The sequence below is a fragment of the Mixophyes fleayi genome, chromosome 3 (genome assembly GCF_038048845.1).
Source record: "Mixophyes fleayi isolate aMixFle1 chromosome 3, aMixFle1.hap1, whole genome shotgun sequence".
Lineage (NCBI taxonomy): Eukaryota > Metazoa > Chordata > Amphibia > Anura > Limnodynastidae > Mixophyes > Mixophyes fleayi.
In genome coordinates this window covers 128022114-128094202 of record NC_134404.1, presented here as the reverse complement: position 1 = coordinate 128094202, position 72089 = coordinate 128022114, and the positions used below count along the sequence as shown (strand labels likewise).

General features: G+C 41.6%; 1 protein-coding gene across 4 annotated transcripts; it reads left to right on the top strand.

The window, feature by feature from the left end:
* The first annotated feature begins 12487 nt into the window (after window positions 1–12487).
* Window positions 12488–52112, top strand: SLC51A (solute carrier family 51 member A). 4 transcript variants are annotated; one of them, XM_075202335.1, is made up of 9 exons: window positions 12488–12585; window positions 22305–22399; window positions 27268–27422; window positions 28901–28974; window positions 30818–30976; window positions 35362–35473; window positions 39654–39800; window positions 40897–41002; window positions 50800–52112. In XM_075202335.1, the coding sequence occupies exons 2-9, from the start codon at window positions 22333–22335 to the stop codon at window positions 50913–50915; spliced, it is 936 nt and encodes a 311-aa protein (XP_075058436.1). In that variant the 5' UTR covers window positions 12488–12585; window positions 22305–22332; the 3' UTR covers window positions 50916–52112. The 4 variants fall into 4 exon arrangements, with proteins under 4 accessions (XP_075058436.1, XP_075058437.1, XP_075058433.1 ...); XM_075202336.1 differs by lacking the exons at window positions 12488–12585; window positions 50800–52112 and adding exons at window positions 13853–13944; window positions 41499–41564; XM_075202332.1 differs by lacking the exon at window positions 12488–12585 and adding an exon at window positions 13854–13944.
* Window positions 52113–72089: the final 19977 nt, after the last annotated feature.

Here is a 72089-nt window from a genome sequence, read left to right as displayed (position 1 = left end):
CTGGAGCAGTCACGATGAAACACGGGAGAGTTGAAGTGAGCTGGTAACTGTAGTGCACGGAGGCAGCGGATAGGAATCAGCTGGTGCAGTCACGATGAAACACGGGAGAGTTGAAGTGAGCTGGTAACTGTAGTGCACGGAGGCAGCGGATAGGAATCAGCTGGTGCAGTCACGATGAAACACAGGAGAGTTGAAGTGGTCTGGAAACCACTGGAGAGTTGAAGTGGTCTGGAAACCACAGGAACAACAGGAATCAGCAGGAGCTGAATACACGAGGAAACACAGGAACACCTTCAGAGGCTCATGGGGAATGAGACTCCAAGATCAGGCAACGAGGTATAGACAGCAGGTGCTTTAAATAGGGAGTGTTGCCTGATCAGCCAATTAACTAAAAGGAACATGTACTGAAGGTTTAAAAAGGGCTGCACATGCGCAGACCCTCAGGATGGTGGACGGCCACGGTTCCTAAACACACGGGAAGAAGCACTCACAGTCCGGTGAGTGACAGTACCCCCCCTTTTAAAGGTGGGCACAGAACACCTGGAACCGGGCTTGTCCGGATATTTGGAATAAAACTTCTTAAGAAGAGCTGGAGCGTTGAGATCTTCAGCTTTGATCCATGAACGCTCCTCAGGACCAAAGCCCTTACAATGAACGAGGAAACGAAGAACTCCTCGCAAAATTTTTGCGTCCAATATATGAGTAATCTCAAAGTCTTCCTCCTGATGAACTTGAACTGGCCGAGGTGCTGAAGGAGGGACCGAGAAATGGTTGATGATGAGAGGTTTGAGCAAGGACACATGGAAGGCGTTGGAAATACGAAGATTCTTAGGAAGTAGAAGTTTGAAACAAACTGGATTTATCACTTGAATGATCCTATACGGACCAATAAAACGAGGAGCGAATTTCATAGATGGGACCTTCAAACGAATATTTTTGGTGGATAACCAGACACGATCTTCAATTTTCAGTGGTGGAATAGCCCGCCTCTTTTTATCTGCAAAAGACTTATATTTGGTAGATGTCTTCTTTAAACAGGTTTTGACCTGAGACCAAATATTTTTGAAAGTTTGACAAACAGTCTCTACAGCAGGAACTTGGGTGGGAGGGAGGGCAGGAAATTCCGGAAAAGACGGATGGTGACCGTAAACCACAAAGAATGGAGTTTTGGAAGATGACTCATGGTACATGTTGTTATGAGCGAATTCAGCCCAAGGAAGCAATTCTACCCAGTTGTCTTGATTGGCTGATGAGAACATCCTTATAAAGGTCTCAAGATCTTGATTGACCCTTTCAGTTTGTCCGTTTGATTGAGGATGGTAGGAAGATGTGAGTGCTAATCCTATGCCCAAGGTCTTACAAAGGGCCCGCCAGAATCTGGAAACGAATTGTACTCCTCTATCTGACACAATCTCAGACGGACATCCATGAATACGAAAGATTTCTTTGACGAAATGCTCAGCCAGAGTAGAAGAGGAAGGCAAACCAGACAAAGGGACGAAATGCGCCATCTTCGAAAATCTGTCCACCACTACCCAAATAGTATTACAGTTTTTACTAGGAGGAAGATCAGTAACAAAGTCCATACTAATATGGGTCCAAGGCTTGGACGGAATGGGTAGTGGTTGAAGCAAACCCGCTGGAGTTCTGCGGGAGGTCTTAAACTGAGAACACAATTCACAAGCGGCTACAAACTCTTTGACATCTCTCCTCATAGAAGGCCACCAGTAACTTCAAGAGAGAATCTCAAGAGTCTTGCGTTCACCAGAGTGTCCAGAAAAACGAGAAGAGTGGAACCACGAAAGGATTTTCCTCCTAAGAGTAGGAGGCACAAGGGTCTTCCCAAATGGTAGCACTTTAGTGGAAGAAGCAGCCAGCGAAATACATTTGGGGTCTAGTATAGAGTGGTTGGAAACCTCTTCAACGTCAGAGGACGTCACAAAGGCTCGGGATAGAGCGTCAGCTTTCTTGTTCTTTGCAGCTGGTTTGAAGGTTATGATTAATTCAAAACGAGAAAAGAAAAGAGACCATCTTGCTTGACGAGGATTCAAACATTGGGCAGACTGTAGATATGACAAGTTCTTACGATCCGTGAAAATTGTCACAGGATGACGAGCTGCCTCCAACAAGTATCTCCACTCCTCTAATGCTACTTTAATAGCCAGCAACTCCTTGTCCCCGATGGTGTAATTCTTCTCCGCAGGCAGAAGACCCCGAGAGTAAAAGGCACAAGGATGGAATTTTTGTTGCTTTGATCTTTGGGAGAGAATGGCTCCTAAGCCAACATTAGAGGCATCTACCTCTAGGAAGAAGGGAAGCGTCACATCAGGCTGTCGAAGAATGGGAGCAGAGGAGAAGGACTCTTTAAGAAATTGAAAGGCTTGGAGAGCCTCAGATGACCATTGCTTAGTATTGGCCCCTTTACGAGTCAGGGCCACGATAGGAGATGCAATTGAAGAGAAGTCTTGAATAAAGCGTCTATAGTAATTGGCAAAACCTAAAAAACGCTGAATGGCACGAAGAGTAGTTGGCTGAGGCCAATGTAACACAGCATTCACCTTTTCTGGATCCATTTGCAGGCCAACTCCGGAAACAATATAACCCAAAAATGGAATCTGGGGCAACTCGAATGAACATTTTTCTAGTTTGCAGAATAATGAATTTCTCCGGAGTCTGGAAAGAACTTCTGCCACATGTTGGTGATGAGACGGCAGGTCCTGTGAAAAGATCAATATGTCGTCCAGGTAGACAACGACACATACATATAACAAGTCCCGAAAGATCTCATTAATGAAGCCCTGGAAAACAGCGGGGGCATTACATAACCTAAAAGGCATTACTAAATATTCATAATGCCCATCTCTGGTGTTGAAAGCTGTCTTTCATTCGTCACCGGACCTGATTCTAATTAAATTATAGGCACCACGAAGATCCAACTTGGTAAAGATCCGAGCTCCCTTAATGCGATCAAATAGCTCAGTAATCAGAGGAATGGGATACCGATTTTTTATAGTAAGGGCGTTAAGTCCACGAAAATCTATGCAGGGGCGTAGTGATCCATCCTTCTTTTTTACAAAGAAGAACCCGGCTCCAGCGGGAGAAGTGGAAGGTCGAATAAATCCTCGCTGGAGATTATCTTGGATGTATTCAGATGTAGCTTGAGTTTCAGGTAACGAAAGTGGATACACACAACCCCTAGGAGGAGTCTTGCCAGGTAGAAGATCGATCGGACAATCCCATGAACGATGAGGAGAAAGACGTTCAGACTGAGTTTTATCAAATACATCGGCAAATGAAGCATACTGAGGAGGAAGTCCCGGTGAGGAAGGTGAAATGGAAGATTGCTGTATTTTAAGAGGAATGACTTGGGAGAGACAACGATGATGACATTCAGCTCCCCAAGACGTAACTTGAGGAGTGCGCCAGTCAATCTGGGGAGAATGACATTGAAGCCATAGAAGGCCTAAAACAATCGGACTTGTAGTAACAGGAAGAATTAAAAACGAAATTTCTTCTTGGTGTAGAACACTAATCTGAAGCGTTACTGGAGACGTACTCTGGGTGATGAGACCATTGATAAGACGTGATCCGTCGATAGCAGTCACAGTAATCGGTGTCTTCAGAGTAATCACTGGTAGGGACCATTGATTCACTAGGGATTTAGAAATAAAATTTCCCGCTGCTCCAGAATCAATAAGTGCTTGGGACTCAAAGGATTTGGTAGCAAAGGAAATCGTAACATCAAAAGCGCAGACTTTTAATTTCGTAGAACATGGAGAGGACTCCAGGGACCCTAACTTCACCTCTCCAGAACTAGTTAGGGCCTGGCATTTCCCGATTTCTTAGGGCATGAATTGAGCATATGTGTGGAATCAGCACAATAGATACAAAGTCTATTCTTTACTCTTCGGTTCCTCTCCTCAGAAGTTAATTTGGAACGTCCTATCTCCATGGGGATCACAGGAGATGAAGCTGGACGAAGTTGAGAGGTTGAGCGAAGAGGTGCTTTAACTGAAGTTGTTTTTTCAGATTCCCTTTCACGAAACCTCATGTCTACACGATGGCAAAGGGAAATCAAATCTTCTAATGACGTAGGTAGCTCTTGGGTAGTCAGTGCATCTTTAATTTTATCGGAGAGCCCCTGCCAGAAGGCGGCAATTAGCGCTTCAGTGTTCCATTGAAGTTCAGAGGCTAATATCCTAAATTGAATGACGTACTGGCCTACTGTACGAGTACCCTGACGTAAACGGAGAATGCTGGAAGCAGCGGAGATTACACGACCTGGTTCATCGAATACACTTCGGAACATAGAAATAAATTTGGCACTATCCTGTAATACTGGATCGTTCCTCTCCCACAGAGGGGAAGCCCATGCCAGAGCTTGTCCAGAAAACAAAGAAAAAAGATAGGCCACTCTGGAACGATGAGTAGAGAAATTTTGAGGTTGGAGCTCAAAATGAACTGAGCATTGGTTGAGAAAACCCCTACAAGTTTTGGGGTCTCCATCATACTTTGACGGAGTAGGCAGGTGAAGCGTGGAAGCCGTAGACACCTGGGATGGCACTGGGGAAACGGAGGAAAGCACAGGAGCTTCAACATTAGCTGTGATATTCTGTCCCGATGTTCCTTAGGAGGCTAACGCCTGGTAACATTGTAGTAACAGCTGTTGGCGAGCATCCTGTTGCTCCACACGGGTAACCAGATGCTGCAGCATCTCTTTAGCTGTAGGTTCCGAATCTGGGTCTGTCATGGCCTGATCTTACTGTCACGGGCACTAGGAGTCTTTACCCAGGGATCACCAGATGATGGACTTACCAGAGCAGTATAGGTGGTAATATGGTACTCTGGTAGCGGGGTGATCACGGAACAGGAGACAGCAGATGGTAGAGAATGCTCGTGGAAAGTCTATGACTAGCAGCACTGGTAATATATAGGTAATAGTACATGAGGAACTGAATGGACAAAGGAAACGTGAGGGTAGTCAGTGGTCTGCGGATAGCAAGTTGTACCACTGCTATAGGGAGGAGGAATGTCCAGAAGAACGAGGAGGTGATGAGAGTCAGCGGTCTGCATTTAGCAAGTTGTACCGCTGTCTAGGTGAGGGAACGGAATCCAGGTGGAGGTATCCAGGAAGTCAGTGGTCTGCGTTAGCAAGTTGTACCACTGCTATGTGGAAGGATACTGGAAACAGGTGACACAGGAAACAGGAATCAGTGGTCTACCTCTAGCAAGTTGTACCACTGAAATATATATGTGAGGAGGAGCATGGGGAGATAAATGTAATGCAGAGTATACACGGGCACACTGAACTTGATCCCACAATGATATGCACAAAGAAGTAATAACTGAGCAGCACTGCACAAATATACAAAGTCACAGGAACTATCCAGACTAAAAGGTAACACAGTCAAATGATGGCAACAGTCTCAGTGGATAGGCAACTCCAGAGGAGAACAACTCAGTCCAGCAAGGTATGCAATACACCAGCACAGTCAATGATAAGTATGCATACCGTGGTTCAGAAGAGCAGGCTGTCAGAAAGAGGTGCAGGGATACCTGAGCGGCTGGAGGCCGGCAGGATACGAAGTCCCAGGAAAATGGAAGCGGTAACCAAGTAGGTGCAGCGCACAGGTAGGTAGACCAGCAACGATGGAAACAATACTCAGGAAGCAGTAGTATATAGAACTGGACACCTGGCGATCACTGGAGGGTAGAAGTGGTATGACAGAGAAGACAGCAGCGGAGCGTTGATCCAATGCAGACAGGCGAGTTGACACAGGCAGGAACACTGTAGAAGCACGGAGAGCGGATCAGCTGGCTGCAGACACGAGGAGTACTGGAGGGTAGCGATGAGCAGGACACTGCAGATACACGGAGGTAGCGGATAGGAATCAGCAGGTGCAGTCACGATGAAACACGGGAGAGTTGAGGTGAGCTGGAAACTGTTGAGCACGGAGGCAGCGGATAGGAATCAGCTGGTGCAGTCACGATGAAACACGGGAGAGTTGAAGTGAGCTGGTAACTGTAGTGCACGGAGGCAGCGGATAGGAATCAGCTGGAGCAGTCACGATGAAACACGGGAGAGTTGAAGTGAGCTGGTAACTGTAGTGCACGGAGGCAGCGGATAGGAATCAGCTGGTGCAGTCACGATGAAACACGGGAGAGTTGAAGTGAGCTGGTAACTGTAGTGCACAGAGGCAGCGGATAGGAATCAGCTGGTGCAGTCAGGATGAAACACAGGAGAGTTGAAGTGGTCTGGAAACCACAGGAGAGTTGAAGTGGTCTGGAAACCACAGGAACAACAGGAATCAGCAGGAGCTGAATACACGAGGAAACACAGGAACACCTTCAGAGGCTCATGGGGAATGAGACTCCAAGATCAGGCAACGAGGTATAGACAGCAGGTGCTTTAAATAGGGAGTGTTGCCTGATCAGCCAATTAACTAAAAGGAACATGTACTGAAGGTTTGAAAGGGCTGCACATGCGCAGACCCTCAGGATGGTGGACGGCCACGGTTCCTAAACACACGGGAAGAAGCACTCACAGTCCGGTGAGTGACATACTTAGTGGCGTCTGTCTGTCTGTGTGTGTGGGGAAAAAAAACCAAGTTGCAGCGCCACCTGCTGGGCAGAGTTATACACTGACCTACTAAATTCTTAGTGTGTGTGGGGAAAAAAATTCAAAAAGGGCTGAAATTTGGTAGGGCTCAAACTCATTTTCGTGAGGTAATTTTACCTCATGAACACACGTGTAGAGGTGTGCGTTAGTGTGTGTGTATGTGGAAAAAACTATTTTCTCAGAAAGGGCTCATCCAATTGACCTGAAATTTGGTATACTGACATTATTTGACAAAAAAATTAGAATAGTCAAGTCAGTTAACTTCCATCATCCCCCCTTCCCCCCGTGGGAGGGGTAGTAAAGGCTAAATTTACGAGTTGAGGGGTCAAACTCATTTTCGTGAGGTAATTTTACCTCATGAACACACATTAAAAAAGCCGCTTGCGTCGGGAACTAACGCTTTTCCCCGGAGGAGGCCTGGGCTAGGTCCAAATGCATGACAAGAACCTTTTTAAGACCTTAAGTAGCTTGATTTGACTAGAATGCATGAGTATCATGCACGGGTTAACTTGTCCCATATATAATTATATACAGTTTTAAAACAAATGCACAAATCCTCAGACATTGCAATTGTTAAGGGCTAAATCAATTATCATCTGTTGACATAACAATGACAAAACCCAGATTCCTATTTTACTTATTAATGATGTTCCAATGGCAATTACCTATTCCATGTTCTGAATAGTACATGTATTACATTATTTCTTAAAATATATAATGTTATGAATATTGCTGTCTGAAATCATGTTTTTTGCAACCGAGTATTCCATACATATAAACCTGCAGGGCCGCCATCATGGGGTAGCCTTGTACCGGGCCCGGGCTCACCAGGGGGCCCGGCGGCACACACTTCCAAGGGGGTCCGCTATCTTCAGCCTGGCCAGGCTGACATCAGCGAAGACGGGACTGGAGGACAGCAGGCAGAGCCGTAACTGTACCTTCAGCCCTTAACTTCCGCAGTGGAACGCACGTGCATTTCACTAACAGGAAGTTCGGCTTTTGGAACGCAAACTTGCGCTCCAAATGCCGAACTTCCTGTTGGTGGAACGCACGTGCGTTCCACTGCGGAAGTTAAGGTCTGCAGTCTCTCTCCCTCCCTCTCCCCTAATATTATTATTCAAACTACTCCAGTGCTGAAAATGTATTTTCTTTTTTTTTTTTTAACGAATGGAAAATGTCTTTCTTTATTCTCTTATCATGGGCCAGCTCCTTAAACTGCTCTTGTCATTATGTCTCAGTCTACCCGTTCTGAACAAGTGTAATGCAGTGATGTACAGTTATCTACTTGTGCACCTTCATATTTTCCCAAGTGCATGTTCTCAAATGTATTGTATTTGCATGTGCATCACTGCCCTTGTGGTAGCACAATGCACATTGCAGAATTTTGTGACACCTTGTTTGCGACTATTACATACACCCACCCACCTTTATCCATCCATCCTTTTGCACTAAAATGCATGTTTTTAAGTCCAAAACCAACTCGCCCCAATAAAAGTTTGCATGCCTACGGTCTGTAGGACTAAGGTCTTGCTGTAATTCTTGCTGCAGAACCAGCCAGTTAGTAAGAGGTTAATTGGTTCAATATTTAAGTGTGATCTGGCTTTGGGGTGGGGCGTCTGTGTCCCTTGTGACTGGTGTTTTGTTTTATTGGGGTGGAAACAGTTCATTAATTCGAAAATTTTAGAATAAGTCCCAGTGGAGGTGAAGAATTGAATTAGAAGTCGCTGACATACGGGAGCGTAGAGATAATTGAACTACAAAAAGGGCTACAGAAGTTTTGATATATGGTGTTTCAATGCGAAATTAATGTTGTTATTCAACTCTGTCCCAACGTTTAAAACACCCCTATTCCTTAGTGACTTAGTTCAATTTTCTCGACTGTGTATATGTGTGTGTATATATATATATATATATATATATATATATATATATATATATGTATATATATATATATGTGTGTGTGTGTAAAAGTGATTTTATATATATATATATATATATATATATATATATATATATATATATATACATACACATATAAACACTTTTTTTTTTACATAACATATATATATATATATATATATATATAGATATAGATATATATATATATATATATATATCTCGCCTAAGTCCGACCCCCTTCACAGAAGAGGAGACCAGGGAGGAGCCGGATCGTGTGAGCACAAAATTTTTTTTCATTGCCTTGGGTCCCCTTTCCCCCTGGGCCCCCGGGGCACCTGCCCATCGTGCCCAGTCAGAAAGACGGCCCTGGTTCATCGGGGGGGGGGGGGTGTCATGGGGGGCCCTGCCTGCTTCATTGTACAGGGCCCCACGATTTCTGATGGCAGCCCTATAAACCTGCAGCCTGCTTTACTAAAAAAACTCTGATTTAGACATACATTTTTCAACATCTTAAATAATATAAATATCCATCTTTACATGGGCTTGCTACAGTTATAGATGCAATAGTATATCTCACAGCGCTAACCGGATGATCACACACAAATTCGTCAGATAATCATGGAAAACTGTAACGAATAATTAGATACATAGCACAGTACTGTCTTTAAAGTATAAGTGACTATAGTGTCCCAGGGGTGATCCCTTGTAAAGTGTGCAGCGGGTATTGGGCCAATCTAAGTAGAACCATGTGAGGGAATCCCCGCAGGGTATCTGCTTACAAGAGGAATTCTTTCACACTGCATTCAATAAATCTCTGATGTTGAAAAGGGAGTCCTTCTATGGAACTTGACTCTAGCGATGAATATATAAAGCCAAAAACAGAATGACATAGTGTAATTCCATTTATTGATGGCAAATATAAAACATTAAAACATTAAATAGAAGTGGTGTCCTTCTATCAGCGTACCATAAGTCTGAGATAACATGCACAAAACGATAAGAGGATGAAGTTACCGGATCCGGTTATTCTCTCCACTGTGCAGTGTAGCGATTCTCAGCCGATGGTAGTTACGCCCTTAAAATCACCCAACGCGTTTCAAGCCTCACCGGGCTCTTTATCAAGGTCTCATCACTAACTTGCGATCAAGTCCTCCTAATTACACCCAGTTTATCAATACATAACTTGTTTAACAGAACTTACATGTAACATACCCCCCAATTGTGAGTATCTTAAACTAATTAAGAACATCAATATTTTTCCTGTAAAGTTATGATATTTCTAGACTGTAACAATGACCTGTGTTAATATCTTCACTGTCTGTTGCATGTAAATGAAGTCTTTAATCCTACAAAGGATTCATGAATTCTTCACGCAGACCTGATTCAACCCAGACAAAATTGCTAAAATTGAGTCTTCGGGGAGACCAGTGCACTTTGTCTACTCAAAATTGCTAATGCTGTACCCACTAGACAGCTCTCAAAGATGTGTTTCTGCAGGGTGCTGATGCCTAGTGGATAGCCAGCTCTGCCCTTTCTACTGAAGATAAGCACAAGTTAAGGGACTATTAATTTAGCTTAAAATATTATATTACCCTATAATTCTCAAGTCAGGACCTTCTAATGAATTGTTCAAACTCCATCTACTTCACACTGTGGGAACTCCTTTCCTCGAGGGTACCTCTAACTGCCTAATTGCAGTAACCACTCTCCCCCTCATGCCATGGGGATACTGTCAAAGTGGGCTCTCCTACAGGGGAGACTTCCTTCCCTAACTTAGGTCCTACTCCATCTACATATTTCCCAGTTATAAATTTCTTACCACTTACAAAAATAAGATTCCATTCCATACCCACCATAGGTTGATTGTCACTGCCTCTTGAGGAGATATTTAGTCTCATAATTATGGATTACTTAATTTTCAATCTTTTGTTGCTATTTTAGTCAATATCTAACAAAATAGTTACCTATGACATATCAAGTGTTCTTAAGTGGCATCTTTATACAACCATCCTAATCTTGTACCATGACAACCATAGGCAGTCTAGTCGAAGCTATGGCGTTTTACCAATAACCTAATCATAATATATTATAAGTATAAACAAGCTATTCAACCATTCTTTCCATCAGTTATCATGATTGAACTTTAAGATCATATAACGATACAAATCCTTACATACAACCCATAATATACTATAATTAAACAGGTAAGATATCATATCGCCAAACCAAGTGAATCTTTAGATATTAAACATCAATTGCCTTTACCAATTGGTTATTAAAATCAATATTTTATGGTTGCAGCAATTTATTATGGGAACTCTTAAGGCCTTTGAGGATCATAATTTAAACACGCTGGGCTTGATTCATTAAGGAAAGCAAAAAAAATTAGTACGTTTTCTACTGCACAAAACCATGTTGCAATGCAAGGGGTGCATATTAGTTTATTATTTTGAATAAAAGTTAAATACGTGCTGTTTTTCATGTAGCACATAAATATTTGATAGCTTTATTTTTACACTGAATTTTAAGGTTGATCTAGGACATGCCCTTGCCCTTTCCTCACATTTTAAATTTAGCTCCCCCTCAAATGCTAAATGCTTTTGCCAAGGTGCAAAGTTACTCATTTTTTTGCTTTACTATCCTTAATAAATCAGACCCGCTGTGTTCTGGCGCCAATGTAAAAGGGTATATAAAAACCGATGCTATTTCCTTGAGAGTCTATTATTGTTCCCTTTAGCACTTAGGGTCCAATGGTGAGACAAATATGCCATTATGCTAATGAAAATGTACTATCTACCTTCATATATACATTAAAATCCGGGATCATAGGATATAGTTGATAATGGTGTGTATATGGTATCAATCCATCCAGTTACAGATATCATGGCTTGTAGCAATAAGGGAAAAAACAGTTTCACCCTAAATGGTATTGTTCTCTGGTCTTATGTCTTTCCGAGAGAAGTGAGCCCAAGTAGCTCGAATGTATAAGGCATTTTTATAATGAGTGATGTGGAGGTAATTAGGTTGTTTTGAGGCTGTTGTTTCATTCCTGAAATTAAAGGAAATGTGCTGTTCTTTTGAAGTTTGGAAGGCTGCACATGAAGCCCTTGAAGTATATCAGGTTGTCCATCACTGAGTTAAACCTATAATTTTGAAATTTTGATTACATCACTTCTGTGGTCATTCTAAAAACTTAATTGGAATCTGTATTAAAATCCTATACTGTACCTATTACCACCTTTTTTTATACTAAAAGTCACCTCAGATTTATGTGACCAGAACAAAAGCACTTGGCCTGCAGCCTCACACCGTTATCTGGTTACAGTGCTCTTCAGTGACTTAACTAATATGCTTAGATTTTACAGTAGAGGATAAATTATCCTGTGCGCATATGTGTAAAAAGGAAAGCAGTTGTATAAGGTAAATGTAAAGAGGGTGTTTTTACCATATATATATATATATATCACTCAGTCTCTCAAAATGAGAGAAGTATTCCCACTATACCTTTAGAAATTATGTTCTATTTTTAGTCTATCCTCTATTTGCTAAAAGTATAGTACAGTTCAAGGTGCACACCCACTGGTCTTTGGAAATAACCCATTAAAAGGAGTATGAATCTACATTTGTGGAGCTGTAGATCCTCCAGAATTGCACATGATGGAAACCATAAAAACTTCACTTCAAAGTCCAACCTACTTCATTTTAAGACCATCCCCTCTATTAATTTCAGTGTTTGTGTTTTTCCCCTAAAATACCACTCTGTTTAGCCTCACTAATCATGAGAGAGAGGGGCCATTATAACTGTATTAATTACATTGGTAACTTTTGTGAATTTGAAGCCTGTTATAACAGTGATCACAGTGTGCCTAGAAATCTGTATTGCTGCCAATATGCAATTGTGAAATGCGTCCTGATAAAAGTATAGTTCAAGGCTTGGTTTACACAACCTCAGAGCAGGCTAAAAAAAAGTTTATTCTTTGCAGAGAGAAAGATGCTGTGTGCCCTGGAGGTCAGCAGCTGCTGGGGGTATTGGCCCTTCCAGTTGGAGGTTGTTGGGGTACCTCCTGGTAAGTTTTGCTCTCAATTTAAAAATACATTAATATATGTAGCCCACTATGCTCACATTGTTTAGCATTAAGACCATCCTATTATGATGGAAGTACATTCAAAGTGGCAGGTGGCTTAACACACTTCAAATGTATGCAATTTAATTTTTTCTTTTTTACTGGTAGCAGCTGAGTGCTGAGGGATTCTGTGTTTTTTTTATTTGTAAAAAATGTATCAGATTTTTGCAGTCAGACTAGGGGCGGGGCTGAACCATGGTGGGCATGGCCTCATCACCCGGGGGCATGTCAGATGCTTCTGGATTGGTAAGCCACATCCGTCCCCTCCTCTGTAGGGGAGGGACAGGTATATTTAGTACATTTTTATAAAATTGTCAGTAAGGAATATTTTTCAAGGGATGACAACCGTGTGGACCACTGAACACACCACAGATCGATGCAAAACTGCTTGTAATTACTAGGCTATAGGGATATAAGTAGTAAGGGACCCAGGTCTAAAATTTGGACATCAACCCTGGAATCCTATTCTCTTACTCTGCATTATGAATCCTATCCCGAAAATTTAAGTTAACATCTATGACATCTTTTATTTATTTAACAATTATCTATATAGTTTTAACATATTACACAGAGCTTTATAGGGAGTATTTAAGCTTTCACATCACTCCCTATCACAGTGAGGGCTTGCAAGCTATATTCCCTACCACATGGACACACAAACACCAGTATGACTTTGCAGTGTTGGAGGAAACAGGAGTACCTGGAGGAAGCTGACGCAAACTATGGGGAGAACATACAAACTGCTCACAGATGTTCGAAATTGAACCCATACACCCAGCATTGTGAGGCATCAATGTTACAGTGTCACTGTGCCAACGTACTGCCTGATTAATATAATATTCACATCCTAAGGAATATCAAGTTGTGGCTCAGTTATGTATCTATAGATCATGATTTCTCCATCAAATACTCTTTGTGACACACTGAATATATTCATGTTCCAACAACGAATTGTCTAATTCTGTAAATAACTCACTTACCTGCAAGTTTTGTTTCAGAAATTAAACCCATCAACCATTGCTGGTATGGAAAAAAATACTACATATTCAGGTTGTTCAATCAAAATACAAAGAATTTACTAAAACTAAAAACAGCTATATATACTGTGTGCTGAATATTGTATGAACATACATTTTGACCAGAGATTAGATGTGATGATTCACCTTTTTTTTCCTTCTTGCATCCTTTGTGATTTTAGATGAACTTTCCTCTGTCAAGAGACCTTGACATTTCTGTTCTGGTTGGTCCTGTTTATCATTCAGTCATGATCATTGAAGAGTCTACCTCTAAGCAGGATAGCAGGTAATATGTTAGGCCAATGACCTGCAGGATGATGATTCTCTGTGCTAAAGTCACTTGCACATTATGCATCATAGCAGCTCTTCTGTTAAAAGCAGACATTAAAAGTATTTGAGTTTCATAATTAAAATTACATTTTTGAACACCAGCCATATTTGCTGGTTTAATATATACATGTATAACAAAATTAACAAAAAAAATCAAGCTTCAATACAAAGCTAAAAGTATCGATAAGCACTGAGGTACATACTGGGCCTCACTTAGAGTTAGGTGCAATTCCACATGCGTCAGAGCTGGATTAAGGCTTTAGGGGGCCCAGTACACTTAAAACAGGGTGGCCCCTGTTGTCTAAAATTAAGGTCATAGTGTTATTATTAGAGATGGGCGGGCTCGGTTCCCCGAGAACTGAACCCGCCCGAACTTTGCCTATCCGAGTACCGAGCCGAGCAGGCTCGGTACTCTCCAGCCAAATTGAGGCCGAACGTCATTGTGCCATCGTCGGATCTCGGGGCTCGGTTCTCGCGAAATTTGAAAATTATAAATACCCGCCTCCACAGCAATCCATCGCCATTTGACAGAGGGAGAGAGCAGGGTGTAGTCACAGGCTGATTAGAGCAGGGACAGAGAAAACAATTCTGATTACAATTATGATAACAATTCTGATAACAATTGATAGAGAAGAGAGGGGGATAGGGGAGTCTTATTTTTCAATATTTGGCACCACAAGTGCTTTGGGGCTGTCCCCCATTCTTTTGCATTAATATTTCTGGCTGTCAAAAGTACTATTTTTCAGCAGTATCTAAAAAAATTTGTAGCACTACAAGTGCTTTGGGCTCATAATGGATTCAAAGCAGTCCACATATGAGCAGCATGAGCAACCAGATTTTGTCACCAGTCCTGATGGTAGTGTTCCCAGTACCCAGTACGTCATCTGGGAAAGGCGATGTCAAACTACATAGTCTTTTGAAATCAGTCAAAAAAACACATACCCACATTTTTTTTACTGTGTTGAAGGGAAAAAGAAGTGTAACTGAGAAAAAGTTAACTGCCAATAAAAAAAAATTGCCAACATGCCATTCTACACACGCAGTGAGAAAAGAAAGAATGAGGCCTTCGCCTTTCTCTATTAGTTGCAGATCAAAAAATGTTACTGAGCCTTCTTCTTGTACGGACACTCGTGACAAAGCAAAACCAAGTAATTTGGAGTCTAAAAGTGGTGCATAACTACTGTTACGCGTGAAAGCAGAGCTGCAAGAAAATAGTAAGGCATTAGAGGATAATGTTTGCTCTGAATCAGAAATGACACCAATCCCTGGGGAGAGTCCATCCACCAGTGGTATGTCTAATCGTGAGCATTCTGTTATTGTACCCATAAAGAAGGGCCCTTTCAGCATTTCTGCTGATGTGTGCCTGAACAGCCCCAGTGTAGCCGGTGATACACAAATTGAGGATGCCACTTTGGAATTAGAAGAGGATGAGGGGAAGATTTGTGTAGGCGACGAGGGCACTAATGATGATGTTGATGATTATGATGCAGACAGATACCAAATTGCCTTTCTCAATTTCTATTTATATTCTAAACTCTATAACGGCTGAATAGTTTTCTATTTTACTCCTAGTGGAGAGGGGGTCTGATGGAGACAGATACCACACTGCCTTTGTCCATTTATTTTTACTTTCTAATTCCACAGTCTATGCAGGCTGCTTTTTTTCTATTCAACTACAAGTGGAGGGCGGGGGGGCATAGATAGCCACCAAACTACCGTGGTCCATTTATTTTTACTTTCTTATTCCACAGTCTATGCAGGCTGCTCTTTTTCTATTCAACTACAAGTGGAGGGTGTAATATACACCCAAAGACGATGGCTACATTGCCAATAATCAAAGATGGAGGAGGTGGACAACCAGGTTTGTCTGTATAATTTGCAGGCAAGTGTTCGCATTAAGGACGGCCTACCAGGGATTAAACTGTTTTTTTCATAATTTATTAGCTTTAGATTTACCTCACTTATCCAAGAAACTAGTGGAGCACTAAATTAGGTTATTTTAGACCAAAAAAATAGTATTTTCTTCAAAAATGGCAAAACAAAACCAAACAAAAACAAAACCAAAACACGCAATGACGGTTTGGCAAAACCAAAACCAAAACACGACGGTAATCCAGATCCAAAACCAAAACCAAAACACGGGGGTCAGTGAGCATCTCTAGTTATTATTGACAAGAAAACTGTGATATTGTTACTCTCATACCTCTCTCATTGCCTCTCTATATCTCTTGCATTGCCGGCTCCATGTCTCTCTTAATGTAGCTCCCTCCATGTCTCTCTCTTTGCTCCCTCCAAGCCTCTTTTATTGCAGCCCCCTCAATGTCCCTCTCATTCAACCCACTCTATGTCTCTCATTGTAGCTCCTCCAATGTCTTTCTTATTGTAGTCCATTCAATATAGCTCTCATTTCTGTATCCTCTCTATAACTCTAATTGCAGCCTCCTCCCTATAGCTCTCATTGCAGCCCCTCCATGTAGCTCTGTCTCATCACATGTCACTCACCTTTAGTTGTGACCACTGGTGCCATTTTCCCGCTCTGCTGTGTGCTAATTGCTGCTTAGATAGGAAGTGAGAACACTTATTTTCTGAGCACTGGATTGTGAGACCTGATGTCTCCTTGGAACTATCAAACACTGACAGTACTTAGAGGAGTTTGTACAGTCAGATTAGCCTCATGGATTTAAAAATGCAAAAGGCTAATAACTGTCTCAAACAGCAGGTGTTAGGTCACGGGTGCCCCCTGAGAGGAAGAGGAGCCTGGGGTAGGTGCCCCCAGGCCAATGTGAGTCCATATTTTGAGCTACAGGTATCTGGCACTAAGTGCCCCTTTAGCTTACAGAGGTGTGTTATGTGTAAGTTCAGTACAGTAAAGACTTGCAGATGCAAGTGAACTATGTCTCTTAGAGATGCATTCAATTTTGACTTAGACATATCTCTAAGATACATTTTTAAGATGCACATCTTTTCTTGTCCTATAGGTAAGGCACAAGTTTGAGAGTTGATGATGATGATAAAGACATTTTTGTGCTGGACACAAATTTGCATTAGGATTAAAGTTACACATATCTGAGGCAACATGCAATTCAAAATACAACCACAGAAACATAATTATTGTGAATATGCAAAAGTCACCATTTTAAGTTCAACAGTAAGGGTTTAATTTCGAGTTGTCTATATTACAAGTTTTGTGTTATGAATAATATACATATATCCACGTTGCGATTGTTCACAGTATTTAAAGTTGTGGGTATCATAGGCTTGCGTTGTCTGCTGTCTAGATAGGCAGTATGGAGGCTGCTAATCATAACTTGTGTAAACTGGGGGTGTGTTCATGTAAGTGTAGTATACACTTTGGTGACGCAACATAATTAGACATGGAGGAATACCCAGATAACTCTCTTAGGAAGCACATCTCTTGTGGGTACTGGAGGGCTGGTGCTAAGATATGTGATGATGTTAATGATGATGACAATCAGCTAGCTGTTTCTGATTAGCTGTTTGCATCTCCAGCTGATAGTACTTCATTCATTAATGTTGCAGCCAGTACTCGAAGTGGACCGCTATGTGTCAGTAGGAAGTTATTTTCTCCAATTCTTCTGAAGCTGGTCACCTGGTCTAGAAGCTTTGCTTGCAGATCATAAGATCACAAGTGATCAACAGACACTGCTGCCTTATCTGTCCACAGTGTAGGAGAGCAGTGTCCATTGTCTTGTTGCACACCTGTAAGTAATGATCAATATGCTGGAAAGTGCAGGCCATTTTCTAGTACATCTATTTTACCTGTTAGATAAATACATCACTGGCTGGATCCCCTTCAAATAGCTTATTTCTGATTGGATCATGTAGAAATAACTTATGGTATATATTTATTTTAATTAGGAGTGCAGTGCACCTCTGTATATCATTGCAAATGTACTTATCTTTTTATATTGGTATGTGTGGAAATGTTTTGACTTCTGAGACAGTATGCCATTTTTGGGTTTTGCAACTGCCTGGAGACAGGTAATCTCATGTTAATTAGACCTTTTCATCACTGAGTGACCAAAACGACTGAGCCTGAAAGACAGGAGGAGGTAATTATACTTGCTGGTAGACTCCCTATGCTAATGATCACAGATGAATGTGAATTTTATAAGTTAAATTGCGTTCATGGCAAGTTTAGAGAAACATTATATCCTCATGGTAAATATTCAATAGAAAACCTCAGATGTAGTGGTGCCGCTAGCAGCAATGTAAAAAGGTGGTTAACTCCTCCAGGCTGACTTATGTGCAGGCGGCATGAAGCACCTGGATTGGTTAGAGAGGCAGGAGGCTGGAATACCTACTGCCAGGGAATCTGTGTGAATCTGTATAAAAAGCGGACTGTTTGACCATGTAATTTAGTATTATACCATCTGTACTTTCTGGAGATCACAAGTATCTCAAACTAGTGTGTAACTGTCCTTTCAGGAATTCCTGAGCTAATAAACATCACTGCTTAAGGAATCTGATTTGACGCCTACTTACCTGCTGTAATTCCTGTGACCTACAGATGAGACCCAATCTAATCTGTTATTTGGCTGTTCTGAGGTTGGGATCCTGTGTCTAGTACCAACGCTCTGCCGCTACCCTGCAGGTCTGGCTATGTGATAGGCCAGGGGTAACAATTCACAGCAACCCTGATCTGAAGGTAAGAAGTCAGGGGTACTATCCAGGTGTACCAGCAAGAGGGTACAATAGCATTGAGAGTTACCCAGAAGGAAACGGTTCTAGGTGCCGCTAAGGAGCCTAATGGTGGCATCAGCAAAAGCCCCTCCTACTGCTGTTAGAGGGCGCATTTGGGATAAAGAAAAGACGATGGAGGCAAGACAAGCTCAGCCGGTCTCCAGCAACACATGAGCAATCTGGTTCATCTCAGTGGGCTTTTTTTTCTATCTATGGATTCAAGGAAAGACTAAGCAAATCACCTCATAATTGAGGGATGTGAACGTAAAAGTGGGGAATATACCAGTTACATTCAAATGAACTGTACTTTATCCACTTACTGACTCAATGAATTGCCCCGATGAGACAGTCTTTTAAATATAGAATCCTTTATTTAAAAAGAAAAAAAAATGTAGAACATTGAGATACAAGCTCATTTAAATAAGATGATTGGATCCAAGTATATACAAGTACACTTTGAGTGATCAGCTTAGACAAGCCACTCTTTCACAGTTAAAAACTTCAAAGCAGGACCCTTAAATATTTAAAACATGTTTAAATATGAAGAGCAATGACCTGAAAACCATGGGTTCACCAAGCAAACTGAAGTTTTGCAAAGTCCATCCGTTGAGCAGCGAAGAGCTTGTCACAGTTTTGGGCAGCAGAGAGAGAGAGAGTTGACAGCAACAGCAACTGCATCATGGCGTCCACTGAAGAGTTTAAACCAGACCCCAGGTAGAGTTCCTTATGTTCAGCATATGTAGACAACCTTTTTTTACTACCAGCCGATACAACGTTTTAGTCAGCACCAGTTCATTGTGCTTCATCTACATATTACATCAATAAATCAATGTAGAAATGCTTTAAGGATGTAGAGTGGTAAATCCTTATTCCTTGCATATATAGGGTAGAATTTACATATATAGAACAATGTTTACACATAAGATTCTTGCATACCGGTAATTGCACACTAGTTGTTTTTTTGTTTTTCACATTAGATTTGCATATAGACAGTGAGATCTCCATTTGCTATAGGGCATTTAGACATCTAACATACTTTATGCAATAGATTTGACAATTACTTTGACTTTTTTTACTGGAAGTAGTAACTATTTTCTTTGTATGTATGCAGTGATTGAAGTGGAAATTTAGAAGTGACAATATGAAAAATGTAATGAGAATGTAAGTGTCTGTGTGTGTGTGTGTGTGTGTGTGTGTGTGTGTGTGTGTGTGTGTGTTAGGGAATTTAGACTGTAAGCCTCAATGGGGCAGGGACTGATGTGAATGAGTTCTCTGTACAGCGCTGCGGAATCAGTGGCGCTATATAAATAAATGATGATGATAATGATGATGATAAGAGAATGGAATTTAATAGTTTTATAAGGAAGACAGCAGGATTAGTGACGGTATGGCATACCACCATATATCAGCCTACTTCGACCACTGTATGTGTGTGTGTAAAAAGATGTGTGTGTGTATATATATATATATATATATATATATATATATATATATATATATATATATCAGTACAGACACACATGCGTGCACATACTGTCATACTGCCACTTCTCCTACTGACTTCCATGCATATATTTTCCATACCACCACCTCTAAATTTCCACTTTGACTACTGTAAATATGTGTATATATATATTTATTTATGTGCAATAATTAAACAGTTTGGATTATATTTTATGAGCCTAGGTAGACTCATGGGACAGTATAGTGTGGAACATAGGATGCACAATCAGGCGCCATTGAGAATAGGGTTTAGCGCCATCTCCAACTTAATGTTAAATCATTTGTGCGCTAAAAAAATCTGTGTACATGCAAACTTTCCACATGTTGCAGATATTTTAAATATTAGGGGTGTAGAGATGAAATCTTGCTTTTGTGTTCTGTATACTATTCCTGCTAAATCATTATGCATAGGGAATGCCTGTGTCCGTCTATAAATTCTACAGCTATTCAGTGTACTTCACAAATGTGTTTAATGTAGCCCAAGTCTTTTTAGACCAATGACAGATGGTCCTTGTAATGGTAGAATTCCTCAGAGGTGTAGACCTATTAATAGCAATTACATCCTTGTTAATTATATTTAGTATCAAGGTTAGAGTTGCATAATTGAAGCATATAGAGGTATAATATCTTTTGCATTAAAGACCATGCCCAATCCACTAGCTACAACTTTTGCACAGAGCATTCTGAAGCTTTGCTCTGTTCCTATCACTAAGTAGAATATAATGATCTTGTTTTAATAATTTACTATTTCACAATTTGTTTTATCACCTTCCCTCACTTTATTTTTCTTGGCCTATGAAAGAGAAAAGAAGAGAAACATAATGCACTGTGCAGGGAAAATGCTGTATCTCAGCCTCTGCTGCTACTAGACACAGGCTAGTGCGCTATATATAAATCTATGTCACGATTAAACATGTATTTTCTAATACAGGCTGTTTGCAAAAATATTCCTTTTTGTGCAACTCTGACCATCAATGTCTTCACAAAAACTGGCAGTGACCATCGACTGATGGAACACTTTGCTAACATGCTAACACGGTTCAATGCCACTTTCTTAAGGCGAACTGGGTTAATGTGCTAATGTGGAAACCTCTGTGTGTAGTTCTGAATACAAACACTGGATTTATGTTTAAATGCGGAAGCTTAAAGATTGCATCTGGGTACAGCTGATAAAAAACATGACAGAATAGATGTACAAAGTATTGCTGATTTTTTGGCAGGGTTGAGACTGGTTGTGGCCTGCATGCTGCTATAAACATATATATTTGCCAACACTTTAAAATCATTTTCAGTAACACTGCATCTGAGCAGGTACACTTCACCTTCCAATGCATTCTAATGACTCATCAGATGTTGTAGGACTGCAATTACCACTGTAACATGATCCCTAACCTTCACGGTAATGCATTGTTTTGCATTTTAAATGCTCATATTATTTAATGAAGCCAACAGAATTAGAATACATAGTAAAATGGAAATAAATTGATCAAGTTGGAAAGGGTTGAATTGCTCTAGGAACATCATTATGGTTAGTTAGCTGTTAGTTGTGGTACTGGTATAGTGATGGGACTTAGCTTTAGGTGGCTTGTGGTTTGAGCATAGTGTTTGTGAATAGGGTTTAAAAGCTTGGATACCCAATAGCTGAAGCAAGGACTTAGTGTCACCTGGACTTGCTAATGAATGGCTGAACACTGGACATAATATCTGTGATCCAATGTTAATAAGGGATATATAGATTAATGTGGCTGTTTGGATGTAAAGTTAGAGCAGGGAGGGTTAAGAAACAGTATACATTATCCAAGAATAATGGACACAGTAATTATGAGTCAGTGTTTCAGAAGAAATCCGGCACAGGGGACAGTGTAACCCGTGGTAATAAAATGTGAAAAATTTGCTAATTTTCCACCACACCAAAGATGCCGCCATTTACATTGTCTCGAGGTAAGCTTTGGTATTATGTCCAGTTCTTGGGTTTTTGAAAAGTGCACTTTTACTTGAATGATTGAGGGTGAAAAGTGCAAACTGAAACAAGTGAACCAAAGTGAAATAACAAATTATACCTGTACCTATGCTTTAAACATTTGACTATGGTTCTTGTTTGTTTTGCAGAGTTCCTAAGCAGCTTGTTTACCTCCTGATGAACAATTACAGCGTGCCAAAATCCTGTCTCTCCATCCCACCAACAGCATCACAGTTACCATACAGTATGTCATGTAGCCAAATACATTTGACACTATGCAGAAACTTCAACAGAACTAAAAATAAAAATGAGCAAAATATTAATGTTATACCTACATAATAACAAGTCTAAAACTAGTACTAAATCAAAGCAAATAACTTTGTAGCTGGCAATGAAAAAACATTCCAATATGAATTAAAGGACCTTTAAACCTATAATACATGTAATATAAAATGAAAATAATTATTTACAAATATATGTAAATATTTCTGGAGTTTATGAAAACTGAAGATATTATGGATAAAGTTGACATGTCAAACAACTAAAGTTCTGTCAATGTATGGGAATTTGTTTTGGTGTTTGTTTTCAGTATTTCTTTTATATAAGGTATCTAGTATTTTTTTTTTTTTTATAATTCTTTATTTTGAGTGGTCAAGCGATACAAGGTATACAAGATACAAAATCTGAAAGTTACAGTGTGTGCATAGGAAAACATTTACATTGTACAGAGATCCTGGAAGGACATCCACAGGGAACTTAAGCTGTAAAGTGACCAGTTTTTTTTTTTTATATTATTTCTTGCTTTATCTTACATAGAACAGACAGCATCAAAGTAGTATTGGGGGGGGGGGGGGGGGTTGTAAGAGAGGGGGGTTGGGAAGGAAGACCACAAAAGTTAGGCAGGGGTACAGTCAGGGGGAAGGTAATGAATGTGTGTTAGAGGGTTAGGGGTTGGTAGAGCAGGAGCAGGGACTCACTCGCCACACATGGGCCACCACGAGGGAATCAAGTATCAGAGGGAAACGCGCTTGCCGCCATTTGCCATGGAGCCCAGACTTGAGTGAAAGCGTAACCTCTATCGTGTAGGTGGTAGGTGATCTCTTCCATTGCTGCCACATTCCAAATTTGTTTTTTAAGGGCCGAAAAAGGTGGAGAGGAAGCACGCTTCCAGTTGAGGGCAATAAGAGATTTGGCGGCTGTGAGGATGTGGGCCGTCAGTTTTTTGGCGAATTTATCAAGATCCGGGGGAGGATAACATAGGAGAAAGATCCAGGGGTCCCTTGCAACAGGAATCTCAAATAAAGTATTGATAAAGCCATGGATCGCGTCCCAGAAGGGAGCGATAATTGGACAAGTCCACCAGATATGTAGCATAGAACCCCTGTGGCCGCAGTTCCGCCAGCAGTCCGGCGACGTGGAGGGGAACATTGCATGAAGTCGGGTGGGGGTATAATACCAGCGATAGTAAATTTTATAGGATGTTTCTTTTAGTCTGGTCGATATAGAGCTTTTGGCTATCCCCAGTCTCATGTCCTCCCAGGCCTCCTCATCTGGTGGAGGGCCGAGATCTCTCTCCCACTCAACTTCGTGGGGGAGCTGAGGGTGAAGATTGGAATTGAGAAAGATACTATAAAGTTGTGATATCATGCCCTTGGACATGGGGTGGTGTTTGCATAGGTTCTCAAATGGAGTGAGGGGACGCAGTATAGAGTTGGGTGGTAGGGATCGCAAAAAATGGCTGATTTGAAAGAACTCAAAGGGGCTAAGCGTCCGGCCTGGGGAGTGAAACTGGAGCTCAGCTAGCGGAAGCCACTGGCCCTGTTTCGAGAAATCTGATGGAAATTTAAGGCCGGCCTGAGTCCAGAGACGGTGTCTCAATCTAGAGAGGCCGGGAGGGAATATGGGGTTAAACCAGATGGGGGTCAGGGGAGAGAGGGCAGATGTAAGCTTTAATTTAAAGGAGTAGGAATCCCAAATCTTAATATCAAATTTGATGGTGGGAAGGAGTTTGGAGGGCGAGGGGCGGTGTATAGGGGATAAACCCCAAAGTGGTGTCAGATCAGGGAGGGCAGTATGCGCCGCCTCTAGGTCCAGCCATGACATGGAACCTGAGGGGGCATATGATGCAACAATTTGAGAGAAGTGAGAAGCTAGGTAGTACATCTTAATATCGGGTAGACCCCTCCCACCACCGGGAATAGGCTTCTTCAGGACAGCCACTGATACCCGTGGGGGCCTATGGTTCCAGATAAACCGAGTGAGGGCCTTCTGGATGTTGGATAGGAGGGTGGCAGGGACAGGAACTGGTAGGGTTTGGAAGAGATACAGCCATTTGGGTATGATATTCATTTTTACTGCGATGATCCTGCCCAGCCACGAGATAATAAGGCGGTTCCAGGAAGCCAAATCAGATTGCGTTTTGGCGAAGAGAGGTGGGAAATTTTCTTGGTAGAGGAGGTCGTATCGGGATGTGAGGTAGACTCCCAGATATTTTATTTTCCTGGTCTGCCACTTGAATTTGAAAGAGGACCGTAACACTTCGGCCTCCTGGGGGGAGACATGGAGCAGTAAGGCCTCTGATTTTGTATAATTTATTTTATAGTTGGATACGTCACCATAGGCCTGGAGAGCGTTATACAGGTTAGGTAGGGAAATCGTTGGTTGGGAGAGTGAGAGCAGGACATCGTCCGCAAAAAGCGAAATTTTAGAGTTGATGTCCCCCACCTGCACACCAGAAATGTTAGGGTCATGGCGAATTTGAGAGGCCAGTGGTTCAATCACCAGAGCGAAAATAAGGGGAGAGAGGGGACAGCCCTGCCTCGTGCCGTTTTGGATGGCTAACGGGTTTGAGGGTACCCCGTTAATCAGGACTTTAGCTGAGGGTGAGGAATATAGTGCCAGGACGCCAGTGAGGAAGTTGCCAGCGAAGCCAAAGGCCTCAAGAGCCGCGTTCATGAAACCCCAAGAGATCCTATCAAACGCTTTTTCAGCGTCCAGAGAGAGGATTATAGTGGGGGATCTCCTGGTGTTTGCAATGTGTATGATATCAATGGCTCTTCTGGTGTTGTCCCTCGCCTGGCGGCCCGGAATAAATCCCACCTGGTCATAGTGGATCAACGAGGGGAGGAATATGTTTAAGCGATTTGCTAGGATTTTAGCGAAGATCTTTAGATCCAGGTTGAGAAGGGAGATGGGTCTGTAGCTGGAACAATGAAGTGGGTCCTTCCCCTCTTTTGGGATCACTACAATTCTAGCTTCAAGCATTTCAGGTGGGAAGGGGGTTCCCTGTAGGACACCATTGTACAGGGAGAGCAGGTGAGGGGCAAGCACACTCGAAAATTTTTTATAATAAGCTGCGGTGAATCCGTCTGGGCCTGGAGATTTTCCATTCTTTTGGGATTTGATAGTAAGCTGAATTTCCTCCAATGTAATTTCCTCGTTGAGGAATTGTAGGGCCTGAGGGGATAATTTGGGAAGTTTAGATTTAGCTAGGAAGTCTGATATCAACGAGGAGTTAGACTGCTGCGGGTTGGAGGCAGGGGGAGATGGGAGATTGTATAGGGCGGAGTAATATTGCTGGAAAGCCTCTCTAATGGCAGCAGGGTTATGGAGGAGCTGATTCTTAGAATCACGGATTGATATGATATTTTTGTGGGATCTTTCTGAACGGAGCCGTGCAGCGAGAATTTTATCTGCCTTATCCCCCTTTTCATAGAAGGATTGCCGGAGCCATTTAAGGCGTTTGGCTACCTGCTTGGAGAGAAGAAGATCTAATTGGGCCTTAGTCTCGCGGAGGGCTAGCAGAATGGAAGGGTCTGGAGAAGCCTTGTGTTTGGCTTCTAGAGATTGTAGTTCAAGAGATAATTTATTGGTCATGATATGGGTTTCCTTCTTCCATCTGGAGGCAATGCTAAGCAGGTGACCCCTCAGGACTGCCTTGTGCGCTGTCCATAGAGTGGCCCTAGAGATATCTGGGTGGTCGTTGAGCTCAAAGTAATCTTCGAGGTGAGCCCCGAGCTGGGAGATTATATCCGCATTATGGAGCAGAGAGTCATTAAGACGCCAGGTCATGGGGCGGGGTCGGTCTGGGAGGCCGCATAGATCTATAGATATAGGGGAGTGGTCAGACCAAATCATTGGGTGAATTTGGGCCGTCTGGATGTTTAATGCGAGGTTGTGGCTGAGCAGGATCATATCAATGCGTGAGTATGAATGGTGTGGTGGGGAGTAATATGTATAGTCCCGAGAGGACGGTTCCTTCACTCGCCAGGAGTCGTAGAGAAGCTGGGAGGTATCTAGTATTTTAAGCTTAGTGGTCCTGTAATACATAATTTGATTTCTTTAGACTGGTTACTCACTGGTGTTAAGAAAACATCAACAACACCGCATGACAAACACAAGCATCTGACATGGGGTGTGTGACAAGATCTTAAACATGTTCGGGGCGGGGGGGGGGGATTGTGCGAATGGAAGTGGGTAAGAGGTCATTGAAAACAATAGGTTCCATTTACATACCCATACGCATGCTTTCACTGGCGTTATAAAAATGCTTTTAAATGCCAGTGGGTTTTAAGGGTAAATATATCAAAGGTAAAAATCCCTAAGTTGGGCATAATCTCCTGTTTAGGGATTTAGGACTTCTCCCTATTTGAAAAAGCCCCTTGGCATGTGCACACTATTGATGGGTATGGTTGGTGGTAGCATGGGAAAGCCTAAACAGACTACTGTCCTTCTATGGCTATTGCCATCTCATGATGGTGATAGCTAGGGGTCAGCAAAAAAAAACACCAATTTATTAATCAAATAAACCATTGTTTACTTTTTTATATAAAGTTACTGTTTTCGTTCTACTTTTATAATGTGTTTTTTTTATTATGTGTACTGTTTGAGCTACTTAAAAGCCATGATCTGAGTAAGCTAGCAACTTGAAAGCCATTTCTGTTATACAACAAATACATTAAACCTACTGTTTTTTTAGAGTGTAGCTACCTATTTGCTTTCTCTAATTAAATCTTAGCTGGTTACAGTTTAGTGTTCTTTGCCGACTGTTTTATACCATCAGTGATATGTTACCTGCCCTTCTGCATTCTAAGTGCTGATCTCTATTTCCAGTGCTGGACACAGTGCAGCTGTGCCTTATGGGGATTCTCACCACCCTTTCAATAATCTCAGTCATTCTTTATTTGGAAGATGCTTTTTATATTGTAAAGAAAGTTCGGTGTCCAGTGAAGAGAAAAACGTTCCTATGGAAAAGTGCTGCCCCTACGGTGAGAACACAGGACAGGACAGCATATGTTTATATTATTACTACTTATAAACGTGTAGTAGCACAAGCCTTAGAATGTTCCTGCTACAGAACACAGCGTAGGTCGTGACCTGACGTGAATGACTTCATGTAGTCAGCACAGTGGCCTAGTGGTTAGCACTTCTGCCTCGCAGCACTGGGGTCATGAGTTCGATTCCCGACCATGGCCTTATCTGTGAGGAGTTTGTATGTTCTCCCCGTGTTTGCGAGGGTTTCCTCCGGGTGATCCGGTTTCCTCCCACACTGCAAAAACATACTTAAGGTAGCCACACATATGAATACTTGTTCAAGTTTGGATATGCTCAAACTCAAGGGTGGCCAAATTGGACAGACCTCCCTGAATTTAATTTAACTTTGGAGGGCTGATGCAGAGTTGAACACTAAGGTCCTGAGTCATTAAGCAAAGTAAGGCAATAAAAGGAGTAAATGTTCTCTGGGACAAACCATGTTACAATACAAGGGGTGCAAATTAGTTTATTAATTTGCACATAAGTTAAATACCGGCTGTTTTTTCATGTAGCACACATATACTTGATAGCTTTATTTTTACACTGAAATTTAAAGTTGATCTAGGACACAGCCCTACCCCAACTATAAATCTGTCCCCACATTTTATATTAACCTCCCCCTGCAATGTAACATGGTTTTGCCCAGGTGCAAAGTTACTCCTTTTTTATGCTTTGCTCTTCTTAATGACTCAGGAACTAAATTACTATTAAAAAAAAGAGTACAGAAAAATAGTGTACTTCTGCAGAACCATACACATCTCGAGATGCATCCGCCTCTGCATCAGTGGCATCATCATCATCATTAGCGAGTATTTACACATGCTCTGTGCCTCCTAACAGACGCATTGTTATGTGTTTTACTGCAGTTCTGCATGAGCCGCCTTTACATAAACATGTGTTCATCCAATGTAAGAATGCCCCTCCACTCCCATGTCCCGCAGACATGCGTAAGTGCAGTAAATGTGATAATAGGGCAATCCTGCACAGTTGCCTATGTGTGCGCCCACTTCCTGAGTGTGCACAGAGTTATTCCATGCAAAATATGCTATGAAAACTGGCATACATCCCACTCTGCATTATCCCCAGGCTATTTAAATGTCAAGGCAAGTTTCCACGCCTGTGGAAAATGAGTCAATCGCTGACTGGATTTATGATAATGTCTGATAATGATCTGAATGATTTTGAGCAGATCATCAGGCATCATGCTTGTTTATTCCCCCTGACAGATATAAATGATTTATTTATTTATTATATTTTTTCCCCAGAGCATATTATAGTTAAATATCAGGAATTGTCTGAAACCTGTATTTATTATAACCCCAGAGCTTCCTGAACATCTATTGTCAGTTATATTTTTACAGAAGCTTAGCTATTAGACAAGAAAATAACAGTAAGCCCGGGATAAATATTGCATTTATGTGTTTTCTCTTAGGTCATCTCAATATTCACCTGTTTGCATTTGTGGATCCCTCGTTCATCCATCTTTGTAGAAATTGGTATTGGCACGTGAGTAGTGGTTGTATACTGAAAACACTGCATAGACAAACACATCTGTATACATATCATATATGCATGTATACATAACATATACATATAACAATCTAACAACAAGTACTGTGAACTAACATTCTGCCATTTCCCATTTGGTGATGTCACCATGTAACAAATAATGATGTGATCCTGTTAGCAATAAAGGTACCATTAATCCCAGCCATTCAATCAGTTCTTAAATTATTAAAATTTGCATGTATAATTAGTTAAGTAATTACTGTGGTTGTAAAGACACAAGTCTATCATGTACAACCTTTGCGTAATTCAAGCTGCATTGATCCACGCAACACCAAACAAAACCCCCGATGAGACAGTTGCCAATATAATTTCACTTTGGGGAGGACTCCTTGCCAGACCTATACTTCCTAGTCGTATTAATTCCCTGGACCAATCCCCTATAATGTCATCTAATAATTTTAACCTTTAAAGGGAATTGCTGACAATCCTCCTATCTGGCTGAGTAGAGGTTTATCACAATTCTCATCTGTGATTCAGACTGTTAACAGGAAACAGGTGTGTGCACATCATTGAGTTAGGCCAGTGATGGCTAACCTGTGGCACTCCATGTGTTGTGAAACTACAAGCCCCAGCATGCTTTGCCAGTAGATAACTAGCTGATAGCTGGCAAAGCATGCTGGGGCTTGTAGTTTCTCAACACCTGGAGTGCCACAGGTTAGCCATCACTGAGTTAGGCACTATCTTTATAGGCCTTTTGACCTCTTAAAGCTAGCCAAGCGAAAGCTGTTAGGTACTATGTGCTTCTGCTCAATGATAACTTCTGTAGGCCTCTAGCTTTTAGCCTTGCCTTAAGGCCTCACTTCTATAGCATAACCTGGCCTGTTTCGGCACATTAAGTTGCTATCCCCCCAACATTTGGAAGTATGTTAATACTTATTTAATTTTTATTTTTTTACATAGTTATTGTTGTAAATAAACTGGATCATCAAGTTTAACCTTTGTATGGGTGTGTTTATACACACATATTATAGCAAAGCATACATATTTTCAAATTAACTTGTTTTAAGCCCCATTATTTGAAGTGGTGTTGCAGTGCAAATGAAAGCCCAGGGGTGCATTGCAGTGTCCCAAAATTAGGATCGCTCATGTATTTACTTGCCTGTAAAGACATTGCTGTTTAAATCTGCCCTGCAAATTCGCCGAATATTGTCGACTTGCAGAATGCACCGATTGATACATTTACCCCCAGATATGGTTTTGTGCTGTCCCTCTGTAATCACTATAAGCAAACATGGCTAGATGTGTCTGCCCCCTATTTGCCTGCTCTATCATACTTCCAGTCCATTCTGAACCTGATCCCACTCTTGATTCCATCATAAACAGTGGCGGAACTGCCATTTGTGCAGCAGGGTCCATGGAGATAGTATTGCCCACTGCACTGATAACTAGTGAGCTGTAGACCCCAGTTCACTCCTTCCCCGCTTCTCTGCACTGGGGACCACAACTCTTTAGTTCCGCCTCTGATCATGATGTCACATGTCCATTCCCACTGATCCATGCCCTCAAGGTACTTTAAATGGATTATCATGCCTCAATATGACTGACAGGAGAGGTTGGGAGGAGATAAAGGGATTGTGGCAGACAGAAGGGAGATAATAGTATCTCTGTTGAATGGTGCAAGTGGATTCACTAGCACCATTCCTGAAACTACGCAAAAAGCCTATAAAAATAATATTTGTATAATTTCATGCCTTTATAGACAAATACAAAGGTAAAATAATAAAGATTAGGGTTGGAAACTACTTGTCAACCACCTTCCCCCTCCCACTTTGTCTCACAGGTATTTTGCAGTCTGTTTCTACCTCATTTTGATGGTTATAATTGAAGGTTTTGGCGGAAAAGATGCTCTTGTGAAGAAGCTGGAGACCACAGATGTACACATTAACACTGGACCATGTTGCTGCTGCTGCCCATGTCTCCCCCGCATCAAAATGACCAAGTAAGACTTACTAATATACAGTGTCTGCAGCAATGGTTTAACATGGGTTCCAGGAGCAGAATACTGCAGCACCAATATAGGCTGTCTCAGATGACAGCAGGAAAATGACTTTTTTTTTTTTAAACTCTTTATTTTTGACAGCATTACAGGCATAGCAACAGCAATGGCATGAAGGGTAAGAGGAGGGAAAGAAGAGAAAAAAAAATAGGGGAGAGCAAGAAACAGTACGGTATAATGCAATGACCAAATATTCATTGAACATAAACCACAGCGCAGTAAAAATCCCACTCCTCTCCGCATCCAATGCTCTGCAATCCTTTTTTTAAAAAATTTTTGTTTACTTGCTATAATGCTTGACAAATCTTTTTGCTAGCTTTCTAGGGGAAGGGAAGAAGGAAGGGAAGGTAAGGAGAGGAGAAAAGAGAAAAGAGGTAGCGGGAAGGGGGAGAAGAGCTTTAGTGGCTTCCAGAGAGGGGGAGCGTCCAGCACGACCATCCCTCAGGGGACAACCGGATACAAAGGAAAAAAAGGAAGAGGGAGTTGGGGGGTGTGCTGGCATCCCCCCTTGTTTTGGCTTATGAGTTTATTATCGTCAGGAATAGACCATATCAATTAGGGAGGGGAGGGTAAGTCTCGGGAAGATGCCAAAAAGGCCGGAGTGTGTAAAAGTGTAAGTTACTGGGTGGCAGGCATCGGGGACTGGTGAAAGGCGTACCAGGGGTCCCATATCTTGTGGAAATTTTAAACTTTGTCATGGAGAAGACTTGTGATATACTCCATTGAGGTTAAAAACCAGATGGAAAATGACTTTTTAATTTGTACAATGTTGTCCAGCTCTACAACTATATATTGAAAAACATGGATTTTAGACAATGGAATAAATTAGCAAAAACTGAAAAACAGCCGTTGCATAGTACCTAAGTGTGCACCTTAATTTGCATGTGTGTTTGTCTAGATTCCACTGAAGCTCCTATGAGCAAGATGCCCACATTTGCGGAGTAGCAGCAGTTCACTCAGGCAGAAGGAAATAGGAGGAGTGAAGGCGTTCCTAGAGAAAAGAGTTGCTGTGTAGACGGGTGTATGGCCATTTACACCACACAAAAGGAGTTGAATTTTGCTTCACCTCAGAGCCGGTTCTGATTGGGACACATCTCATACCTTTAATGGGACCCATATTCCACCTACATGTTCGTTTGGTGGTAGAAGGGCATTTCTAGGGGCTCTCCAAGCAATATAATAAAACAGTTTACACACACAAAATTGCCATCTATAATAAAAAAACTGTCCAAATTCCCCCACGTTTATTTTATACGTAATAAATAAGGCAAAACAGAACAGTTGTTTAGGTGAAAATTTAACATTGGAAAAGGTGGTTTGACTGTATTGTAATTTGTAAGGTTTGCACTTTTGCAAGATTTACTTTGCACACTGAGGTGCATATCTAGTGTGTGAAGTTTTAGAGCGGAGAGTAGGTGTACAGCATCTATGTGGGAGCAACGAGGCACAACGGTGCAAACTAAGGTATTTTGCTGTGTACATCAGGTGCACGTCGTCAACACCACTGAGGCGTGAGACACTAGTTTCTAGTGAATTGATATGCTGATTAATTATAGGTTCAACCCTCAAAATGGCTAACTCCACTATATATATATATATATAGGGGATAGGTACACTTTAAATGGTTCTAAGTAAAAAGAAAATACATTAATTAAAACTGAGATAGCATTTCCCCCCTTTTATATAAGTATTTAGATGCAGTTCTGACAGGATTGCAGCAAGACATTTTATTGAATTTTCTTGTAAAGGTTCAGTTACGCTTACTCATTACTACCTAATAAAACTAGATTATTCCCACATCATTTCCTGTCCTTGTTTTTTCACTTCTCAAGCAGTATGTCAAGGGCGTACATCAATTATTGCTGTAGCTTTTTTATTTATTTTCCAGGCAAATAAAAAAATCAGCATAAGGTTGAATACAGTTGTAATAAACTTTATACTGCTTAGATGCATAATTATCCTGGAAAAATATGTCATGTATTGACTGTAGGTAACTATGACACTATATTTACAAACAGTCAAAAATAAGTGCAATTTGCCTATCAATGAAGAAATAAAATAGAGATAAGTAACAATTGACATACATTGACACTATTAAATTACAGATAGCATTCACAACACCAGTGGTTTTGGGTATGACGGTGGACACTCTAGATGTTACCGGGGCTATGATGAGGAATTTCAGGCCTGGTACAGCAACTTCTTGGAGCCCTTCCATAGCTACAGGTGGGGGCCTGGTCACACCTGTTCAGAAGCTCATCCCACTAAACAGGCAGGCCCAGGCCCTGGTACTTTGTATCTGCACCCCCCCCCCCTCCCAATTCTTGGCACCCCTGGATATTATTAAATGTACTTTTTTACATTTTATATTTAAATTACGTTGGTAAATCATATATGTCAGAATTTAAAAAAAACAGTTGATAAAGGTATTTTCAGGTGCTGACAACCCTGTATTGTACCCTTAGGCTTGCATGGCAGAGAGGACCTGGCCCTGTGTTATATGACACTTTATAAGTCTGGACCATACTACAGCATCTAAATTAGAGATGAGCGAAGTTACAGTGAAATTTCACACAAATCCAAGTATGCAGCAGAACAGGCAGTTAAGCAAAGTCTCAACAATGCAAACTTTCTATTCTGCTTTGGCTTTGCCATTCAGCAGAATGGTATTCTGCACTGTAATTGAAAATTCGGCATTTTGTGAAATTTATAGTGTATCTAGAGAGCTGAGATGCAGGCAGTGGCAATTTATTGTTTTCTGTGGTGGGATTGGAGTATTATAATGAAATAGGACAGAACAAAAATATTCTGGTAATTCCTGGCGGAACCAAAAAGATAGTGGGAATTCCGTGTTCAACACTCAAGGCTAATAAAAGTTTTATGAGCGGCAACGGTGCCCTAGCCGCCGTGACCCATTCTTCTCAGCTGCCTGCGTCCCGGCCACCTCATTCACTTAATGCATGGTACTGTGATAGGATGCCACCTTTAAGACTGTTTGTGAAATTTCATCCCTGCTGGATATTCCATGGTCAACTGTGATTGATATTATTAGAAAGTGGAAGCGTTTAGGAACAACAGCAACTCCGTCACAAAGCGGAAGACCATGTAAAATTACAGAGCGGTGGTCAACGGCTGCTAAGGAGCATGGTGCCTAAAAGTCACCAATGATGTGCCGATTCCATAGCTGAAGAGTTCGAAACGTCCACTGGCATTAATGCAAACACAAAAACTGTGCGGCAGGAGCTTAATGGAATGGGTTTCCATGGCCAGGGCAATGGCTAGGATGCTGAGATGTCAGTTTGCCGTGTCCTTGCGGGGGGGATTAGACGGGTGCGTGCGCAGTAACAGGGAAATTTATTATATGAGTTCTGGGGCTAATTGTCTTAGGCTCTGCCTCCTAGCTGGTAATTGGCTGCTCTATGTATTTAAGGCAGGGAAGACTGAGCCTCCCTGCCGGTTATAGCGTTCAATTCCTGTTAGCTTGCCTGCTCCTGTCTGTTGCTGAAAACTTTGGATTGATTCTCTGTGTATGACCCTCTGCTTGTTTCCTGGAGTTTGGATTGTTTGCTTATGCTCTGACCTCTGCTTTGTTATCTGGACTCTGATTGCTTCGCTTGTCATCACCCGCTATCCTGTGCTGCGCTACATTCATAAGCTTGCACTATGCTGAGTGTAAAACCTGGGGGCATCTGAGTACCTGTGAGCACAACAAGCTCTACGGGAAAGGTGGCTGCTATAGGTGAAGACCTCTACATCCTGTTCTACAAGCTCATGATAGTAACCGTTATCCATAACAAAAACAAATACAATTCTAGAGCCAAATTCATAATTAGGTGAATATTCTGCTGAACATATTTGAACATTTCTTTCATGTCTAATGTAAATGCACCAGTCAACAAGGAGTATATACAGGTGGGATATATTATCCAAAAAGATAAAACTTTATTTTTTGTAATTTGGTGCACAATGCTTACAATATACTAAATTGCATTTAAAAATGACCATGGTCTCACTAAATTATTTAGCAGTGCTCCTCACAGTGATTACAGAAAGAAGCCTGTCTGTGCATTACGTTATTACAGAACAGAAACACTTATTTACATTTTTCCTTTCTGGTTTGCAGAACATCCTTGCTAATGGGTTTCTGATATACAGTTCCCTGGGTTGTATACAATTCATCTAATGGATTGAGTTTCAAATATCAATTGTGTACTGAGTGCAGTATTCACACATTCACAGGTTGTTCTCTGACCATGTTCTATTTAAAACTGAATATACTAAAACACCATGTGATGATATTTTTCTAATTTGGAATTCTTCCTTTGCAGGAAGAAGGTGAACCTTTTCATCCTGGGTGTTTTCCAGATGGCATTCCTGAAACCAGTCTTTAATTTCATTGGCTTGATTCTCTGGTCCGATGGAATTTACAATACAGATGATGTGAGAAGTTATATTTTTATGTAATATTACTTATCTAAACTCCAGTTAGAATATTGTGTATTTATGCTGTAATATTCTCTAGTAAGGAAATAGAATAATAAAGGGTGACATAGATTAGCTCTATACTTCAAAATGTATTAACTTCCAGAATTTTTAAGTTGGCTGTAAATTTGACCTGCACAGTTTGCAGTTGCTACAAAAACATACCTAAATTCACCATAGAATGTAAGTTACCGGATTGATGATCTGTATCACTGGGTAGGGTCCAATAAAACGTGGAGCTAATTTCATGGAGGGCACCCGAAGCCTCAGGTTCCGTGTGAGGAGCCACACTTTATCTCCCAAATGAAGAGTGTGGATCAACTTGCAGTGATGATCAACAACCATTTTATGGTAATAAAAATTTCTTTAGTTGTGGTCCAGATATGAGCAAAATCTCAAACCAGAGAGTGGGTGTCAGGAACAGAAGGTGCTAAAGGAGTTGAGAAATCAGGTAGGATGGGGTGGGAGCCATAAACTGTAAAGAAGGGGGAGGATCCAGAGGAATCATGTATATGATTATTATGGGTGGATTCAGCTCATGTAAGTAAGTTGTTCCAATCATCTTAATTACCGGAGGAGAAACAGCAAAGAAATAGTTCAAGATCTTGGTTTACACATTTTGTCTGGCCATTGGTCTGTGGATGATAGCCCGTGGAGAATTTTAGATTAACTAATAAATCTTTACAGAAGGCTCTCCAGAATCGTGATATGAATTGTGCCCCACAGTCAGATGTAATTTCTTGTGGACAGCCATGGACCCAGAACACCTCCTTTATAAAGACTTGTTCGAGCTTGGAAGCAAATGGAAGCCCTTTCAACGGAACGAAATGGGCCATTTTCGAGATTCTGTCTACTATAACCCAAATAGTATTAAACCCTCCGCTAGAAGGTATGTTGGTGATAAAGTCCATGGAAAGACTCACCCAAGGACGTTCAGGAACTGGTAGAGGTAAAAACAAACCTGATGGAGGGTGCCTGGGCACATATTTCACAAAAAGCTTTGAACTCTTTAAGATCTGTCCAGAGAGTGGGCAACCAATAGCGAAGGTTTCTTAAACCCAGCGTGACCAGAAAATTTAGTAGCATGGAGGGCTTTGAGGTGAAGAACATAAGAACATCCAACTGGAGGTGTCCTGGCAGAAGCCCTGGTTAGAGCAATAATACTGGAGGGTTCAAGAATGTGAGGAGGTCCAGAATAGGGAGCTACATCAGATTTGTCAAATGACTGGGATAGGGCATCCGCCCGAGAATGAGTACCAGAGCGAAAGGTGAGTTTAAGTTCGGAACGAGCAAAGAAAGAGGACCTCCTCACCTGACAGGATTCAGGCAGCAAGCATCCCGGAGGTAGATTCAATTTTGTGGTTAGTGAACACCGTAACTGGGTGAAGGGCTTCTTCAAGGAGGTGGCGCCATTCTTCTAAAGCTGACTTGATAGCAAGTAGTTCTTTGTTGCTGATCCCATAGTTGCGTTCTGAGGTGGAGAATTTTTTAGAAAAGAATCCACAAGGATGGAGGTCACCTGAGAAAGGACAGCCCGACCCCAACCAAAGAGGCGTCCACTTCCAGGAAAAAAGGTTTCCCTTGGTCAGGTTGAGTCAGGACTGGTGCGAAAGAGAATGCTTCTTTCAACAAGGAAAATGCTGAGTGGGCTTCGGGGGACCACTCCCTTGGGTTTGCTGATTTTTGAGTGAGGGCTGTGATAGGGGCAATCGGTGTGGAGAATTGAATTGTCTATAGTAATTAGTAAACCCAATAAAACATTGTACAACTCTCAGGCCCAGTGGTTGTGGCCAATTAGTAATAGCAGAAACCTTCTCTGGATCCATCTGCAATCCTGAACCAGAGACTATGTATCCTAGGAAAGGAATTTGAAGCACCTTAAAAATACATTTCTCGAATTTACAAAAGAAATTGTTCTGACGAAGAGGAGACAGGACTTCCTTCACATGAGAACATTGAGAAAAGAGTTCTGAAGAGAAAATTAATATATCATCCAGATATACTACCACCAATTTGTAGAGAAAGTCTCGAAAGGTTTTGGTAACAAAAGATTAAAACACTGCTGGGGCATTACAAAGTCCGAAGAGCACGATGAGGTACTCATAGTGCCCATCACGAGTGCTAAAGGTGGTCTTCCATTCGTCCCCCTCGCAAATCTGGATTAAATTATAATAGGTCTAATTTCGAAAAAAAAATTGAGCCACTGATCCGATCAAACAGTTCAGTAATAATGGGGAGAGGATACCTGTTTTTAACAGTAATGGCGTTTAACTGATAATAATCGATGCAGGGACATAATGTTCTTTTTTCTTAACAAAAAAGAATCCTGCACCAGCAGTTGATGAGGATCCTCTGATGAAGCCACGCTGTAGATATTCGGCGATGTACTGGGACATAGCATGATTTACAGGGAGAGAGAGAGGGTAAATTCTACCCCTGGGAATGGGTTTACTGGGTAACATATCAATTGGACAGTCCCAAGGACGATGTGGGAGAAGAATCTCTGAGGCTGCTTTGCAGAAGACGTCCTGAAAGGAGGCATAGGGAGCAGGAAGCTCCAGTTGTGGGAAGAGCACCTGAAATAGAGGATGTATTCCGCTTCTTGGGTTTTACTGCGAGGAGACATTTCTTGAAACACCGGGGACCCCAGGAATTGACTTGTGCTTAACTCCAATCAAACTGAGGTGCATGTATCCTGATCCATGGGAGATTCAGAATGACGGAATTAATGGACTAGGGTAATACCAAGAATTCAATCCATTCCAAATGCAAGATCCCTACCGTCAGCCGAACAGAAGATATGCCACAATTACCATCCATGACAGTAAGAAACAACGGCTGAGACAAATCTTATGTAGGTATTTGGAGTTGCAATGCCAGGTTGGCAGAGATTTCATTTCTGTCAGCACCTGAATCCACAGAAGGCAGAGGTCACTAGGTGGCCACTAGGAGTGTCCAGAGAAATTGACATCAGAAAATCTGGTTTTGAGGTGGAAAGTCTGACTCCTAGAATGGCCTCCCTATCACCGAATAGGAGGGGGCATTTCCCGTCCTTTTAGGACAGGTGGCTAATAGATGACCAGCCTCTTCACAATATAGACAGAGGTTCTGTTTAAACCATCTCTCCCTTTCTTCAGGGGATAGCTGGGATTGTCCGAATTGCATGGGTTCATCCAAAGGAACCAGATTCGGGTTCTGAAAACGAGGAGCAAGATGGGGAACAAAGCGTCTGGCAGATGATCTTTCTTGGAAGCGAAGATCAATTCTATTACATAGAGAAATAAGGTTGAGAAGGTCCACAGGGAGTTCGCGGTACACCAATTCGTCTAACACGATCAGAAAGTCCTTGCCAGAATGTTTCCACAAGTGCCTCATTGTTCCATTTGAGCTCGGATGCAATGGTGCGGAAGTAACCGCATATTGTCCGACAGGCGGCTGCAGGGGAACCCGGCCCGGTTCATCAAATATCTTCAATAATGCTGCGGTGAAAGTTGACACGTTCTGTAGAAGGGGATCATCACATTCCCATAAGGGAGAGGCCCAGGTCAGGGCCTGTCCAGACTGTAGCGAGGTGATGAAAACAACCTTAGAGCGCTCAGTGTTAAAGATCTGGAGTTACATTCAAAGTGTAGCTGTAGTCTAAGGTCAAACTGTGTGAGTAATACAGGTACCAAAGGAGCAGGCAGGAGCGGTGTTAGGACGCCAGAGGTCAAATATAGGAGATCAATATGTCCGGAGGGAGATCCAAAAGAGTAGTCAGTTAGTGATGGTGGAGAAAATGCTTAAAGATTTACCCTTTAACATCTCCAAAAAATGTTTATACTTTTGTATGTTTTATTATAGAAAGACACCATTTATATTTAGCACAAAGCCTGATCTTAAATTCATATCTGTCACAGTATTCATGAATACCTGTCACCTACTCAGCGGAGGAAGCCATTTTGTGGGCAGAAAGCATATTAATGAGAATGCATCCTATTCCATTAGAAGTGATGCCATACCTGAGGCATGAGGCTGGTTCCTAGTGACTTGATAGGCTTTTAGTCCATTCCACAAAACTGATGCCTCCACTGTGAGTAGGCAATGAATGACAAATGTTGTAAGACAGACTCACCTAATGTATTTTGTAATTTTCTAGCTCTCAGGCCGCAGCGTGGCACTTTGGATGAACGTGACTCTGGGGTTCTGTACGGTTATAGCGCTGTGGCCCATTGGCATACTTTTCCGCGAGGCCAAGGTTCACTTGTCTGAAAAGAACATAGGAACAAAGTTTGCAATCTTTCAGGTAAATTGCTCTGATTCACTTTCTCTCATTCACTGCTTCCTGACAATCCACTACTATCCATCAATGTCTTAACATAACCTTATATAGTATACACAAACAATCCATGAGGGAGGAGCAGACTGTTTAGGCCCCATAAGACATGAAGCTGAGGTATATTTATGAAAACAGCATTACTGGCAACTGTGATAAAAGGTGCTTTGAGCACCATACCACATTTATAACAACTGTCATTATAAACATTATAAATGTTCCCCTCCTGCATCTTTCCTATGTCAGCTCTGGTCTATAAGCAGCAGCTCCCCTTGGCAGAGCATGCACAAGGGACTCAGCACATGAGAATATTGCAACAATTAGAGAAAAGTATTATTTTGCATGTATCCAGCTTTTGCAGTTTGTGTAATTTAAATGTAATATAATAAATAGTATTATAGAAACCAAGTTGGATATATAATATTTTTTATTTTGCATAGCGATACCATCAATATCAAAATATTTCCACAGCAGTTTGACATGAGCTTCCCATGACTACTCTGTTCTTTCAAGGGGTCCATTTCCTTCCACAACGCTGTGGCTTCCCACTTACCTTCATTCCCCTCTTCAGATTAGGCCAGACCTCACTAACATAATCACACATGTGGACAGGTCACTGTCTCCCCAAAGATAAGCACACCACGCCTCCCAAAATCTGGAAAAAATAAAACCAGCTCCCAATCTGTGCGAGTCACATCCCATATCACACTCCATATGCACCCAATCATGCAAACTTTCAAATTAAGCCCAGTTTCCCATAACTCCATCTTATCCAGGTCTGCAAATGTGACAGTTGGGAGGTATGGCACACTTATATCCTAAAACATCCTGTGCAGTTGTGAGCATTATCATGGGCTGTTTGGCTAAATGTTGTCCTATACCTGAACGCTACAATACTGGTGACATCCGGACAAATGGGAGGTGAAAAGTGATACATAAAAAGTGCTCTGTCTGCAGAAGCCCTTTAATCAGCCACTTGCTACCCACACATACTGAACACTTAAATCGAAGTCACATCCTACAACAATAACAGCTACAATAATTCATTTGTGTTCTTCCTTTCCAGCTACTCCTCATCTTGACTACTCTACAGACCTCTGTCTTCAACATCTTGGCCAGTACCGGAGTGCTTCCTTGTGTCCCTCCATATGCATTTAAAGCCAGGGCTAACTGTGAGTCACTAAACTAATTTTTATTTCAAATATCAATAACACAGCAATAACATGCATATAAAAATGTCTTGGTTCAGATGTGATTATCACGGAGTAACTGAGGATTACAACACATTAATGAACAGTGTGATTTATTAATAGTGATTAAAGTGCAACCATACAGTATGCACATTGCATTAAATGACCAATATGGTAACCCTATTCACAGTCATAAAGCCATAATGTACGCAAATCTTCCTGAATTTTTCCATAAGCAGGAAAAAGTTACCAGAGCAAATTCCATTTTAGGTATATTGGGCTTTGCAGTTTACTATCCTGATTCTTTTTTTTTTTTACTTTTTTATTTCAAGATGTCATATAACGAAATAAAATCATTAGTAAAATGTACCGTTGTGATTCAAGGATATTCACATAATACTTGATTGTTTATCTTATAATTGACCTTTTTTAATATTTGTGGTACCCTGTGAGGTGAGAACTTCCTTTTTTCTTCAAGAAAGAACCGTCAACCTAAACAGAGAGATAGATGACAATCCCAAATAAAGATAAGCATGGTTTTTATTATTGGGTGTAGTATTTTTGTTAAGTAGTCTTTAGAATTTATTATTAAACACATATATACAACTTGTTTATGTTATATTACTTATATTACTTTTGGCTTAAGTTAGTCAAACTTTTATCTCTAGATAAACTTCTGAAGACATAAGCATTCTACTGTCTATCAACTTCATCAATCTGAATAATACTCCCCTTGATCTTACTCCTTCTTTATAATCTCTGTATTGATGCTGTAAAACTGCTCCTCTTCTTTATCTGTCTTATTATATAACCTGTAAATCTCTTTTTATCACTCTCCTCTTTTGCCCTGTTCCATACACTATACTCTCCTGTCTCTCACTCTCACTTCTTAAATTATCTTGCTTTTTTTTTTTTCTTTAATAGGCTTCTTAACTGTTAATCCTCCTGTCACTGTCTCTGTTTCTACGTTATGAGGTCTATCTTTCTCACAGTTTACTTCCACTGGTGTGATTTTTCCTTTACTGTTTCCCACCTCCCCATTTCACTCTTTCAGTTCAATTCCTCTCAGGCTCCATTATCCCACTATTAACTTGTATCACCTTTCTTTGTTTGTTATATCTTTTCTCAGCCCTGTTAGTGATCATTCTCTTTCGCTCCCCTCTTATATATACCATTATTCCTAGTCTGCGTTCCTCTGCTTCAACAATTATCACCTCTTTTATTCTAGCATCTGATCCCTTCAAATACACTTCCTTTATTTTACTTTTGCTGGTTTTAATTCCCACTTGTTCAATCTCTCCTCCACTCTGATTGGCTTTACCTGCATAATAGAGAAATTTTGTGATATTCTACCAAATATGGAGAACCTCTCCTCTCAGTCTACATATCTCTCAACAAAGAGGTGAAGAAGAGGGGAATATTTTATGAAGTCTCATGGGTATTAATTATTATTACCAAATAATTTGGGAGATACAATTTTGGACATGTTTCAGTGAGTTATGCTGGATTTGAAGTGACTTGCTTGAAAGGTATTGGGGCCGATACAATTGTCAGTGATGAGCCGTCAAACATCACTTTGATGTTCAACTGCGCTCATTTCCAGGTACTACGGTACCCTAAAATCACAGATTTTACCTGCGTACCTCTATGGGGTGCAAAGAAAAGTCTGCAATGTTGCATAGCCACGAAGTGACTTCGCGACCATTCCAGAATGAGGTTAGAGGAAAAGACATCTGTGGTGGTAAGAAGGTCTCCAACTATACATAATCTTTACAGGATTTTAAAGATGAAAGGCCACGAAATTTGACCAAATAGCTTCATGGCCTGCGTTGAAAGAAGTATGGCAAGGCACTTAGTTTTATTAATGATTCTTATGATCTTAACTTAGATCAATTGTTTGTCTTATACTATCCCTCACTTGTTTACTTGGAATAAACCCTACATGGCCATTATTAACAAGGCTACGGGGATTCAGAATAAGACTAGAGTAAATAAAAATTAAAATAATCATCATTATCTATTTATATATTAACTTTGCATCAATATTTAAAAGAAATATAAATTGATAACTTGCACAAGAGCTATGGTACTTGACCGGTTTGTGTACTAAGTTAATCTTGGATCTAAGGGCTGAGAAGAATGTGAGTTTCCCTTGATAATATCCAGAAAAAATTATACAAATGTGGAAGGAGAATGTAAAAACAATAAATTCCCCAGTGCAATAAGGTAAGTTGAGATGAATGCAGGTATAAAAAACAAAGATAGAGTGAAATGAGATTAAATTCCAAAATGTTTACAATATAATCGATAGCAAGCTTGTCATATGAGCTTACTTACTGTTAAAAACATATAAACATACACTTTAATGGTAATGAATTCCGTATGGGGTGTAAAGCTGGTATTACTAATCTGGGCTCGAGATCAAAATAGTGAATATAAACATTAACCTCACCTATCACTTATAGGGTTGTTCCCTCTAGGAATTCTCAATTATCAATAGGATGGCAACACAATATCTTAAAATAGTGTTTAATACATTAAATATATAAGTAGATCTTTAGAGAACATAAAGGGTGAGGTACTCACTGGTTCCCACAATCTGGAGAGGTTACAGGCAGAAATAAACAAACATATTTAAACAGTGACAAAAAAAGGAATTGTAAATATTTTTTCTCAGTCCTATCTTGTCAGACTATGCAGGATCTCAGTATATAGATATTTTTGGGGTTTTCAGAGAAAGTATTTCAGGCTTTTTAACAACTTGAGACCCATGAACATTTCTTCTTAGCAAGTGGCTTTTCACAATTTGTAGACTCAATTTCCAAGAACCTTTGAGTAGCCAGTGGAAGCAGAAGACTCAGCTTGGCCGAAATGTTTAGAGCTTCATCTGGAATTGTCAATGAAAGTTCTCTGCCTTATGATTTATAAAAATACTAAAGGAAAGTCCCATTTCTTGATATATGGAAAGATTGATATAGTCAAAGAAGTAGCTACTTCTTTTCCCAGACTGTCTTTGGCTTTACAATAAAGGAGTATTATGAACACATCTCTAGCAGTTGCACATTTCTTAGACTTATCCGAAGAGTTCTGTGTCCTTTTTCTATACAATATTGATCTGGGGTAAGATCTGGAGCCAGGTGCTCGAAGAAGTTTTGCAGAAATGGCTTCAGTTGGGTTGAAATGGATCCTAGAAAGTTTTTAATATGGAGGTTGTTCGTTCTGGTTTTGTTGTCTTTGTCCTCCTGTTTGTGTTTCAGAAGTTGGATGTCCTGGTGGAAAGTCTTGTGGTCTACTCAAGTTACTTATTCTAGTTGAACTCTACAGCCACTGCTCCTTTTCTGACCTCAGGCCTACAACTGCCTTCTATAATTCAAATTGACAATTCTGTTTTAGAAATTTAATTTTGTTTAGAATAAAGGCGATGTCCCTTGGTGGCAGATTTCAAGGACACATCTTTTAAGTCAGAGTCCATTCTGCTGCAAGAGCAATCAATAGGTTGATTTTCCAGGACCTCTCTTTCCTTAAAGAATTGGTAGAGTTACTGTGGAGGAATCAGACTTCTTCCCCTTTGGCACTTTATAAACAACTATAGATATGGACACAAATGTAAAAGTTCCCTCCTGTGTTTATACACATCTCCAAATCTGGTAGAATAGAATGATGAGCAATTGAATCTTCTTACATGATCATCTAGTCCTCTACTAAGCAAGGTTTCTCTTTTAAATTGAGAATTGCAATGAGGAGGGTAATAGAAGCAGCTGTTGTGAAGACTATATAATCACCAAAGTAGTTGTATTTACTTTATGTGAATCTTAGCAACTTCTATCAAGCTTACAGTCTAGAACATACAGTACCTATGTTTGGGGGTTTCGAGGATTTTTTAAGCTGCCAAGTGAGATAAATAGTAGTCAATGGCTGCTGGTAACACCAGAGACAATATAAAAAATATTGGAGACATGTCATACTCCCTTAATCAGGTCAGGTGGGAGAATCTCCCTAATAGTCTGGCAAATGTACGGATGACCATTTAATAATGTAATTTCTAGAGATGGGCGGGTCCGGTTCCCCGAGAACCGAACCCACCCGAACTTTGGGTATCCGAGTACCGAGCTGAGTAGCTCGGTACTCTCCCGCCCTTTCCGAATCCAAATCGAGGCCGAACGTCATCGGATCTCGGGGCTCGGTTCTCGCGATACTTCAACATTATAAATACACGCCTCCACAGCAATCCATCGCCATTTGACAGAGGGAGAGAGCAGGGTGTAGTCACAGGCTGATTAGAGCAGGGACAGAGAATCCAATATTCTTCTTGCAATTGCTCTAACGAAAATCGCTAGAGAAGAGAGGAGGATAGAGGTTTATTATTTTTTGTTAATATTTGGCACTCCCCAGTGCTTTTGGGGTGTCCCCCATAATTGTGCATAAATATTTCTGGCTGTCAAAAGTCATATCTGTCAGCAGTATCTACCAACTAATTGTTAGCACTCCTCAGTGCTTTTGGGGTGTCCCTCATAATTGTGCATAAATATTTCTGGCTGTCAAAAGTCATATCTGTCAGCAGTATCTACCAACTAATTTTTAGCACTCCTCAGTGCTTTTGGGGTGTCCCCCATAATTGTGCAAAAATATTTCTGGCTGTCAAAAGTCATATCTGTCAGCAGTATCTACCAACTAATTGTTAGCACTCCTCAGTGCTTTTGGAGTGTCCCCTATAATTGTGCATAAATATTTCTGGCTGTCAAAAGTCATATCTGTCAGCAGTATCTACCAAATAATTTTTAGCACTCCCCAGTGCTTTGCGCTCAGAATGGATTCAAAGCAGTCCACATATGATCAGAATGAGCAACCAGGTTCAGTCAGCAGTCCTGATGTTAGTGTTCCCAGTACGTCATCTGGCCAAGGCGATGTCAAACAACAGAGTTTTTCCAAATTAGTGCAAAAAACAAAAACCCCAAAAAAATTTACTGTATTGAAGCGAAAAAGAAGTGTAACTGAGCAAAAGTTAAGAGACGATAAAAAAAAAATTGCACGCATGCCATTCTACACACGCAGTGGAAAAGAGAGAATGAGGCCTTCACCTTTGGCTATTAGTGGCAGATCCCCAAAAGTTACCCAGCCTACAATTGGTGCACAACTACTGTTACGCGTCAAAGCCGAGCTGCAAGATAACAGTAAGGCATACGAGCAGGGTTGTCCAACCCGCGGCCCGCGGGCCACAGCCGGCCCAACCTATCTGTAAATGCGGCCCAGCGGTTGTGACAAGGGGGCAGCGCTGTTAATGAAAAAAATATCCTGCAAAAAAAAAAAAAGAAAATACTTACCTTGCGGTCACGTCAGCTGGCGCTCCGGCTCCCTCCCTGGTCTCCTCCTTCGTGCGGTGCTCGCAGTGAATGTTGGGGGTGACGTCATTACACCCGACATCCATTGCGTAGCGCAGCACAGAGGAGTCACCCGCGCCAACTATCAGCAGCAGTGAAAGATTATCCAGTATCTTATTGTTGTTTCTCTGAATTTGGACTTTCTGCACCATGCAATTAGGAACTAGCTGTGTTCTCTAATCATGATTCTGCAACAGGTTTCCTAATTCTTACTAACTTCATTTCCAAGTAAGTTTAATATGTTAACTATGTTTTCTATGTTTTTTTGGATGATCAGCTATCGTTAGTGTATTTTATGTGCGGCCCAAACCAACTCGTCGTCTTCCAATGTGGCCCAGGGAAGCTAAAAGGTTGGACACCCCTGCATTAGAGGATAATGTTTGCTCTGGTTCACAAATGACACCAATCCCTGTGGAGAGTCCATCCAACAGTGGTATGTCTAATCGTGAGCATTCTGTTAGTGTACCCATAAAGAAGGGCCCTTTCAGCAGTTCTGCTGATGTGTACCTGAACAGCCCGAGTGTAGCCGCTGATACACAAATTGAGGATGCCACTTTGGAAATAGAAGAGGATGAGGGGGAGATTTGTGGAGGTGACGAGGGCACTAATAAGGATGTTGATAATTATGATGCAGACAGATACCAAATTGCCTTTCTCAATTTCTATTTATATTCTAGATTATATAACGACTGAATAGTTTTCTATTTTACTCCTAGTGGAGAGGGGATCTGATGCAGACAGATACCAAACTGCCTTTGTCCATTTCTTTGTATATTCAAATTTCTAGTTCTACGGTCTATGCAGGCTGTTTTTTTTCTATTTTACTACAAGTGGATGGGGGGGAGGGGGGGGGGGTCTGATGCAGACAGATACCAAACTGCCTTTGTCCATTTCTTTGTATATTTGAATTTCTAGTTCCACAATCTGTGCAGGCTGCTTTTTTTATATTCAACTACAAGTGGAGGGCGGGGGGCATAGATAGCCACCAAACTACCGTGGTCCATTTAATTTTACTTTCTAGTTCCACAGTCTGTGCAGGCGGCTTTTTTTTATATTCAACTACAAGTGGAGGGCGGGGGGAGCATAGATAGCCACCAAACTACCGTGGTCCATTTAATTTTACTTTCTAGTTCCACAGTCTGTGCAGGCTGCTTTTTTTAATATTCAACTACAAGTGTAGGGTGTAATATACACCCAAAGACGATGGCTACATTGCTAATAATCAAAGATGGAGGAGGTAGACAACCAGGTTTGTCTGTATAATTTGCAGACAAGTGTTCAAATTAAGGGCGGCCTACCAGGGATTAAACTGTTTTTTTCATAATTTATTAGCTTTAGAATTACCTCACTTATCTAAGAAACTGGTGGAGCACTAAATTAGGTTATTTTAGACAAAAAAAAATTATTTTTTGCGAAAATAGCAAAACAAAACCAAACAAAACCAAAACCAAAACCAAAACTCGAAGGTAATCCAGATCCAAAACTGAATACAAAACCAAAACACGGGTGTCAGTGACCATCTCTAGTAATTTCTGACACTTGCCGTCAACCAATTCCTCGCAAAGGTAATTCTGATTTAACCTAAGAAAAAAATAAATAAATAAATATATATATATATATATACATATATATACACACATATATACACACATATATACACACAAGTCATTATGTGTGTGTTTTAACTAACTATTGTGTAGTGTATCAAATAGTTTATAGTTTGTCAGATATTATTTACCTAACACAGGAGCCTATTTCTCTAATCACATTATTTAACAATGGCAGCCATCTTACAAGCATGTTTGGAAGTTTCTAGCAACTCAAACAGCTCACAATACTTAAAATGGCTGTCCTCATACCAGGCTTGTTAGCCGCATGTGCTTGTAAAGGCCTACTTTCCTGAAAATTAAACTTTTATAGCAACAGTAAGAGGGCCCAGTTCTTATTAGACTGCATAAACCTCTAGTAATGCAATATACCATACTTGCAAAATGTAAGAGTGAGAGCCAGCAAGAAATATTACACAATAGCATCTATTCCAAATAACTTTTGCAACAAACACAAATGCTACCATTTAAAATCCACATATACTGACCAAAACTTAATCTAACTTTTGAAACCAACACAAACGCCATTTGTATACATCTGTATACAAACCCCTATATCTCAGCTATATTCTAACATCTGCAAACCAAAGACAAAACTATATCTATCCAGATTCAGCCACATTCAATTCAATCCATTAAAACTACATTTTGCCTACTAGCCTGATTCTAATATAAATGAGAGAAAAAACAAGCCTGCGCACAGTATATCCCATATTATATATGATACCAGCTGATTGGCAAAAAACCAGTGCTTGGTATATCCCATTATGTATATGGTACCAACTGCGTGGCAATATATGTATACAAAACAAAAAGACAGTTGGATAAGCGCTGACAACTGTCTTTTTATAATAATAATATAAATGGCCTTCCCAGGCCCCTCACATGCACAAACCTCCATTGCATTAAGCTTGCAGTTTCCATCAAGTACAGCAGAGTGCCATGTGTCCTACCAGGTTGAAATCAGGGAAGGGAGAGAAAGCTGTGTCTTTGTCTACTAGTGAAGCAGTTCACTCACACAAGTGGGAGGAGTTTACCTTTCTAGTGAAAATATATCACAGCATTTCATATGCTAATTCTGACCAGCTAAACAAGTCAGACAAATCCCCTACCTCATGCCATGAGATGGGGGGGTGACTTACATTTTGTTCACTAATGTAGTTCAAACATGGCAGAATCTGAATATATTATATTAGAAAATTATAATTTTCTATCATCATTATCATTTACGAGCAAGTGAAGCTATTTGACACGAAGCTGAATACTATTATTACCCACCACATTTTAACCACGATTAATTTCAATCTTTATCACAAAGATAAGGATTGAAATATTGTTATTATTTATTAAAAGTCTTCACTAGGAACAGCAGTCACGAAAAACTGCTGTTCTTGCAAAGACCTGTCTCCATGGTCACTATCGCAAAGTGGCCACCTTTGAAATAGTGATCGTAGGGAAGAGCAGGTTAGTTGCGGTGAGGGATCCGAAGATCCCTGTACCGCAATACTCTCCCAATAGGCTTTAGTGGCTAATGCAAGCTTCAACTAGCGTTAGTCACATGCACAATTTGTTACATTTTGCAAAATAGCAGTCCCCATAAACATCGCGCAAAGTTCAGGTGGGCTTGGATCTCAGTAAAGCGAGCCCAAGCATCTCTATTGGTAGGTATTAGAGATGCTCAAGTTTGGTTTTCCAAAAACCGAGTTCCCCGAACATCGCCAATCCAAGTACCGAGCAGAGCTGGCTCGGTACTTTCCCGCTTCCTTGGATCTGAATATAGGCAAAACGTCATCATTGCGTCATCGGATCTCACAGGTTTTGATTTCCATAAGTACCTCCCCCCCCCAGAAGATCCAGCGCCATTGGTCACACACACACACACACAGGGGTAGCAGTGTTCTTGTCACTCTCCAGTCTCCAGTGCCATCGCTCAATGATATTGGTCACACAGAAACAGGGGTAGCAATGTTCTTGTCACTTGACAAAAATTTACTGGAAATTAATGTTATTGAGGTTAATAATAATGTAGGAACAAAAAAAGAGCCAAATTATGTGATTTTAGCATTTTTTAGCAATTTAAAACAAAATAATACAGATCCAAAACCAAAACCGAAACACTAGAGGGCTGTTTCGCCAAAACCAAAACACAAAGTTAATACAGATCCAAAACCAAAACCAAAAATAAAAATAAAACACTGGGGTCAGTGAACATCCTTAGTAAGTATGAGAAACACATCTTATGTGACTTAAGCCTAACATGTGGTTATCTGTATATCAATATGTTCTATGACCATAATCTGTATGGTCAACCATGTTGTATGACCATGTTGTATGTCCATAATCTGGAAACTACTACATGTTACTACTTCCAGAAACAGTGCAGGGATTTTAAGATTTGTCAATGGAAAATTTTCTTCCTAACAGTTTTTTGATCAACTGTGCATTGCCATATCTCATGTTATGTATATCATTCTCAGTATCTAGTCTTATTGTGTATAAGTTAAAGTCTGTTAAAGGAGAGAATTTAAAATAAAGTTTATGAAAACTTGCGCACTGGTAAAAGGTGTTGTTGTCCATAGCAACTAATCATATACTGTTTTCTGTATAGCGCTGGTTACAGAACAAAAACAAACTTCTGATTACTACGGGTTACAGTACCTCTCTCCTGTGCCCTGGTTTTCATTAATTTTTCATAAATGTTGACCTTTGATTTTGATAGAGTACATAATGCCTTGTGAGTATGAATCTAACTCTAGACGATAAAACAAGCTTTATTCTATTTGTCTTTTTGCAGTGATGAACAACCATCTGCTAATCATAGAGACATTTTTACTGTCTGTCATGGCCCGACTTGCTTACAGGAAGAGGGATGATGAAGCAGGATACACATTTAAGCCACAGGCTGTGTGATGAAGGAAAGTGATGGGTTGTAATGTACTGTACACAGTTTACCTCTATGTGTGTATACACACACAATCTGCATGACATGGACTATAACGGAAACTTGATAAAAGGAGCAAAATATTATTACTTATTTGCTGCATAATGCAAGGGCTGATTTTCAGGGGATTCAAGCAGGATTCCTAACTCGGCTTGAGTTTACAAAAATGTGCGAAAAACCATTCAACGCCAAATTTTCTAGGTAATTATTTATGAATTCACCATGTACCTTTCATGTAACAAATTTACCAAATTTACCGTGGAACCCTCAGATATCACAGACAAACCACAAAAACACTTCAACCACACTTATAGTGCAGCTATCATAAAGCAAATTTTTATATTGAATTATTTTGTTGTTAAACCAATGAGCAGCAGCAAATTATCACCAAAAGTGCACCAGATTGTAGCTACAGTCCAGTGTCACCTATCATTACTCTACACTACAGTATATAAAACAATCGCATTTTTACATTAAATTTGTTTGGAACAATAAGAAGTTGCTATTCTAGCCAATACTAAATCAGCTGTGGTCACTGACTTTGCCACATGAATAATTTTCATTATGAACACACAGGGTGTGTATGATCTATAACTATGATTAATATTTTTTTTTAGCAAATTTGGGTACTCCAAGTTATCCTAGCCATGGAGTCAGTTTGCCCTTCAGTTATTATTCATCATGGCACCTTTATGTCTGAACTATTAGACTAAACTTTTTCCCAGTATATATGGTGTTTTTATAATGTATGCTAATTACTGTACATTGTCTGTCTCCAGTAGACATTACATAGGGGTTGGGGCTATGGTGATGCAACGGCGACACCACACCCCATCCCCCCTCTACACTTGTCACGTTTTAAAAGTTGGCAAGTATGCATAACATCTCATGCACTCTTTAACATAACATTTTTTTTCTTAAATGCCTTCCTGGTTTCATTAACTTCAATTTATTTTTCAATAGAATTCTCTTGTACAATAACTTGCTGTTAAACTATTATGTGCTCTCTCACCTAGGCACACCTTTTTTTGATTGTTCAACTATTGTCCAGTATAATACTGTACAGTATGACAAACCTTTCATTTCAAATTAGCCATGTTATTTTCATTATTAATCTGTGTTATTGCCCCTAATAAACTGTTATTTTTAACCTTCATATTGTGTGTGTTTGGATGTGTTCTCTTAAGTGATCATATTTACAGGTATTTACTTTGCTATCAATGAGCAGCCCCTCTGTTTACCTATTTATCACTCTTCAGGAATATCAATACTCCCATCCCTATTTTATATACAGAGCATGATTAGGAACAACCCCAGACCGGCTCCACAAGATCTGGCCAAATCAATCAAAATGCTGCTGGCGCCACTGTGACCAGATAGCTGATGTCTTTCATGCTTTTTAGACGTGCCCGGTGCTCCAGCCACTCTGGGGTGAGGTATTTGCCTTGATGTCCACTGTTTGGAAAACTACCGTTGCTCCAGACCCTGCCCTAGCCCTTCTGCATGTGTACCCGACTTCTATTCCTAAACAAGACCGCTACCTCTTGGGATATATATATATATATATATATATATATATATATATATATATATATATATATATATATATAAATAAAACTGCTAGGGAAACAATAGCCCAAAATTGAAAGCCATCACTATCCCCTTCTTCAACAGCTCTTATTGAATCCCCCCAGCCCAATGACCAGATTACTCCCCTCTACACGTGCGCCTTACCATGAGTCAGTCTTGTAGTGATTAACACACACACAATCATCATGCAGGATCAGGTGAGACATGCTCTGTGACACTTCCTTAGAAAAACTAATAATTGTTAGGCATGACTGGTCCTTCATGAAATCCTGCAGACACTGTGTTATCAAATTATTTTCTAAAATAGATTTCAGAATCACATCCATCAGAATCCCTTCAAATAATTTACCCACGACTGGAGTCAGACTCTCAGGTCTATAATTTCCTATTTCAGATTTTGTTCTCTCTTTTACATATTGGTACCAGATCTGCCACTAATCTTATGGCACTGAGATGGTTATAAGCAGGGCTATATCGGGGGCCACATCCAACAGGCTTTGTGCCCCCCAAGCTTTGTTCCTTGTGTGAATCAAGCAAGTGGGGGGGAAGGTGGGCGGAAACTGGCATTTTCTGCACCTGGGAGTGTGGCTCTGAGCTGTGAAATCATAGCGGATTCACAGGTAAGAAGCTGCCAGCTGCTACTCCTCCATGTCAACATCCAATGCCTATTGTTGAGGCAATTAAAAATACTAAATGAGCTACATTATGTCAGCTATTCCATACTTGCCAACTCTCCCGGAATGTCCAGGAGACTCCCGCATTTTGCGAGAGTCTCACGGACTCCCGGGAGAGTGTGGCAATATCATGCATCTGGCAGAATTCTGCCCACTTCCTAGTGAAGTGGGCAGAATTAGGTCCAAAACGCCGCGATTCACTGGGAATCGCAGCATTTGGCCCCGCCCCCTACTGTCAAATGACGCGTTTGCGTCATTACGTCAAGGGAGCGGGGCCAAAATGAACCAAATTTTGGAGCCCTGCCCCCATCACGCCCATTTCCCCTGGCAGGCTCCCGGAAGCCAACTTTAGCAAGTTGGCAAGTATGAGTTATTCAGTGTTTTAGGCACCTCCCTAAACTTTGGTCTCTTATGTTGTCTAGTAGTAGATGTGGCACTGGATATGTGAGAGTCCGGAAATATAGAAAATAATGGTCTATAACAGCACATGTGTAGTTTAGATGCTTTGCATAGCTAAACCTCCTACTGTGTAAGCCACATACTCATTGGTGCTTTATATGTGCTTGTTAAAATGAATATAAAACGTGAATGTATTTGAAATGCAGCTTTACTTACAATTTAGAGATCATTGGAAGCTTCCCAATGCATTTAAGTGTGTCAAACTAAGGAAATGGATTAAGTAGTGATCCCCTAAAAAGTGACCAAAAAAGAATGCAATGTCAGAAAAACACCAAATGGTAAGGTAACACTAGAAGCATTGGACATGCCTGTAAAATGTATTTAAAAATGACAGATGGTATGAGGCTTTAGAGAGGTTCCGTGTAATTGTTTGCATATACTAGAGCTAAATCTATTTCCTGATACTTGTTCCTCCTTTGTGAATAGAGAAAAAAACACACATTTAAAAGATCAGCTTTTTATTTGTCTTCTACAGTTATTTTCCCTACCTGTAAATACAGAATACCCACAGGCATTGTGGGAAAAGAAAAATATGACTGTATTACTTGCAGTTGTAGCTCAATCAAATGAGTAAATATGTTTAACTTAGATTAATTACAGCATTGTGCTTATAGACAAAGCAAATATGCCTTCAAGGAAGGGTGTTGCATATGGTTACATTTTAAACTGGAAGAGCTCATTGGGTAAAAACAAAATAAAGGGGTTAATGGGTGCAAGGAAAGTAAAGGTTATATTTATATTATTCAGTTCAACCATTGACTCTTAAATAATCAAATGATGTCTCACAGTCAGTCCATGAAAAGAATACCATAGTCCAGTGGTTCCCAAACTTTTGCAGTTTGTGGCACCCTTAGAGTCTCCATAATTTTTTCAAGGCACCCCTCCAAAATATTTATCAAGCAGTCCCGTTTTATAAGCAGTCAAAAAAATGTAATAAGTATTTAGGTCAGAACAGAGATACTTATTTAGTTGTATGCAAAAATAATACACATAAATCCAAGGGAAAATAATATTTTTATAAATATTTTTTCAATTATATTTCTGTCAAATAATAATTTACAGCTAACTCACACTGTGCCCCCTCTGCAACACCGTACACTCCGTGCCCCCTCTGCATCTGCGCTCTGCATCTTTTGTGCCCCCTCTGCATCCGCGTTGTGCCCCCTTCGCTCTGCCCCCTCCGCATCCTTTCTGTTCCCTCTGCATCCGCACTGTGACCCCTCGCTCTGCCCCCTCTGCATCCGTGCTGTGCCCCCTCGCTCTGCCCCCTCTGCATCTGCGCTGTGCCCCCTCTGCATCCTTTCTGACCCTTCTGCATCCGCGCTGTGCCCCCTCTGCATCCTTTCTGACCCTTCTGCATCCGCGCTGTGCCCCCTCTGCATCCTTTCTGCCCCCTCTGCATCCGCACTGTGCCCCCTTGCTCTGCCCCCTCTGCATCCTTTCTGCCCCCTCTGCATCTGCGCTGTGTCCCCTCCCTCTGCCCCCTCTGCATCCTTTCTGTCCCCTCTGCATCCGCGCTGTGCCCCCTCTGTATCCCGCTGTGGACAGGAAGAAAAAAAAAAAAAAACTTACCAATCCGGTGGCGCCCGGGACCTAGCATCCTTTCTCCTGCCGCTTCTCACTGAATATGTCGGGTGTGATGACATTAAGTGAGAAGCGAGGAGGGAGGAGGTTGCTGGATCCCAGGCGCCGCCGGATTGGTAAGTTTTTTTTCTTCTTCCTGGCCATAGCACCCCTGTGACAGCGCCGCGGCTCCCAGGGGTGCCGCACAGTTTGGGAACCTAGGCCATAGTCCTTGAACTATAGTTCTTGAATCCCCAAATTGAGAGAGAAGATTGGTAATCATCCAAAATTCCTGCTGCAATGTGGAAAATCAAGCGATAGAGAGCACCCTCTGGTATTTAGAATACAACAAAATCAAACTACAGTATATAACAGATAGCTATGCACCCTACGTATTTTTTTTGCAGTTGAACCTCATCAAGGGGATGGTGTGAGGTTATTAGTTAAGGTTAGTTATGTCTGGGGATGTTGAATATGCTTTTTTTTGTACAAATAACAATAACACTTACGCAGAAAATGGTTCCCACATTAATATAGATTTGGAATCACTCTCTGTGTATGTGTCATTAGTTAGTGTGCTATATATATTTGTGTGTTTATTTTTGACACTTTGAGTGTATCACTTATTTAGGAGGGTGCATGCTGCAGGTTTGCATGCCATACTTAAACTCACCTCTAGGAGCACTGGGTTTACACGCTTTTACCATTTTTTAAAACAAATATTTTTAAGATTACATTGTTCCCTTTTTTCACATTTATTTGAGTTTAAAAGTACTCACAAAACAATTCTTTTCCCTTGCAATTGATTCTGAGACAATTCTTTTGTCTCAGAATCAATTGCAAGGGACTGTATTACTCGTGGATGTGCCACAGAATGACAAAATGGCCTAAAGAACATGAATTGAAATATTGTTTTATGGACCTATTAGGTCGGTATTTTTAATGGTGATTGTTCACGTGTGCTCATCACCTCTATGTTGCATGTTGTTGTAGTATATTTTGGAGGTGACTGATATCCTTTGTATAGGACTCACGGAGGAACACTGATTAGGTGTAAAAAAAAATACAGAATAATTGGTAAATGGTTGAACATGGGGATGTAGATTACTTTGCTTGGTATTATCATTTGAGTACCTTAAAAGAGGTTTCTATTTAACTCTGATAGGCATGAGACATTTATGGGATATTCAAGAAAAGAGAGATAAAAGATAAAGGAATATGAAAAGAACCATTATAGAGCAAATGGAAAAAAGATCTTTTGCTCATCAATGAGACAAGTTTTCAGATAGAGAATATCTATGAATAGCTTTGGCAGTGATGATTAAAGGTCAATATAATAACAATATTAAAGAAATAATTGAATGTTCATACCAACAAAACCAAGAACATTAAAAGATTTTATTTACAATAATAAAAGCATGCGCATAAGACGTCATATGTTGCTTCAATCCAGAATGCAATCCAAAAAGTTTTCCTATGAACAGATAGTTTTATTAGCGTACAAACAAAAGAGTGGTTTAAAATAATGTCAAGTCAATGATTTTTAAATCTCTGCTTCTTACTTGAACAGGGTCTCACACAGGCTGGTCCTGTGGATATGGTTTACTGCTCGGCATACAGGGAGAGTTTTCTGAAGTTGGAATTCTTTTGTCTCTTAAGCTAGGTACACACTAAACATGTGGAGAAACCTGCAGCCTGTCCAAGTGGGTCCCCTGCAGGGAGAAGGACTCAGAGACTCAGGGGCCTCAATAACTGTAGTGAGCTCCCATCTTATTGATCCTGCTGAAGTATTGCGTGGGTCGCAGTTACCGTGGCAGATAGACTGGAAAAAGAAGTGCCTGTAGCAAGCGTGTACCTGGACTGGGAAGATGGCAAGGAGTTGCGAGACGTTACCGCTATGTTTGACCTCTCAACCAATATGATCTTTGGCAACGATGTTGGAGGCGGAATTGTGACCTCATTTCTCAAATCTGTTACCCGGAATCAAGCTGCCAGACTGCAGTCTTCAGTATCTACACCTACACAACACAGCGCAGAGGAACAGACCACAGCTGCTAGACAACAGACATCACCAGCAGCCACAGCATAAGCCAGCCCAGAGTAAAAATCTTAAGTCGTTATTTTTTCAGGAACCAGCTAGTTCTTTGCTTCTGGAAAGACTTCGCCCCCTAACAATGCAGTGGATGTTGTTTCCAGCCTATCTGATCTTGTGGGGGTGCCTAGTGATGCTCCTGCCCCTAGCAGTATGCCAGCTCAAGCGGTGAGTATAGCTGATCACAGTGACCTCCCTTTAACCGACACCACTTTGACTGATCCTAGCATCCCCAACATAGACACCCCCTGCAGAGTGTCCCGACTTAGAGGATAGTGAGGGCCACAGGAAAGAGCTCAGCTCTCTGATCCCTCGCTGGAATGCATGGAGGTGGGAAGGGTGACCTGACGCAAAGGGTTGCTGTACCGTGTAGCTAGGAACGTAGATGGGAATAGACCAGTCTAAAAACAAGTTCAACTGGTGGTACCACAAACCTTTCATGCGCAGCTGATGTCAGTTGACCACAAAAACCCTATGGCTGGAGAAAAGGGGAGTGACCTAGCACTAAAGCGCCTGACACAGAACTTTTTCTAACCTGGAATGCCGGATGACATTCGGGCATACTGTAAGTCCTGTGATGTGTGTCAGTGACTTGGGCGCTCCAATGCTCGTGCTCCCCTCAGGTCCTTGTTAATAGTTGGGGAACCTTTCCAGCAAGTGGCTGTGGACATAATAGGTCTCCTGCCTGTGTCCACTTGATCGGGAAAGAGGTACATCCTCACTGTGGTGGATTACACTACCTGGTATCCAGAGGCTGTGGCTCTGTCCGCCATCACTGCTGAAAATTTAGTCGACTAGACTGCTAGGAGTATTTAGTAGAGTAGGGTTCCCTAGTAAGATCCTAACCGATCAAGGGACACAGTTCATGATTGTGCTACCCACTCAGGCTCTCTTTGTGGTGCAGTGGCGCACGCAGGGGGGGGTTTCTGGGTCTCCAGAAACCCCCCCCTCCGCTAAAAAGTGCCCTACATGTCGGCACTGTAGTATACAGCAGCCGCGGTGCTAAGAAGCTTCTTTGACAGCGCCGCGGCTGCTGTATACTACAGTACAGCTGAAACGGAGCTGCCGCGCATGCGCGGCAGGTCTCTAGGATTTTTTTTTTTCCCCGGGGGCGGAGGAAACCCCCTCCTCACAAATCCTACGTGCGCCCCTGTGGTGGAGTATGTGTTAAAGCTCAGAGATTGGTTAGAGAATCTCATGGGGCTCGCACAGGCTAACCTAGCAGAACCACAGGCCAAACAAAAGACTTGGTATGATCATGGGACAAGTGCGCCAGAGTGCTCGAGGTAGGGCAGAAGGTCCTTGTTCTGTTGCACATGCATCAGAACAAGCTCCAGGCTGCTTGGAGTAGACAGTCTCAAAATGCTTGAGTGACATCACCTATGTTGTGTCATTTTATAGAGATAGTAGATGGCAGCGGACCTACTATGTGAATATGTTGAAGGCATACCAGGACCATGTGGAGTCAGTAGCTGCAGTTTGCTGCTTTCCGACTGAGGAACCAGGAAGTGATCTACTTCCTGACCTCCTTGTGGATGCCAGGAGTGAAGGTGGAGTATAGGAAGTTGGCTGGGATGAGCAGCTGAGTGCCCGCAAGAGGGAGCAGCTTGAGGCAGTGCTGTGGCCCTTTGTGACTCAGTTGAGTAGGAAGCCTGGCAAGACTTTCGTGGTGCTGCACCATGTGGACACTGGTGAGCATAAGACAATTGGGCAACCCGCTTATCGGGTCTCCCCAGAGGCCAAGGAGTGCATATAAAGGGAGGTGAGGGAGATGCTGGAGGTAGGTGTCATCCAGCCATTGTACAGTTCATCTACTGCCTCCATTGGTTCCCAAGAAGGACAAGGCAATGCGGTTTTGAGTATACTATCACTGGTCGGATAATGTAACCATGTCTGATGCCTACCCCTTGCTCTCTATTAACGCTTTTGAGGACGAGTGGTATGCGGACGGCAGTTGGAGTAAGCCCAAGCTCCCACTTTTCCTTATTCTCACAAATATAATGCTTTGGATATTTCTAAATACTGTTGGTAAACATCACAGCAGCACTGATGATCGACTTCTTACCGAAAAACAAGGCAATTTTAGGATCTGCAGAACTAACAGATTTGTCCAGCTGTGGGATCCACAGAGCTCAACAGTCATTGCGGTTTCAATATCTGTTCAGGTACTCACTGAGCTCAATTGTGTTTTCTGTTACCATCTTTATTTGGCTGCTAGATCCTCTGCACCCAAATGTCAGCATCCTCCTGGACCTCGTCGTGTCAGAGCGGCAGAAACTGCCTACTCCATTAACCCCAGCCAGGGGGCAGTAAAGTATCCTTCATCTCATTCATTGGCCCACACAATTCGGATCAATTGTTCCTTTCTACTCTCTCATTACCTACCCTAGCTAATACACATTCTTTCACACCTCTCCATCATTACAGTCTCTCCTAATTACTGTGATCATACTTCTCTCCAAACTCCTTTTCTACCTCCATCATCCTATTCCTCCCTCCCCGATTATGATTTCCCCTTCACTACTTCCCTCCTCGCTAGTCTGTACACATGAACTGTTTTGTCTTCTACCCACCACACTCACCTGCCTACAGAAACAGAAATAAACCTCACACCCACAAATCTTCCACGCATGTCCTTTTTCTCATCCTGCTCCTTCTCATGGCTGCTGGCGATATATCACCTAACCCTGGGCCTGTACAATCCACATTATCTACTCACACTCCTCGCTCCACCCCAAACCTTTCCATCCATCCCGTACTTCTAATCCTTCCAACCTTATCCACTTATCTCCACTACCCTCTCTTCCCTTCTCCTGTGCACCGTGGAACGCCAGATCTGTTTGAAACAAACTTATATCCTTCCATTATCTATTAATTTCTAAATCCCTCAACCTCCTTGCCATTACTGAAACTTGGCTCACCTCCTCTGACACTACATCCCTTGCAGCTCTCTCCTATGGGGGACTCTCCCTCAACCACACTCCCAGACCTGGAAACAGAGAAGGTGGTGGAGTAGGCATTTTATTCTCTCCAAGCTTCAACTTCCAAGTCATACCCTCTGAACCCTCCCTCTTATTTTCTTCCTTTGAAGTCCACAATATCCATCCACTTTATCCTCTCCATCTTCATATTGCTGTCATTTATCGCTCTCCCCCCACCCCCCCAATTGCAGTTTCCCAATTCCTTGTCAACTAGGTGATTTCAACATTTCCATTGATAATCCCACTGTCTCTTCTGCCACTAAACTAGTTTTTCGCTTCCTGCTTTGGTCTCTCCCAATGGACCTCATCTCCCACCCACTGTGATGGGCACTCTCTTGACCTTGTCTTCTATCGCTACTGCTCCATCTCTAGGTTCTCCAATTTAGCCTTACCACTCTCCGACCACAACCTCTAATCCTTCAGCCTCACCATACCTCTTGCCCTTCCCCCTGCACCCAAATACACACGTTCCCAAAAAAACCTAAGCACTCTAAGCCCAATCCACTTCTCATTTTCACTAAAACAACTATTTTTATCAATGACTGCATTGTCCTGTCCTTATCAGGCTGCCTCCTTCTATAACAAAACATTCACTTCAGCAGTAGACAATGCAGCTCATAGTACATATATATTCTCTGATGATCCAAACCCGAGCCATGGCACAACAAACAGACCTGCTAACTGCAACAGTGCACCCGCACTGCAGAGCGTCACTGGAGGAAATCCGTTCCTATCCCAATTTCCTCCACTATAAATTTATCCTTTCATATTACAGCACTGCCCTCTCATTTGCCAAACAAACATTCTTCAAATCTCTACTATTCACAAAGTCTTCTAACCCATGTCGCCTCATTTTCACCTTTAATTCAGTTCTCTGCCCACCTGCACCTCCTCCTCCTTCCTCCCTTACTGCACAAGATTTTGCCACCTATTTCAAAGACAAAATTGACATCATTCAACAAGATATTTCCTCGTGCCAAATTCCACTCACTCTACCCACCTTTACCTACACTCTCCAATCCACCCTTAATTCATTCTATCCAATAACTGAAGACGAAGTCTCTGCACTCATCTTATCACCTCACCCTACAACCTGTCCACTCAACCCTATTCCCTCCCAATTACTCCAGTCCCTCTCCTCCACTGCATGCCCACCTCAACTCACCTCTTCAAACTGTCCACTGGCACATTTCCATCCTCCTTTAAACATGCGCACATCTTACCTATTCTAAAGAAACCATCTCTCGATCCAACCTCTCTCTCCAAATACCGCCCTATTTCTCTCCTCCCTTTGCCTCCAAACTACTTGAGCGATTAGTGTACAAACACTTGTCTCATTTTCTCTCCTCTCATTCTATTCTCGACTCTCTGCAATCAGGCTTTCGACCCAAACATTCCACTGAAATTGCTCTCACAAATGTGACTAATGATCTGCTTACTGCAAAGTCTAATGGTAATTTCTCCATACTCATTTTCCTGGACCTCTTTGCTGCTTTTGATACTGTTGATCACCCTCTTCTACTGCACACCCTTCACTCCATTGGCCTTCGTGACACAGTACTTTCCTGGTTCACTTCCTACTGCTCCTTTAGTGTTTCTACCTCTGGCACATCCTCCCCTCCACTCCCACTGTTGAGTTCCCACAAGGTTCTGTTCTTGGCCTTTTACTTTTTTCATTGTACACCTCTTCTCTTGGGCGCACTAATTTGCTCATTCAGCCTCCAATACCATCTATACGCTGATGACACCCAAATCTATATATCTTCCCCGACCCCTCTCTTCTTATGTACTATCATGTAACCAACTGTCTTTCTGCGACCTCCACATCGATTTCCCAACACTATCTAAAGCTCAACATGTCCAAAACAGAGCTTATTATCTTCCCTCCTGCCAGAGTCACCACCTGCCATCAAATCTCCCTCACTGTCAATAACACCACAATTTCCTCAGTCTCCTAAGCCTGCTGCCTTGGTGTTACACTTGACTCCTTCCTCTGCTTTATTCTTCACATCCAGACTCTCTCCCAGTTCTGTCAACTCCACCTTAAAAACATTGCCAGAATACACCCTTTTCTTACTCAACATGTTACCAAAACTCTTATTCATTCTCTCATCATCTCCCGTCTTGACTATTGCAATCTCCTGCTATCTGGCATTCCTGCCACCCATATATCCACACTTCAATCCATCCTAAATGCTGCTGCAAGACTGATCTTCCTCTCTCACCGCTCCACATCTGCTGCACCACTTTGTGAATCCCTATACTGGCTCCCTCTGTCCTCCAGAATCAAATTCAAATTACTCACCCTTACCTACAAAGCCATCAATAACACTACCCCTGCATACATCTCAAATCAAAATACTCTCTCTCCCGCCCTCTTAGATCTACCTCTGATCTGCGCATTCCCTTCTCTGTTAGCCACTTCTTACTCCCGCCTACAAGACTTCTTCCGTGCTGCTCCCCACATATGGAATTCCCTACTACGCTCAATCAGACTTTCTCACAGCCCAAATATTTAGATGATCTTTGAAAACCTATCTCTATTTTAGAGGTGACCTTATCCTCGATAATACTAGTTACACTAATGCACCCTCACAACTAACCCAATCTCCACTATGAATCACATTTACTTCTCTTGTTTCAGCTGTGCCCTCTTCCACTTAGAATGTAAGCTCACTAATGTACAGGGTCCTTCATACCCTTTGTTTTCATGTCTGCATTTTTTTTTGTCTTCCTTGTATGTCCCTGTTTTATGTATGTACTGCTTTCCCTACTGTACAGCACTGTGGAGCACTGTGGTGCCTTACAAATCTACTATAATAATAACAATAATGAGATGATCAGAGCTCAGGGTTATCAAGATGACATTTTCATTTTCAGTAAGACTTGGGAAGATAATCTGGAGCATGTAGGGCTGGTGTTAGGGAAGACTCGGTGGACAGGTCTGACTGTTAGGGCAGACAAGTGCCAGATGGGGATGTCAGTGGTGCAGAACCTGGGGTACAGTGTGGGGGGAAGGGTTGGGTCAGAACCAGCTAAGGTATTGACAATCCGAGACTGCCCCCAGTCCATGACCCAGTTACATGTACTGGCATTCCTAATGACTGCAGGGTACTACAGATGTTCTGCCCAAGACTTTAGTACTGTAGCGAGGTTCCTGACAGATCTCACTAAGAAAAAAAATCCTCAAAGTAGTGGACTGTACACCCGCTTGTGAGCTGACATTTTAGTCGTTAAAGGAGCCCTGGTTCGTGCTCCAGTACTGTTGCCGCCCAATTATTACAAGGACTTTATTGTGCAAACTGATGCGTCACAGTACGAGTTGGGAGCAGTACTTAGCCAGGTGGGGCCAGTTGGGCAAGAGCACCCTGTGGCCTATTTGAGCAGAAAACTGCTGAACAGAGAGGTGGGGTATGCCACGATTGAAAAGGAATGTTTGGCAAGTGTTTGGGCAGGGAAGAAACTTCAACCTTCTTTGTACGGACAACATTTTACTGTGGTGACTGACCATAATCCTGTAAAGTAGCTACAACACACCTCAGGGGAGAATGGCAGACTTTTGTGCTGGAGCCTGCACTTCAAGTTTAGGAATTTCACATTATTCACAAGCAAGGAAAGACCTACAGTAATGGGGGCGGACTGTCTCGGCAGGAAGAGCCGTCTACCCCAGTAACCCCAATAAACTGTGGGACCAGGAGTTAAATCCTGGGGACATGACTCTCTTTTTTCCCGCATGGACAAGGGGGAAGAGGATTTTTGCTGCTGCTAGTGTTAGCAGCAGCAAAAGCCCCTCCTATTTTGGTTAGAGGGTGCATTTGGGAGAAAGAAAGGGGACGGTGGCAATGCAAGCCCAGCAGGTCCACAACACAACAGACAGGGTGGCATAGGAGGTCCATCCTGCCACAGCTATTATTATTTTTTATGTGATTGCCTATTGCCATCACCCTTATTCATTCAATTATTATATCTCAATTAAATTTGCCATTTTATCTTACCTCCCTATTACATAGTTGCATTCATGATTTGTGTTGGGTGACACAAGAATGGTTCTCCTCTGTCGACCCTTTGGGGTGTGAACAACATATCCATTACTTGTGGCAAGTCAAGTCAAGCCAAGCGGTATGGAGAATGGCAACTGTCAGTGGTACTCCATTTCCACAGGTTACCGTATATTGATATTCAGAGAACTGCCACAATGAAGCATAATGTTGGACTTTCTCTTCACCTCTTTAGTCACAGATGTATTAGCATTTAAAAGTCCCAACGCAGTAACTACTGGCACTGGGACTTTCATTTGCTACTATATAACTGCTTTATAGTGTATATTTGCATCATTCATAGCATATGTGCCCCAGCTCCTCTATAAATTTACCCCTAGTATAATGGAAAGCAGTCTCAAAGACTCAAACTCATTATCATCCCCACTTCATCATCACCATTTATTTATACACCATTGTACCAAATCAGTAAAAGAATAGAAATACACCAAAACTGCTGTTCACCACCTTATTATATATAAAATATAATGTTCTTATACTTTTTTATCCATTGTAGTTCAAATAGCATATACAATCTTATTTTTTTCTTTCCTAAATGGTTAGAATTCAAATCTAGAGATGAGCGCACTCGGATTTTGTGAATCCGAGCCCACCCGAACCTTTCCGATCCGAGTCGGATCCGAGACAGATCCGGGTATTGGCGCCAAATGAAAACTTGAAACCGAGGCTCTGAGTCATAATCCCGCTGTCGGATCTCGCGATACTCGGAACCTATAAATTCCCCGCTAGTCGCCGCCATCTTCACTCGGGCATTGATCAGGGTAGAGGGAGGGTGTGTTAGGTGGTCCTCTGTTCTAGTAGATCTCGTGCTGTGCTGTGTTCTGCAGTATCAGTCCAGTGGTGCTGTGTGCTGTGCTCTGTCAATTTTGAGTTCAGTGGTGCTGCTGGGTCCTGTGCTGTGTCCTGTTCAGTCCAGTGGTCCTGTGTCCTGTGCTTCTAAGGGCATAGTTATTTCCCCATTATTCCCAAGTGTTTAAAAAATTAAAAAAAAGTTATAAAAAAAAAATAATTAAAAAAAAAATTAATTACAACAAAATTTGCACAACCAATCCTGCAGTATAAGACCATTGGTACTGCAATATTACCAAGTTCACACATTCAGCAGTAAAAGTCCAGTGGTACTGCAATATTACAAAGTTCACTCATTCTGCAGTATAAGTCCATTGGTACTGCAATATTACAAAGTTCACTCATTCTGCAGTATAAGTCCAGTGGTACTGCAATATTACAAAGTTCACTCATTCTGCAGTATAAGTCCATTGGTACTGCAATATTACAAAGTTCACTCATTCTGCAGTATAAGACCATTGGTACTGCAATATTACCAAGTTCACACATTCAGCAGTAAAAGTCCAGTGGTACTGCAATATTACAAAGTTCACACATTCTGCAGTATATCAGTCCAGTCCAGTGGTGCTGTGTCCTGTGCTCTGTCCTGCTGAGTTCTGGGTCCTGTGCTGTGTCCTGTTCAGTCCAGTGGTGCTGTGTCCTGTGCTCTGTGCTTCTAAGGGCATAGTTCTTTATTTTACCCATTATTCCCAAGTTTTTAAAAAATAAAAAAAAAGTTATAAAAACAAACAAAAAAAATAAATTAAAAAAAATAATAATTATAACTAAATTTGCAAAACCAATCCAGCAGTATAAGTCCATTGGTACTGTCTGCAATATTACCAAGTTCACACATTCTGCAGTATCTTGTGCTACATATAATGGAGACCAAAAATTTGGAGGATAAAGTAGGAAAAGATCCAGACCCACTTCCTCCTAATGCTGAAGCTGCTGCCACTAGTCATGACATAGACGATGAAATGCCATCAACGTCATCTTCCAAGCCCGATGCCCAATCTCTACAGGGCATGTAAAATCCAAAAAGCCCAAGTTCAGTATCAGTAGCAAAAAGAGAAACTTAAAATCATCAGCGGAGAAATGTAAAGTTGCCAATATGCCATTTACGACACGGAGTGGCAAGGAACGGCTTAGGCCCTGGCCCGTGTTCATGACTAGTGGTCCAGCTTCACCCAAGGATCTAAGCCCTCCCCCCCCCCTACAAAAAAATTAAGAGAGTTATGCTGTCAGCAACAACAACAAAACAGCAAAGAACTCTGCCTTCTAAACAGATGACATCACAAATCCCCAAGGCGAGTCCAAGGGTGTTGTTGGTTGTGAACCCTGACCTTCCCATCACTGTACGGGAAGAGGTGACTCCATCCAGCATTTGCAGCACCCCCTCTGCATATGCTGGAAGGATCACCCACAGTCCAGTTACAGATTTGGCTAATGAAGGTGTGAATGTTGTACACCGGGAGGAGGATATTGATGTAGCTGGCGCTGAGGAGGATGTTGATGATTATGATGCAGACAGATACCAAATTGCCTTTCTCAATTTCTATTTATATTCTAGATTATATAACGGCTGAATAGTTTTCTATTTTACTCCTAGTGGAGAGGGGATCTGATGCAGACAGATACCAAACTGCCTTTGTCCATTTCTTTGTATATTTGAATTTCTAGTTCTACAGTCTATGCAGGCTGCTTTTTTTATATTCAACTACAAGTGTAGGGCGGGGGAATGGGGGGGGGGGGCATAGATAGCCACCAAAGTAACGTGGTCTATTTAATTTCACTTTCTAGCTCCACAGTCTGTGCAGCCTGCTTTTTTATCTTCAAAGTATTTACAAGCCTTGCAATCTAAATTAACTAGAGGTAGTGACGTGGTAGAACTCCAAAAGGCAGTTTGGAAGCCCCTGTACAAACTGGCTCTATTTTACCTGAGTTGTCCCCCCTCCAGTGTGTACTCGGAAAGAGTTTTTAGTGCAGCGGGGAACCTGGTCAGTGAGCGGAGAAGGAGGTTGCTTCCTCACAACGTTGAAAAAATGATGTTTATAAAAATGAATAATCAATTCCTCAATGAAGTACAGCACTGCCCTCCAGATAGTACTGAGGGACCTGTGGTTGTGGAGTCCAGCGGGGACGAATTGATAATGTGTGAGGAGGAGGAAGTACACACTGTAGGGGGAGAGGAATCAGAGGTTGAAGATGAGGACGACATCTTTCCTCAGTAGAGCCTGTTTAGTTTGTACAGGGAGAGATGAATTGTTTTTTTGGTGTGGGGGCCCAAACAAAACAATCATTTCAGCCAAAGTTGTTTGGTAGGCCCTGTCGCTGAAATGATTGGTTTGTTAAAGTGTGCATGTCCTATTTCAACAACATAAGGGTGGGTGGGAGGGCCCAAGGACAATTCCATCATGCAACAATTTTTTGGGCATTATGTGACCATTCAACAGTCGTTTGCCATGTTCAAAAAGTAAAAGAAAATGCCAACAAATTCAATAAATTAAATCAAAAGTTAAATGCCCTGTCATTATTTAAAACAAGAGGTTTTGACGTGCTAGAATTAGTGTAGTGTTAAGATGTTATAAACACTACACTTGGAACTTGGAGGAGGTATTGTGGCCCCGGTATCAAATTGTGTACCGGGGCCACCCCACTACGCAGTCCAGATACTTGTTTGGTGGAATTATGACCAGTTGATGGTGTATTTATTTTATTGTGGCCCTGGTATCAAATTGTGTACCGGGGCCACCCCACTACGCAGTCCAGATACTTGTTTGGTGGAATTCTGACCAGTTGAGGGTGTATTTATTTTATTGTGGCCCCGGTATCAAATTGTGTACCTGGGCCACCCCACTACGCAGTCCAGATACTTGTTTGGTGGAATTCTGACCAGTTGAGGGTGTATTTATTTTATTGTGGCCCCGGTATCAAATTGTGTACCGGGGCCACCCCACTACGCAGTCCAGATACTTGTTTGGTGGAATTCTGACCAGTTGAGGGTGTATTTATTTTAATGTGGCCCCGGTATCAAATTGTGTACGGGGCCACCCCACTACGCAGTCCAGATACTTGTTTGGTGGAATTCTGACCAGTTGAGGGTTTTATTATTATATTGTGGGGACCACTCTATACCACTCTATTTAATACTTTAATTCTATTTAATACTTTAATTCTATTACTAATTCCCATAAAGAGGAACTGCCACTTCTATTTAATACTTTAATTCTATTAGTAGTTACCATAAAGAGGAACAAATTAAACAAATTTTACCAAAAGTATAATATGACTTGCAAACACTACACTTGAAAGATGGTGCCTTTAAATGAAAAAGTCAGTCTTCATTGCACGACTATGTGCAACAGGGACAGTTTTTTGGTTTACAAAGTCAACCAATAACACTTCGACCCTGTCTGTCTTTAACATACTTGATGGGATCTCAATGATGAATGGTCTGTACCATGGTTAGAGGAGGTATTGTGGCCCCGGTACCAGATTGTGGAGGCACACAGGGAGGAATCAGAAGATCGTCAGGATAGATTTCAGGAGGCGCTGGAGAGACACGCAAAGGAGCTTCATTTACTCCAGACTAGAGTGGACGATCTTGACAACAGGGGTCGCAGAAATAATTATGGATCTGGGGTATCCCGGAAGACATCTCCCTCCCGGAACTGGTCCCATTCCTGACTAAAATATTTAATGAAATTATAGTTCAGGACCAATCCACACTCATCCCTTTTGACAGAGCACACAGAGCCCTGAGACCACGGGAGCTCAATCAGATCCACCAAGAGATGCTACCTGTCGCCTCCATTATTACACCCAGAAAGAGGCAATTATTCAAAAGGTGAGGACTCTCGATGGAATTGATTATAATGGACAGAAAATTCAATTCTTCCAAGACCTCTCTTAGCATACTCTCCAACTTAGACGTATGTTTAATCCTTTAATCGATACCCTCCGCAATAAGAGCATTAGATATAGTTGGATCTTTCCTTTTGGCCTTCAGACTACCTTAAATGGCTGAACCGAATATGTACGAGTTCCCTCAGACATGGCCCCCTTCTTACTCAGCCCTGGATACCCCAAACCATCCAGCTTCTGGAATGGCATGACTATTTTGCTAGACTGCACCCCCCGCCAACAGAGAGGTGGAAGAAGGCCGGCGTCCAAGTGTAGACAGACTCCTCCTAGAGACCCAGACACCTGAATAAAGTGCTTGGCTTTTCTTCAACCAGGGTCACCTAGTTGTCCGACCCACGCCTGGGTCTGGCTCTCAAGGCTCTCATTAATACTGTCATTATATTATGCTGTTTTGGTTTGTTGCCTTTTTGTTCTTTTCTCTACAGGCTCTATGGATCGTCCATAAGACCATTTATACCAGACCAAAAGCTGTTAAACTGTGTTGAATCGATTGTCTTTGATGTGCCCTAATGACTTTTTATCCAACTAAGGTGTTCCAATGGTTGCTCGTATTAGACAAAGTCCTTGCCCTCCCCTCCCCTCCACAGATGGACTCCATTAGTCAACTTTGGGTCCATCCAAAGGTTACACTAACACCCACCTTAATCCATATTTAGTTTTTAGGAGCCACTGTAGGGGGTGATAGCTCCGTAGTGTTCTCATTATCGTACCTGTTTTTAGTATACTCAGCCAAGTTTGAATTGGAGGCTAATCCTCCGGAATTACTTCTTTCATATTTTTGTGTCAGTGGTTGCCTTGGTCGATCTCCCCCAGCAACCCCCACCGCAATGTGTTTTTTTACTCTCTTCCAGAAGAGGAGAGGGGTCCTCCCCCTGCCCTCTGTCTGGAGCGGTGAATATTATGTTCTTCTTACATTGTATGTAAGATTGCTGTTCTTTCTCTGTCTCTTTTCTACACCTCTCATTTCTTTTCTTTTACCTGCTCTATCCCCCATCCCCCCGGGAGCCTCCCTGGTTAAGAAACATTTCTTACCCAATCATATGACTAGTACTATTAAAGTTGTCTCGGTGAACGCTAAGGGCATGAACCTCCAGGAGAAACGTTCACGTGTTCTGCGTGAATTTCATGGAGAAGGTGCTGATGTGGTTTTCGTTCAGGAGACACACTTTAAAGCTGGTTCTTCCCTGGTCTTCCGAAACCGCCACTATTCTACTACCAGCCTTAACAATAGCGCTGGTAAAACTCTTGGCGTGGCTATTTTATTTTCTCTAATAGACACCTCACCATATTACAGAAAACTAGATTGATTGAAGGTATAGCCCTCTTAGTTAAATGTAAGATATATAATACCATCTATATCTTTGTTAACCTCTATTCTCTAAACCAGGGGAAGCCGGATTTTCTGGCTTCAGTCCTGGAGAAGGTCGAGGACTTGGCGGAAGGAGTTCTGGTGGTGGGGGGTGGCATCCCCATCATATTAAGTATTTAGACGTGCTGATCTCTAGTAACCTGTCACGTCTCTTTGACCTTAATTTCGTCCTTCTATTATCACGGCTCCGATCAGACCTGAGAGAGTGGCGGGGTAAGACCTTTTCATAGATAGGTCGGGTCAACATAATAAAGATGAATGTCCTTCCGCAGGTTCTCCATCTCTTACAGACCCTCCGAATACATATACTACGTTTATACGTAATACGTTTACCATAGTGTTTTGCTCCCTTGTGATTTCCGTTACCTGTTCCTGTTGTTTCCTGCTGGCTTAGTGTATCCCCGTGTACCAGACCGTTTCCTTTCCGGTCTACTCTTTATTGGATTTCCCTGTGTACCGACTCGGCTCTGCTTTGACTCTTCTCCTGTGTTGATATCCCATGTACCAGACCTTATTCTGTTCCTGACTATTCTACTATATACTCACCAGTTCCAGTCAACTATCTCCTGGACCCTGGTAAAGTCGTGCTCCCAGGCATGGCTCTGTCGTGATCTGCAGCTCCTCTGCTCATTCTAACCTTATACGGAGACACAGCCCCTGCAGCATCTCTGCGCTCAGATTTGTACAATCTTCCTCTGGCTCCGGACTCAACCTTGCCACCGGTTCCTTCGATTGTTTACATATATCACCGGACTCTCACCGGTACTGTGGGTTAAAGCTACCCCTGGCAACTGCCTAAGAACTGTTACACCTAAATGTCCGGACTCTACCGGTATTTTTTGCAGTTACCCCTTGCAACCACCTAAGAACTATTTCCCTAAAATCTCCGGACTCTCACCGTTACTGTGGGTGCATAGGATCTACCAAACTCAGAAATCTTCCCCGCAAGGATGTCTCCAGGGATCTTACCACATTCGAACCGTTATGGCAAGTCTCCAACTGTCCTCCTCACCTTATATCTGTATTTACACCCTCCTTATTAAAATTTGTATAACTCCCTACCCAGTTTTACAAGAAATTGGGAGAGAGACCTGAAGTATCTGATCCAGTCAGTTGATTGAATGAACATCTTTGAATCCACACAAGCATGCTCCACTAGTGTAGCTGTTTTGGAAACACACTATAAGGTTATTTCGAGATGGTATAGATGTCTAATCCAGTTGGCTAGAATGTTCCCAGGAGTTTCGAATGTCTGTTGGAGATGCCAAGAAGCCCAGGGCACTCCCCTTCATATCTGGTAGGACTGTACTGTGCTTAGACCCTTTTGGACTCAGGTCATAGTAGTCTCTTTGGATATACAAGGAGATGAAGTCCCTGATAACCCAGCCTTTTGGTTATTGAACAAAACCAACTCACCAATCTCTAGCTTCAAAAAATCATTCTTGAAATATCTAATTTCAGCTGCCAAAGCAGTGATCCCTACCCACTGGAGGTCTCCTACACCCCCATCTACAAGAGAGTGGCTATTGAGAATAGATTTCATTAGATCAATGGATGAGTTGATATTCTCTGCAACTGATAAATTAGCAGAGTACTATGCCA

What these genes read in the sequence shown, in the direction of transcription:
- SLC51A (XM_075202332.1), top strand. Translation starts at nt 13,907, where the DNA reads ATGATCATTGAAGAGTCTACCTCTAAGCAGGATAGCAG. An exon ending in ACCTCTAAGCAGGATAGCAG is followed by an intron (nt 13,945 to 22,304) that starts GTAATATGTTAG and finishes TTTGTTTTGCAG; the next exon opens with AGTTCCTAAGCAGCTTGTTT. An exon ending in CCCCGCATCAAAATGACCAA is followed by an intron (nt 30,977 to 35,361) that starts GTAAGACTTACT and finishes CTTCCTTTGCAG; the next exon opens with GAAGAAGGTGAACCTTTTCA.